A 72,089-nucleotide genomic window follows, 5' to 3' on the forward strand; every position below is an offset into this window, starting at 1 on the left:
CCTTCACGTCGCCATCTGTTGTTCTGTGGAGGCTCATATTCAGGAGCATCAAGATGACCAATCATTTTCCTATCTGGATGCGTTCCCGTGTAAACCCCCATAGACTTGACGATTAGCAGTGTGCGTTCGTTCATCGGATTCACAGGAAACACATCTGCCGTAGCTTTAGCAAGATCAGGAATCTGATCATCTATCATCATTTGTAGAAACCGAGGGTATAACCAAAACTTGGTGTTAGTTCGCTGCTTATCGGACGGAAGTGGCCTCTGAGAGTTTTCCTTCAGATTGTTGAAAACATACCGAGAAATGTTGAACGGCTTGTTCAGAATCAGCGCCGTAAACAATCCTGTCAGATCAATAGGAGACAAATCATACCCAGAGCGTTTGTTGCTTAGGCAATGAATGAGGATGTGCAGAAGAAACTTGTATTTAAGCGGTAGGTATTTCTTGTTGATTTGATTGGTAAGGACGTTCTGGCTGTACTTGATCCTTAACAATAACCCACGTTGACACTGCAAGTCTATAGAGGTTGGGTCTTCAGATTTATCACCAAAACGAAGACGTTCTCTGATAGAATTCTCAGTAATAACTACTGGCTTTTCAGCGACGATTGCCCTGATTACTTCCTGATTATCCACTGTTTCCACCCTAGCTGTATTCCAGAATGCCTTGATATGTGATTGATAGGCGACATGCTGTGTGGTGATAGCATAGTTGATTCGCGCCCGATGAAGATATTCCATAATCCCAGCAAACTCAGGACTGATGCCTCCTTCTGGTTGTAAGTACGCCACCATATTATGTCTAGATTCAGACATAGCTTCCAGTTCAGATTTCACTTTCTTGGTGGGTTTGGCCCGTTCAAACTTAACTTTTGGTGCCATTTCTGCACATCACAATTGCACGTAATAAGCACGGGTCAAACAGTCAACATTGAGTTTCACACTTAGAAAAATTCTCAATTTCTTGAAAATTTACTAAGTGTTGAAACTGTCGAAGGATATATTATCTCCATCGAAGGATGAAATGTGGCTTGAAGGATGAAAAACAGTCCGAAGGATGATGAATGAGTCGAAGGCTGTTGATTCAGCTCGAAGGATTTTATTTATCTTGAAAGATGTCAACTTGTCGAAGGATCATCTTTCGAATGATTGAATATTTTGAAAGATATCCTGATCATTCGAAGGCTTGATCCATCGAAAGATGATCTTTCGAGATATCCACCATATTTCGAGCTTCACCTCGAAGGATGCTGTTTGGCACATCTCTCGAGGTGATGACTCATCATCTTCCTTCGATCTGATCCGGTGACTGTTCATTTTCCGATAAAGGCGACACTGTTCATTTTCCGGTGGGCTTTCTGTTTTTCCGGTCAAATTTCAATTGATCTTAGTTATGTTTTATGCCAAACATTAACACACTTATATTATCAAAATTTTGCCATTTTCAAAACAAAAACCCTTTACCCAAACCAGACATCAAGAATACAAGCCAAATACACAAACTTTACTCAAAACCCTAACTTCCTCTGTTTTACAAACAATCATCCTGTTCACAAAGTTCAATCTAAACAATATTTGATACACAAACATATTCAGAAACATTACATTAAGACATTGACAGATACATTAACAATCATGTTCAGATTTCATTCATCAAACATAAGAACATAAAAGTAAAAGAAATCATGATCAATGAAATGATTATCATGTTTTTGGATTCAATGTTTGATTAGATGACAAAGCATGGTCATCCTACCGAGTTTATTATGAGAATCTTGATGAACAAACAAATGATGTTGAAATTTTGAGCAGAGTTTTGAGAGGATTCGGAGGGTTTTGAAAGTAGATTTTTGAAACTGATAAGATTATGATGAAGAAGACACCTTTTTATATCAGACCTCGAAAGTCGAACCGTCTCGAAGGACACAAACCTACTCGAAAGATGGACAGCTGTCACGAAGGATCCCTTTTTGTTCGAAAGATCAAGATATTTGAAGGATCTGGATCGAAGGATGCCAGATATTTATGGATCCTTCGAAAGATATCCTTCGATCTAGAATCATCCTTCAAAGGTTCTGGTCAACTCGAAGGATCACTTGGTCAAATCTTTCGTTGACCAAGCATCTTTCGACAGAGACTGTTTGACTTTCATTGACTTTCTTGACCATCTGATCTTTCGAGGGCCATTGCTTCCTCGAAGGATCAGATTTCCACCAACACTTGGATTTTTGGGGAATTTCCAATTTAACCCTTCAAATTTTGAGGTTTTCCAAAAATGACCATGTTGAAAAGTTGTCCATTATGAAGTTCTGCAAGGTTAATTTTATGAAGTATTTCGGCTTGTTAGGTATCGGATCGAGCACCAACATCATTCAATCAAAAATAAGGTTAAATTAAAAATCTTTTTGGTTTTTGAAGTTTGATAAAGATAAAAGGCAACAATTTTAGAATCCTTTGAATGTTATCAAACGACATCACCGCTAATGTCGTGCTGATATGCACCAAACGAACAAAAACTGTTTAAAATTAAAGCAGTAAATAAATATATACAAACACAACAATATTTTTGCGAGTTTCTGGCGAAGAGAATCATATCAGCTTGCGGTCTTTTGTCAAAACACACTTCCTTTTAAAATTCTTTTACAGAAGCGGATAAGTATTCTACCACAATTACCGATATTGTTGTCCACTTAAACTCAACGATCAGGTGTAATCATAATACAATGAGATACGTTTAAGGTATGATTTATACTTACCGACCGGTGTTCATCCACTCACGACACATTCCCGTATCAAGGTATGCACGAGAATTCATCATACTGGGGAGTATACCGTTTATCATCCGTTTTTGACGTATATATATACAATGTGAACAAGTCACTTATTTGAGTTTGAAAACAAGCCCTATGTGATATAATCACTTATTGATGAGGAACTTGATTTTCGATGCATGAGGGCACAGGAGCAAGTCCGTGAACAGGTCAGTACTTCCGTACAGCAGAGAGACGAACTTGACTCCCGGATAAATGTGATATTTTATCACTTATTTGATTTGGACATGTGATTGTTTATCACTTATTGAGGTCGAATGCAGTATGAGATATGTACACGTATGTATGGTATCATGGAAGAACTTAGACTTTGTCTTTTATAGAAACAACCATGATACCCGGATGATAAAAAGCATAAACCCCGAATATCTCAGAACCTCGGCAATCTATCAAACGAAATTTCGGTACCAAGACCATATGCCAATGAACGGTTCCCACGCGGTTTTCAGTCTGTTATGTTTATATCTCCTGCATACTTTAAAATGATCGTGAGTCTACCGGTACATCATTAGTAGAGCTACTTATCATTTTCTTTTTCTTTTGATTTCTGGAAACATGTTTCAACCGACCTCTGATGTAATATCACTTTCTCTTATATTGCCAAGAAACTCATTTTTGTTTTTTCTATTGTTTTTGTGTTTTTCTGAATTTTCTCCCCCTTAAATGCAGAAAGTAAATAAATTAAAGACATATTTTTGTATTTTTGTAGTTTTTCAATGTTTTTGTATTTTTCTTGAAACTTTCTCCCCCTAAAATTCAAAAATAAAGAAAATGAAAAATATTTTTGGATTTTTGGTTTTTAGAAAAATATTTACAAAAACGATTTCCTGATGTCGGTTACTCTTGCTTCACCTTAATGCCGTTTACCAAAAGTAAATAATCAAATCTTGATTTATCAAATGCTTTGGTAAAAAGGTCGGCACGTTGGTGGTCAGTATGAATGTGAACCACATCGATAAGTCTCTTTTCAAAACAATCACGTATGAAGTGATATTTGATATCGATGTGCTTCGTTTTGGAGTGCTGTACAGGATTTCTATTGATCTGTAAGGCAGCCTCATTATCAACATAAATAGGAGTAGTTAGGAATTCAAAACCGTAGTCCCGCATCTGTTGTTGGATCCATAGAACCTGGGAGCAGCAACTAGACGCAGCAATGTATTCTGCTTCACATGTAGACGTAGCCACACATGTCTGCTTCTTGCATTGCCAAGTGACTAGGCGATTGCCTAAAAACTGACATCCTGCTGTAGTTGATTTTCCATCCTTTTTGCAGCCGCCGAAATCAGAATCACTGAAAGCTTTAAGATCGAAGTTATCATCCTTAGGATACCATAACCCGGTGTCAGGGTAAGTCTTCAGATAACGAAAGATCCTTTTGACAGCAGCATAGTGAGAGACCTTCGGATTCGCTTGATACCTAGCGAGAAGACAAGTTGGATACATAATGTCGGGTCTTGATGCGGTGAGATACATTAAAGATCCAATCATAGCACGATAGAGCGAAGAATCCACAGCATCTCCTTCGTCATCCGGAGTAATTCCATGATTCTGAGGAAGAGGAGTAGAAATTGGCTTCGAATCGGACATCTGGAACCGGCTCAAGATGTCCCCGACGTACTTGGTTTGATGAATAAAAATTCCAGATTCGGATTGATTTACTTGCAAACCCAAGAAAAACGTCATTTCCCCCATCGCACTCATTTCAAATCGATCCTGCATCACCTTTTCAAATTCTTTACACAACTTATCATCGGTAGAACCAAAGATAATATCGTCGACATATACTTGTACCAACAGAAGATCTTCACCATTTTCTTTGATGAAGAGGGTACAGTCGATCAAACCCCGTCTAAAACCATTGCTGAGCAGATAGGTAGACAACGTTTCATACCAAGCCCGAGGTGCTTGATGAAGACCATATAACGCCTTGTTTAGAAGTAAAACCCTGTCAGGATGTAATGGATCTTCAAACCCCGGTGGTTGCTCGACATATACTTCCTCCTCGACTACTCCGTGTAGAAAAGCACTTTTGACATCCATCTGGTACACCTTAAATTTCTTGAAAGATGCATAGGCTAGAAAGATTCTAATAGCCTCCAGACGAGCAACAGGAGCATACACTTCATTGTAGTCAATGCCTTCAATCTGACTAAAGCCTTGGACAACCAACCTTGCTTTGTTTCGGACAACAATCCCACGGTCATCCTTTTTGCACTTGAACACCCAGCGAGTTCCGATCTTTTTGTAGTTATCGGGCCTATCAACCAATTTCCATACGCCCAATTTCTCAAACTGCTGAAGTTCTTCTTGCATTGCTTCCACCCAGGAATCATCCTTCAATGCCTCTTTCCAAGATTTAGGTTCTTCTTGGCTAACGTAGCAGGCAAAGGACCATTGATTCTGTTGTCCCGATTCTCGTATCTCAGCATACAAGCCAGCATTTTCGTTGTTTCTGATTTGATTTCTTGTCCTTACACCACTGAGAACATCACCTATTATATTCTGCTGAGGATGAATGTTATGAATTCGGGTTTCAGTAACTTGAGGAACTTCAACATTTGACCTCAAGTTAGTGATATTTAAATTCCCGATATCATTCTGAAGCTGGTGAGTTGTAGAAGAAGATGCATTTTCTTCTTGGATAATTGGCGCAGACACTGGATCCGTTGCTTCTGAAGTACCTTGAACGGGACGCAGTGCTTCACCATCATTTGCATCAACATACTCCTCATCTTCCGATGACAAATTGTAATCGACAGCATCATTAAACACCTCATTTGAAACGAGATTGTTGACAGAAGAAGACGCTTGTGAGTCAAAAATGATTGGACGAGCTAACTGAGAGCCAGTCGCATTCTCGCTTTCAGACAACATTTGAGCAATTGCATTATCATCATCAAATGTAGGCAGATTGAATGAGTCGAAAAGACCATCATAATCGAACATCCACGGTTCACCAGAAGGCTTCGGAGGATTAGAATATCTTTGGACTCTTACTTCACCCCATTCTTCAATCCTTTTGGTAGTCAGGTTCCATACTCGCAGATTAGGAGTAGCATACCCAAGGAAATAACCTTCGATAGCTTTGGCACCAAACTTCCCGTCAGGCTCAATCATGGTACATGGTGCACCAAAAGGTTCTAGATATTCCAAGTCAGGAGTCTTCTTGTGTAGGAGTTCGAAGCACGTTTTTCCATGTCTTTTCACTGTGAGAACCCTGTTTAACGTGTAGCAAGCCGAGGCAACAGCTTCAGTCCAGAATCGAACTGGAAGCTGAGACTCAACCAACATGGTTCTTGCACTCTCTATTAAGGTTCTGTTCTTTCTTTCAGCGACTCCATTTTGTTGTGGCGTGTACCGAGAGCTGTATTCATGAAGGATTCCTTTTGCAGTGCAAAACTCATCCATAACCCTGTTTTTGAACTCGGTACCGTTGTCGCTTCGAATTCGCCTCACCTTTAGAATATACAGATTTTCCAACAGGGTGATCAAATTCTTCAGAATTTCTGGAGTCTCGCTCTTGTGGACCATGAAGTCAACCCATGAAAATCTTGAGTAGTCATCAGTAACTACCAAGCAGAAAACTTCTCCGTGCACACTCTTGTGTTTGACAGGGCCGAAAAGATCCATATGCAAACGCTCGAGTGGCATGTTGACAGTGTTAACCTTCTTCAATGGATGAGATTTCTTGGTCTGCTTTCCCTTTTGACACGGCACACAGACATCTTGAAGTTGAAAATGTTTCACATTGACACCTCTCACCAAGTTGTTTTTGACAAGGTGATTCATTTTTCTGAGGTGAATATGACCCATTCGTCTGTGCCAAGAGATTGTCTCCTTTTCAGTGGCCTTTGAAACAAAGCAAGTAACTTGTTTGGAATTCGTTACTGCTTGGCTCATATCAAGGACATACAAATCATTCACCCTTGGAGCTGATAAGAGAATCCATTCTGGGGGGATCTTGAAACCTGGCTTCAGCACATAACAACCGGCATCATCAAAATGCACGGTGAACTTCTTGTCGCAGATTTGAGAAACACTCAAGAGATTGTGATCCAATTGCTTCACATAATTGATCTTGTCGAAACTCACAATCCCATTAGAGATCATTCCCTCGCCGGTGATATAACCTCCCTTATCTCCCGCAAACGCAACATATCCTCCTCTTATACTTCGCACATCGAAAAGAAGACGATAGTCGCCAGTCATGTGCCTGGAAGCCCCACTATCAACAATCCAAAGACTATTAATAGTTCCTCCTGGAGCCGCCTGCACATGCAATTAACACATCAGTTTGAGAGGGGGACCCAAGCCTTTGTTGACTTGGGTCGTCCTTGATCATCAAGGAAAGTGATCTCAATCACTTGATGATTAGGAAATAAAATTTCTGGTGCTCCCCCTGACTTAATTACCTGTTTTTGTTTCCAAGCTTGTTTTTGTTTACCAGTATTTGAATTAATTGATTTTGTATTTACTGGTTTTGCATTTGTAGGTTTAGCTTGAACAGGTTTCTCATTCTTGACCTCCGATTTTAAGGCCTTCTCAATTACCTTTTTGTTCTTTTGTTTTTCTTTCTTTTCCCTTTCTTTCAAGACACGTGGGTCTTGTTTCGGGGAAACCGATTGTTTTTGGTAGCTGGTTTCTTGGGGAACACTTGTTTATCCTTTCAACTTTTTCAAGTATGGGCAGTATCTTACGATGTGCCCAATTGTTCCACATTCAAAACACATTCTCCGCTCTACGAACCTCGGAGAAACGTGTTGATTACCCGACGAAGAACCAGACACTGAAGTTTGTGATCTGGATGTGCTTGCACCTAAATCACATCCGTTTGTGTGTTGGGTATAATTGTTTTGCTCATTTCGTTTCAAAATTCTAACTTGTTTTACAAATTCATTGTTAGATTTGTTTTGAAATGTTTCAAGTTTGTCCGTACCCTTTGATTCAACAAACTTCACTATCGGTTTTTGTTTCTTAACAGGGGCTTTCCTGTTTTGCACCTTTTGAACCTTAGATTGTTCAACCTTAGATTGTGGAACTTTAGGTTGTGCAACCTTAGGTTGTGGAGCCTTAGACTGTTCAACTTTAGGTTGTTGAACCCTTGGTTGTTCAGTCTTAGGCGACTGAGCTTTTGGTGCTTGAACATTCTTGTTCTGAGCCCTCTTTTCTTGTACCTGCCCCTTACCCTTTCCAGAATTCACCTGTTGTTTTCGCTCAACTGGCAGTTTTTGGTTTCCACATTGTTTTCTAATTTGTTCACGTGGAACTGGTTCACATTGAGTGACAGTGACTTTGTTACCTTTGTTTCCCAAAAACTTATCAGTTCGTCCTTCAAAAATTTTCTCAATTAAATCTTGATTTACATTTTTGATTGGAAAATCTCTGTCAGAATAAATTTTGCTGTCTCCCTTGAGCGTATACAACAAGTTATTCTTTTCACTGCTAGGTACACTGGGCTTCATTGCCTTTGATGTTTCAGCCTTACTCGGTTTCACTGGTGGATCACACAAGATGTGATTCTCAATTGGAATGTCTGATGTAACCGAGTTAGACTGTGGCTTCACAATTTCTTCAGATTCATCGTCTGAAGAGTCAGCATCCTCAATGATGGGAGGACTCTGTTCCTTTTCACACGATGAATTTTCAACATTCTCAGAAGCTGATTGTTCTGAGGAAGATGTACCAGTTTTGAACCCGAGGCCTGCAGCAAAGTCATCTCGCGCAAGTGGCACAGTAGGTTCAAAACGGGGCATATCCTCGTCATCAGGCTGTTTTGAATAATTGTGGCTCATTGGGGGAGGACATTTTTTGTATCCAATACATTTTTTATCCCCCTTCTCCTTCTGAACACTGATGATGTGATCCAAAACAAAGCGGGAATTGGAATAACTGTCCAATTTCTGCTTGATTGCATCACACTCGCATCGAGCTGTAGCTAACTCTACCATTTGTTTCTCAATTGTGTCAATTAAGTTATTATTAGCATGTTGTTTTCTCAAAACAGCCTTTTGTAATTCAGAAACATCATGTTTTAATGACTTAATTGTTTCTTTAAATTCTTTTTCATTTTTGGTTAAAAAGAAGTTAGCTTCAGATGCTTTGGCAAGATCAACAATCAATTCTTGATTGTGTTTTTGTGTGATTTCAAACAGACTTTCCTTTTCTGCATATTCTAGACATTTAGCACATTCAACAACAGCAGAAACAGAGTCAGGTTTAGAATCACATACCTGTGAGGTTTGTCCTTCAACATGAGCCATGAAGGCTGTAAGAAAAGAGAAAGATCCGTCTTCAGAAAAAAATTGAGAAAGCTTCTCAGAAGTTCCAGCAGCTTTCTGGCAAAGAATAGACCTTCTCTTGCATAATGCTTCAGCATCAGCCAATAATTCATCAACCTCCAGATCTAAAGCATCACTTGATATATCACCAGTATCAAGTGATTCACCATCAACACTTCCACTGTAACCCGAGCTATCTTCATCTTCTGAAGATTCACCAGCAGACACGGGTTCTTCAACCTTTTCAACTACTTTGGCATAACAAGCTGTGCCACCATTACCTCCATTACCTCCTTCTCCAAGCTGAACACTCCAGTTACAAATCTCATCAGCTTGAACAACTAATCCTCTGTGGGGATTAGAGTTTGAGGATCCAGAAGTATTTCCTCCCACGGGAACTAATTGTCTGTCAGAATTGTTCTGTTGTTGCTGAGGCTGTCTTGAATTCCTGAAAGGATTCTGATTGCCTTGCTTGGGTGGCTTCTGACATTCCCGTTTGAAATGACCCTTCTCACCACAGTTGAAGCAGGTGACAGCATTTTTATCAAAACCATACTTGGTGTTGTTGTTGCTTTCCAAGCTGGTTCTTCCTGTTCTCTCCATAAACTCTTTAGCTCTACGAATGGCACTAGCAAGAGCCCACTTTATATCCATCATCTCAAACTCTTCTTTGTCAATTTGCTGGTAATCTTCGTTGGTTAGATTGATGTTTCCAATCTGACCTGCAACCATCCCACAATAAGCACTAACCAAGGTGTTTAGCATCTCCATATGTTCCTTGGCTATCTCAACACTGACTTTAGAAAAATTTGAAGTATCCAATCTGACAGTGTTCGGATTGGAAGTAGCTTGAAAGCTTGAAGAACTTCCATAAAATCCTTGTTGTTGTGCCTGTTGCTGTTGAGCTTTGTTTGGATCTAGGAAAGATGGTGGAGTGAACTGTTGAGCTGTCTGTTGCATATACTGTTGTTGTTGAGAAGAAGAAGAATCTGGTCTTGAGATCATAGTATATGCTGATGGATCAAACTGATCTGCTGTGGACGGTCCGGAATTAGAAATGAAGGCAGTTTGCAGCTTAGCATGTTGAGAAGCTGGCTTTTCTCCACTAATACCACCTGCAATCCCAAAATACATCTCTGGATTCTGAGGAGTGACTGTTCTTTTCGCCTTCAGCTTTTCTTCAACATCTTTGTTTTCTAATTTCTGAATAAGCTCATAAACGGTAATCGTATCCAGAACACCGTTTTCCTTGAGGATTTCAAGATAACTGCTCCACTTTGCTGGTAAGCTATCAGCAAATCTCTTCACTAGTTCTTGTGGGGAGGCAGTGACTTTGAAAGCAAACATTTCACTCAGCAGATGGTGAAATCTTGTAGATAACTCAGCTAAACCCTCATTCTCCATGCATGTAAAGCCTTCAAATTCTTTCTTCAGCAGCTCTTGTTTAATCTTCCTTGATTGAGCATTTCCTTCACATCTCAAAGTTAACATATCCCACAAGCTTTTAGTCGTTGTGCAGTAAACAAATTGGTGGTATATGTCTTTATGAAGAGCTTGCGTAAGAATCATGAATGCCTTCTTTTCTAATTCAAACTTCTTCTTGTCGTCATCAGACATGGTGCTATACGTTTCTGGATTTGATCCTGCAACTTCTAATTCATTTTCAAATGGAGTGAAGAAACACATCCAGAGATCTTGACCTTGCCCCTGTACATACGTTCTTAGCCTTTCCTTCCACCATCCCCAGTCATTGATATGATTCAATTTTGGTGGTTTTGTACTTGTACCGGTTTCACTATCGTTCTGCATCATGGCTTGAATGCTGTTGCTTTGATTTGTAACTAACGCCCACTGACTTGCAGTTATCATTGCAGTTTGAGGTGGAGCGATAGCCCGCATCCATGCATTTTTATCGAAATCTGACGCAGATTGCGTAGAGGATGATTGTGGATTCAAGGTTGTTGTCGTCCATGCGGATGGGTCCCACTGACTGTTTGTTCCCATTTTATAATAATATATTAGGTGAAAATAAATTTAGAAAATTGATTTTCACAAACTATATTAAAAAATTTGTAAAGTGACAAACAGCCGAAGGATAAGGATCGAAAGACCTGAAATCACAAACTGTTAATTCTAAACAAATAAGACTCGAAGGATCCACGAAAGATCACACCTGTTCGAAGGATCAACAGTGTTCGAAGGATCACTGTTGAGATTCGAACGATGACCTCGAAAGATAAACTTGAAAGATTCACCTACACGAAGGATCCTTATCTTTCGAAATGAACAGTAACTCGAAAGATGATCTTTCAAAAAGATTCCTTGACTCGAAGGATAACCTACTGACTTCGAAGGATGTTCGAAGGATGGCTATCTTTCGAGTCTCCTAGTTTGAAGGATATCTTTCGAGTTCGAAAGTTATCTTTCGATGGTTCTGACACAAGTACAAAAAGTACGACAGGTTGGTGAAAAGTTGATGTGGTAAGTGAACAACTTTCGGCAAAGAAGGATGTTCTGACAACACCTTTTCACAAACAGATTTGACTTTCAAATTAATACCCAAAATAGAAGATTCTTATCCACACCAAGGCAACCGGAATTTGACCGGAATAATGGCCGGAAAACAGAAATTCTTTCGGATATAATTTTAAGTTACCCAAACCTTCCCGTAACACACCCGGTTAGTTTAGAACACGTTTTTTATGGTTAAATATCCAGAAAACACACTAAAAACGGGTGCTAAACCAAGAAACTTTTTGTCCAAAAACTACCAAGTCTTGCACAAAAACCCGGTTTTAACAAGGAAAAGAGCCACGGCTCTGATACCACTTGTAGGTCCCTCGGAGGTTGAGGTTTAACCTATTCCTTGTTATGTTTAACCCACTAGCAAGTGCGGAATCCAAGCTAGCAAGCAAACCGGAGTTTAGATGAAAGCAAAGTGAACAAGAGAAAGAGTAGACAAGCAAGTATCAAAGTTTTCTCTTGTATTTCAGTGGACACGGTTACAGACCTTGACCAAACTGAAAATACACTCTAACAAGACCTGGTTTCACACACACAAAAGCTCTCTATGAAGAACACACACTTTGGACAGACTATCAGAACTTAGTGTGAAAGTGAAACCCTTCATGGATATATATACCCAAAACAGATTCCCATGCACGAAGGATAGATGTCCTGGTCGAAGGATCATCTGTCGACCAGAAAACCTATCGAAAGATCTCGAAGGATCTAGACATACCTCGAAGGATAGTGTATCCTTCGAGGTCCATAAAGATCCTCCGAAAGACATCTTTCAAAGTCTTCGAAGGATAAACATCATCCTTCGAAGACATCCTTCGTGACACTCTATCTTTCAAATACTAAGTGTTGAAGTTTGGCCAAGTCAAACCAGGAGGATGGTTGACTTGGTCAAACACATATTACAACACAATACAACACATAAAAGACGTAAACACAACCGACAAAAGACATCGTTTTATACATTACAAAATATAGACAAAGTACAGACACAAAGTGCACCAACATCGAGGCGTACCATGATTCTTAATGATCTCGTCGGTGTAGATTTGGGCTAGCTTGGCCACCTTGTAGTCTTCTCGTATTGGCAAAAAGTGGGCTGATTTGGTTAGACGGTCGACTATAACCCAAATACTGTCGTGACCTGATGGCGTGGTTGGAAGCTTAGTTATGAAATCCATAGCTATGCTTTCCCACTTCCATACGGGTATCGGCGGTTGTTCGAGTAAGCCTGAGGGTCTTTGGTGTTCAGCCTTGACTCTTGCACAAGTTAAACAGCTACCAACATATAGAGCAATATCCCTTTTCATCCCAGGCCACCAGTACTTGTAACGAAGGTCCTGGTACATTTTGTCCGCACCGGGATGAATGGAATATCGGGATTTGTGGGCTTCGTTCATGATAATCTTTCGCAAATCTGTCCTCCTCGGAACCCAGATTCGGTCCAGATAATAGAATATCCCGTTGGCTTTGCTCACGAGCTGAGTTCCATCGTGATAGATTCGTTCTTTCTTCAACGTACGCTCGTTAAAGCAAGCGTGTTGCGCTTCGCGGATGAGAGCTTCGAGGTTATACTGAGCCTGGATGTTTCGAACACCTATCACGTAATTCTTTCTGCTGAGGGCGTCAGCAACTACATTCGCCTTGCCTGGGTGATAGCGGATCTCACAGTCGTAATCGTTGAGAAGTTCTACCCATCGGCGTTGACGCATATTGAGTTCTCTCTGGTTAAAGATATGTTGTAGGCTCTTGTGATCGGTGAAGATCGTACACTTTGTACCATACAGGTAGTGTCGCCAAATCTTTAAGGCAAAGACAACTGCGCCTAGCTCGAGGTCATGGGTTGTATAGTTCTTCTCGTGGATTTTGAGCTGTCGAGATGCGTAAGCTATAACCTTGTCTCGTTGCATGAGTACACAGCCAAGTCCAAGGTTTGAAGCATCACAATAGACAACGAAGTCATCGCTTCCGTCCGGCAGTGTAAGAACTGGTGCATGGCACAGCATGTGTTTGAGGGTTTGGAAAGCAGTCTCCTGCGCGGTTCCCCACACAAAAGGCTTGTCTTTATGAGTAAGGGAGGTAAGCGGTACAGCAATCTTTGAGAATCCTTCGATGAATCGCCGGTAGTAACCAGCTAATCCGTGAAAAGAGCGAACTTCTGACGGATTCCTTGGCGTAACCCATCCCTTGACTGCCTCAATCTTTGCAGGATCAACGTGTATACCCCGACTATTCACAATGTGACCCAGAAATTGAACCTCCTCCAACCAGAACTCACACTTGGAGAATTTGGCGTAGAGTTGGTTTCCCTGAAGCAACTCGAGAACCAATCGCAAATGCTGCGCATGTTCGGCCCTCGATCTGGAATAGATCAGGACATCGTCAATAAATACAATGACGAAACGGTCTAAGAACGGTTTACACACGCGATTCATCAGATCCATAAAGACCGCGGGTGCGTTGGTCAGACCAAAAGGCATGACAACGAATTCGTAGTGGCCGTATCGGGTTCGAAAAGCGGTTTTGGGTATGTCTTCCTCTTGAATCCGCAACTGATGGTAGCCTGAACGTAGATCAATCTTGGAGAAACACTGAGCACCTTGTAATTGGTCAAACAGATCATCGATTCTTGGTAAGGGGTATCGGTTCTTGATGGTCAGCTTGTTCAATTCCCGGTAATCGATGCACATTCGGAACGACCCGTCCTTCTTTTTGACGAAAAGGACTGGTGCGCCCCATGGAGAAGTGCTCGGGCGAATAAAGCCTTTTTCAAGTAACTCTTGGAGTTGGTTCGAGAGTTCTCGCATCTCAGATGGAGCGAGTCGATACGGAGCTTTGGCCACTGGGTTGGCTCCTGGAATAAGGTCGATTCGAAAGTCGATATCACGACTTGGAGGTAATCCAGGAAGATCATCAGGGAACACCTGAGGAAATTCTCGGACAACGGGGACATCTTTGACTTCAACTTTCCTTTTCTTGTCCGTCTCTGCTACAACAATGTTGGCCAAGAAGGCTCGATATTCCTTGCGGAGATATTTGCGAGCTTGAAGACAGGACATGAGCTTGAGACCTTTCGCAGTAGTTTCACCGTACACACATAGAATATCACCACTAGCTAACACAAATCGAATCATTTTATCGAAGCACATAACTTCAGCATGGTTTTCGCGAAGAAAGTCCATGCCTACTATGATGTCGAAACTTCCGAGCTGCATCGGGATAAGATTGATAGGAAAGATATGGCTGTTGAGCTCGAGAGTACAATCACGGAGCACGGAATTGACGGCGATTGTTCTTCCGGTAGCGACTTCTACTTCGAATGACGACGAAAGATAAGAGCGCTTACGTCTAAGAAGTTTCTCGAATTCAAAGGACACAAAGCAGTTATCGGCTCCAGTATCAAACAAACATGATGCATATATACCATTCACAAGGAACGTACCATTGACCACGTTGTTGTCAGCTTGAGCCTGACGTGCATTGATGTTGAAGGTTCTGGCGTGAGCTGCTTGCTGTTGAGGCTGTTGTTGTTGTTGCTGGGGTTGTTGGGCTTCTTGTTTCACCACCCTGTTCGGGCACCGGTTTGCGAAGTGGTTAGGGTCACCACATGCAAAGCAGGTCCGAACATTGTTTGCCGGGGCCTGTGCAGCTTGAGGAGCTTGAGGAGCTGGTAGCAGGGCTTGGTTAACAGCAGCCTGAGCTTGCGTTTGACGAGGACCATAGCGGTAACTCGCAGTGAAATGCCCGTAAACGTTGCAGTGGGCACAGAATCGGCAGGCCACACCCACCGGGTGATGATAGGAACATGTAGCACAGAGTGGGTGGGGGCCGGTGTACGCACGCTTCGCTGGCGGCGCATTGATCACTGGCGCTGAACGCTGTGGCTGTTGCTGCTGGGCTGGTACAGACTGTAGTGGAGCAGCAGTGGTTGCGGCAGCGCAACTTTTGTTCTTCTTTCTTCTTCTCGAAGACTTGGAGGCTTGAGTGGTGGTGTTGTCGGTTGATGCGGCGGTGACTTGATGCAGGGGCTTGACTTGCTTATCCCAGAAACCAGCCTTCACCCGCTTGTCATTAATCTCAGCGGCGAGCAGGTAGGTCTCCTCAATCGTTGCGGGCTTTGAAGCTAGGACAAAATCCGCTACACAGTCAGGAAGAGCGCGGATGTATTTTTTGATGGTCATGTCGGGAGTCTTGACCTGGTCTGGACAGATGATGCTTAACTGCTTGAAGCGAGCAGTGAGACCGGCGTTGTCACCCTTGTCTTGTTTAATGCCCCAGAATTCATCCTCCAACTTATGACGCTCATGGGAGGGACAGTATTCTTCGATCATGATTTCCTTCAGCTTCTTCCATGACAGAGCATAGGCTGCGTCGTTTCCGCGCTTGTTTCTTTCAGCAGTCCACCAGTCCAAAGCACGGGACTGGAAGACGCCAGTAGCATTGAGAGTCCGGAGATTATCTGGGCATCCACTTTGTCGAAAGGTGACTTCTATCGAGTCAAACCAGTGAAACATAGCCGTTGGACCATCCTCGCCGGTGAACTCTTTTGGCCCACATGCCTTAAATTGCTTGAAGCTAAAAGCAGTCTTGCTGGATTCTTTCGGAGCATCAGCTTGTGACATCTCAGATGATTTGCTGGCGTTCTCATAAACCTCACTCACGGCCTTCGCCACGGTCTTAGAGATGATAGCAGCCAGACGTCGATCTCTTTTCTCCTGGCGGGTAAGACGCGAGCGTGATCTAGGTTGTCCAGATGACGACATGGTCTGCAATAGACATCGTCACAGGCTCAACACAACGAATTCGAGTCTCACACGTTCTTAGATCTCTAAAGCTTAGGATCACGTCGCATCTCTCGTCACGTAACACATATAATCACATAAGCACATAATCATAGAGGCACATAAGCACAGAAGCAATTAGGGCACCTAAGCAATTAAGCAAATAGAGCACTTAATTTCCTAAACACGTACGAAATTTTATCACAGAGGTAGTCAGAAAACAGAAACCTATAACCATAAATCGAGTGTCGTTCGTTTTGCGTATCGGATAGCATCACGTTGTATCGTCTAACTTAGTCATATAGCGTAGCATAGCACACTGGTTTCGTTTAGATCACATCAACAGGGATTTGAATCGAGATAGAATAGCAACAAAGGTCACGCAGATTGATAACAAATGGAGTAATCAACGAATCTTAAAACACGTAAGCAGGTAAATCACATAGAATCAACGAAGCAACACTTAAAATCGGAAAATGGATTGTCTGCGGCTACTAGACTTTGACTAACCATGGCAATTTAACTATTCACAGTTGACTTGTCGTCACTTTCGACTCTAGGGGACATGTTTCTGCCTCGATTCTTGGACATTATGCATGCGCATCCTAGGCCATACTCGTGAGTTCAGGTCGTTGGAGTCCGTCAATTGCCTTGGCGAGATAAAATAAAGTCGGAATAACTGCCAAGATTAGGGTTTCACCCCTAGCTCAGCAATTTCTTCCTTGTTTTAAGAAAATTTAGAGGAAAGTTTTCATCAAATTACGGGTTTCAGCCCTAATTTGGTATAATTCTCCCCCGTTTGTCGATAGAAATTTGCACAAAGTAATTGGCAAAATTTGTAATTTAGGCAAGAATTTGCGGGTTTCACTCCTAATCCCGTCCAAATTACGAAATTTGGCTCGGAGTTCGGATGTAATGATAGAATAGAAGGAAACAACATAAAATAAGCACATAAACTTGGTCTCTTGGTTCCTAACTATAGTCTAGGTCTCTAAGACAGCGATCCGGACTAGATCGTGTCTAACCTAATTCCCTATAGTTATGGCTCTGATACCAATCTGTCACACCCCAACCGATGGCGGAATCATCGGGGCGCGGCACTGAGCGAAACAGATTGTTCAGAAGTTTCCACAACAACTATCATACAATTCAGTTATATAACACGTCCCATACCGTGTCCCAAACAATAACAAGTTATCATAGAAATCAACTAAACAATATGGGAACTGTTCCGACAACTCAGATTCTTAATTATTACAGACTGAATTAGATATTGTTTGATGTTTCCAAGACGGCTAACTGTAGATCTTACTGACCACAGGTGCCAGTACAAGATCTATCGACAACTATGGCCCTGGAGCAGGTACATGGACACTGATCTAAGGTCACAGGCTCCTAGAAACTTATTATTGCTTCGCTTCCCTAGCAAGCTAGTAGCTTAAACACCTGTCACATACGTTAAAATAAAAGTCAATACATATAATGTAAAGGTGAGTACACAAGTTTGATATAGCATATAGAGTCCGAATAGTTTACGCATAACCAAACACGTACACAAGGGAAAACGATGCATGTAAATTATCGACATGGGACCATCGATACCAACGACTGCGGGTTGACTGTCCGAGACAGTTCGCAATACATGATTACCACCGTAATCCATGCAAGAAATTGTCCTTAGCAACCCCCGTGTGAACGGGTGCTGAGTCCAAACTATAGTACTACGTTGCTAAAGCAGGTAGATAGCACTCCACGTGTAAACATAATAAACAGCAATCATTTAGACAAGCAATACATGCAAGTAGGTTAGCGTTCAAAATAGTTTGTGTTGTTTGTGAATTTGATAGATTACGTATGTAACACCCAAAAGTGCTGAAAGCAAAAAGGGATCGAGTATACTCACAGTGGTTGATCGTGGATTGAAGGGAGCACTGAGAATAGGTTAGCCTGAATAGTTCGATAACACAACGATGAGTAACGCGGAAAAAGTAAACAATGAACTTGGATCGAGTAGACCATTCGATCGGACAGCAGTTCGATCGAGTGGGCTGTTCGATTGGTTTGAAAGTCCGTTCGAACATCCATTCGATCGGCCGGCTGGCTCGATCGGCTGGTCCCTTCAAGTGGATTGTTTCTTCCTTTGATGTGAAGGATGTGTTTGTGTATGATGGTTTGTACTACCTTTCAGGTTGGCCGATCGAACAGCTGTTCGATCGGTTAGCCCAACCGATCGGCTAGCACTTCGTTGTTTTTAAATATGTCACTCGATCGGTTGGCATGTTCGATCGGGTGACATTCCAATGTTTCGAAAAGTCTAAGTGTTGAAGTGTAGTATCTCATGATTCGAGCAGTAATGATTACAATCGAGTGGCGTAGTCGATCGAACAGTACCTCGTCAATACTACACTTTGTGAGTTGGTGGGTCTAAGTGCTAGTCGATCGGTTAGCCTAGTCGATCGGCTGGCATAGTCGTTCGGTTGGGCTGTTCGATCGAACAGCCTAGCCGTTCGGCCAGCTTCTCGATTCGGTTAACCTTTCACTTAACACTTGGTTATTCCCGTTAATTGTTGATGTTTTAGAGATATTTTGACTACGAGTTGAACCACAAAGCTGAAGTCCCTACTTAGCCCGCTGACTCGAGCAGGAATCACCCAAACTTGGTCAGAGACGGTTTGGAACCTAAGTTTAACGTTTAACCCGAAATCGGTATATCTCTCGGTAGAACCCGAATCTTGAACCATGTGTTTGTTTAGAATGGTTTATAAATCGGTTCAAGTCTCGTTTTCACCTTTTTGAGTGTAAAAGAGTTGAAAGATAGATGATAACCCATCTTCCAATCCTTTCCCACCGTGAAATGTTAAGATCTTTGGAAGATTTTAGGTTATTTATGTGGAAATCGGTTAGATCTAAGTTATTCATGGTGGAATGATGCCAAAACTTAGTGTTCTTGAAGAACACATGATGACATCACCCAAGAACACCTAGATCTTGGTGATTTCATGGATGAAATCCAAGTTTTGAAAGATAGAAAGATGGAGAATCGATTAATGAACAAAAACGTACAAGGATCAGAGCAAAATACTTACCGGTTTGAGAGAAATCTGAGATTTAGTGAGAAGAAGAGGCTGGTCGGTCAGAGCTTTTCCAAAAGTGGAAAGTTTGACAAGGACAGCCCTATTTATAGGCTTCCAAAAGAGGAAAGGGTCAGCTGATCGAACAGCATCCCTGATCGAGCAGCTGTCCGATCGAACAGCCTGTTCGATCGGCTAGCCTGTTCGATCAGGTTGCCCTGTTCGATCGGCTTGCCTGTTCGATCAGGTTGCCCTGTTCGATCGGCTTGCCTGTTCGATCAGGTTGCCCTGTTCGATCGGCTTGCCTGGTTTTGAGTGTTTCGCGACGATTTTTGATATTTCGAGTTCGATGAACGATGATTTGAGAATGATAGAATTCCTAATCAAATTACTTTTAGTCTCAACTACTATATCTAACATACAAGCATCCTTACAACCATTTCGGGTCGGTTTCGATTGAGTTTGATTCACCTTTGAGTCTTGATTGATTTGATTGATTCACCACACACTTAAACATAAAAGTAAACATGCACAAGTAACACGTAAGGCACACACACACACGTATAAAAAGTACTAAAATCCCCACACTTGAGTTTGATGATTGATTTGATTAGCTTGATTGACTAGCTTTATTGCATTGTTACTTCCTATCATTCACAGTCGATCGTTGATTCACAGTTCGATTATCGGTCGATTAGTTTGATTATACAACACTTACTCCAAATAATAAGAAAATCAAAATGAAACTAAAATGAAATTAATCTTTATTAATCTTTAATTCCAATAACAGTCAACACTTGACTTTGACTTTGACTTTTGGAAAACACGGGGTGTTACACGTATCGTCCCCCTGACCTTAATGTAACCCCTTATGTTCACGATGTATCTTAAATGTGTTTAATAATAATCACGTTTGTGTTTGTTCAATATATGCGTTACATCACGTTAAAAACCGAATGTCACCGACACGACCCAATCAGATTCAATACGCACTTGTACGACCCAAAATGACAATATACATCATAATACTACAATTAATGAAAAAATACGTCATGTTCATGTACGGTAGACGGCTGATACACATAACACTACTCATAGGAGTCCTTGTGCTTTCAAACCAAAGTGATACGATATAACGGAATATGACATCACACGTAACCGATTTGAGCCGGAACTTGCCGTATAGTCCATATATATTAAAAAATGATGTTTAATGTAAAAAGCGTAAATTTTAGACTATTATCGACGCGTTTGTGAATTAAAAACAATTTTCAAAAAATAAAAAAAGGGCCTAAGCACCGCGCTTTGAGCTAAACGAGGCGCTTTGGACATCAAAGCGCCGCGCTATGGCCATAGCGGGGCGCTTCGGTCCATCGTTTAAGCTAAAGCGGGGCAGCTTCTCCCCCATTTCAACCAAAAACAAAAAAACACACAAAACACACACAAGCGAGGCGATTACACACAGCAAATCCGGAGATCGATTTTTCAAGATTTCAACCGCTAAAAGGTAAGATCGAACACCCTTAATTGTTTCGGTATATCATACATGTATATAATTGTTTTGATTGGGGTGGGTTATTCAGATCCGGCCGGGTTCATGTTCTTCAAAATGAAGAACCAAAGCGCCGCGCCGAGGCCAAAGCGGGGCGCTTTGGTTCATGTTTATTTTATTTTTTTATTTATTATTTGTTTAATATTAATTGTTTATTATTTGTTTAATATTATTTGTTTATTTAATATTATTTGTTTATTATTATTATTTGTTTATTAAATATTATTATTTGTTTAATATTATTATTATTATTTGTTTATTTAATATTATTTGTTTATTATAATTATTTGTTTATTTAATATTATTTGTTTATTATTATTATTTGTTTATTTGATATTATTATTTGTTTAATATTATTATTTGTTTATTATTATTATTTATTTATTTAATATTATTATTTGTTTAATATTATTATTTGTTTATTATTATTATTTGTTTATTTAATATTATTATTTGTTTATTATTTTATATTTAATATTATTTGTTTATTATTTAAATTGTTTTATAATATTATTTGTTTATTGTTTTATATTTAATATTATTTGTTTATTATTTAAATTGTTTAAATATTATTATTTATTTATTATATTTTCAACGTGCAGGGATGGATTCCTCCGATGACGAGATTGAGCATATGGAGGCTGAGGGAGAAGTGGGAGACGAGGGAGAGCCGGCATGTCCGTACCTGCAGTTTCCGCAGGGGTCACGGGCGAGGGGGAGATGCGCTAGGTTGCGCACCATAGAGATTGGGGGGCATGTAGGGATAGACTGGGAGCTGCTGGATACCGTGGGAGAGGTCCCGTGGGCGCGTGATATAGTTGGACTAGATACTCCTTGGTCGCGCCTATTTCAGTTAGCGCTGGAGGACTCGTACCCTGAGCTTACGGTCGAGTTTCTTTCTACGTTTACATACGCGCCGCATCCGGTGGATTACGTGGAGGACCCGGATTTTCCAGTCCACGAGGTTACATTCCGTCTCGCTGGTCAGCAGTTTCAGATGAGTGTGCGGGAGTTTGCTGTCCTTACAGGTTTGTACACAGAGCCTGAGCTTGATACTGATTTATATACGCAGGCGGTTACGATGATGGACAGGCAGACGCTTATCAGTTTCTGGAGGGCCATTTCCAGGGTTCCCTTTGGGAAATCCTGGCCAAAGGCCACCACCATTAGAGACCCCTTGTACCGGTACCTGCACCATGTTATCGCGTCAACTATCGTGCCGCGGGGTTCCAGCAAAGAGATGGTCAACCTCAGTGACCTTTTCTTTCTATACTGCCTACTTCGCCGCCAGCCCTGCGATCTAGCAGCCTGCCTGGCAGATTACTTTGCCACAGCATACCACCGGCAGCTCCGCGGGCAGCTGCACACTGGCTCATACATCACCGCCATTGCACGCTCGCTAGGGATCGTGCTCGAGCATGATCCGCTGCTGTCCGATCCGATCCCGTCTTCCAGGTTGCGCCGCGCGTCAGTATCTAGCATGTAGATCACCCGTACCTTTGATCTTGGTCTGAGGTTCAAGGGTCGTGACGGGCTGATTTAGCAGCCGGATGTGTTACCGGAGGTCATCCCGGTTGTTATTGAGGTGAGGCCTGGAGTGTTAGCCCTTCCTCATGTTCAGGAGGCCGCTCGGCAGGCTCAGCTATAGGCTCTGGGCCTCGATCAGCCTCAGGACGAGCCTCAGGCTCAGCCTGTATTCGAGGATCCAGCTCAGGAGGATCAGGTCGAGGAGATCCCGGTACCACCAGTTCAGCCAGCTCCTGAGCCGCCACAGTACCCGTAGCACGTTTACGCTAACCTGCCTCCGGCAGAGCGTGACGTGGCTCTGGACTTCGACCGGCGCCTCAGACGTCAGGGCGCACGCATTGACTGGATCGTCGAGACGCTCGTTGATCTACGAGAGCTCGCTGGGTTGCCTCCACTTCCCCTCCCACCGTCCCCACCGCACGAGGATTAGTACCTTACTTTGTTTGTTTACTGTTTTGTTATGTATTATGTACTCAGTTGTACCTTTTTGTTTTGTATTGTATGTACAAACTGATATACATATATATATATATATATATATATATATTGCAGTTAATCTTCTATTTACATCACGTTGGTTTTGGATTGTTTACGTTTAATTCTTATGGCTTTCTGTACATTTTATTTAACGTGTTCGTTTAATTTAACAAAATAAACAACGTTAAGAATGTATATTATATACATTCTATAAAAATAATGACGTAATTATAAAACAAATATGAATTATATGTAATAAAACTCAAATAAAAATTTTTCCTCCAAAAATCCCTACCAAACTAATCTAACCAAAAATCCCTACCAAACTAATCTAACCAAAAAACATCCAAAGCGCCGCGCTATGGCCAAAGCGGGGCGCTTTGGTCTTGGTCAACAGACAAGGACTGACTTCGTCTTGGTCAACAGACAAGGACTGACAGAAGTCAGTCCTTGTCTGTTGACCAAGACCAAAGCGCCCCGCTTTGGCCATAGCGCGACGCTTTAGATGTGCAAAAAGACAAAAGGCGTGTGCGAATAGACCCACCCATAAAGATATATTGAAAAACAATAAATATATATTTAATTATACCAGTCGGCTTCTCATCTGTCATCCCACATCACATGTTAGGTGGGCTCTAGAGCACACTTGGGTTATAAGAAAGTTTGGCGCCAAGCTGGCAACTAGTAACTCTAGCTAACTATTCTGTTTGGCCCAATAACGAGGAACATAAATGTGATCCAGTACATTTGTTTAGATTAATGAGTTCGCCATTTTTATTTGATTGTTTCAGTTTAGGGGAAAGTTATTGTATGAATAAAGTTAACGTATTAAATGTATAAATTGAAGGAAAAGATAAATACATAGTGATATTTTTGTAATTATCTACTTGTAGGGTAATTATCAAAATTATTCTACAAATGATACTGTAGAGTAATTTTGATCTTTTGTAGAGTAATTTTGTACAACGTTCTTGTAGAGTAATTTACAAAATTACTCTACAAGATCAAAATTACTCTACAGGATCAGTTTACAAAATTACTGTACAGGATCAAAATTACTCTACAGGATCAGTTTACAAAATTACTCTACAGGATCAGTTTACAAAATTACTCTACAGGATCATTTGTAGAGTAATTTTGAATTGTATGTTGTTTGATAAACTTGCAGGGTAATTTTGATTCACTTGTAAAGTAATTTTGATGTAGAGTAATTTTGATATACTTGTAGAGTAATTTTGATAATTACCATACAAGATCAAAATTACTCTACAAGAACATTTTACAAAATTACTCTACAAAAGATTAAAATTACTCTACAGGGTCATTTGTTGAGTAATTTTGATAGTTACTGATAATTACGAAAATGCCACCGCGTATTTTTGTCTTTTCCTTCAGTTCGTACGTTTTGTACGTTAACTTTATTTGTATTTGATCTTTTGCCTTCAGTTTAGATTTTACAAAATGTAGTTAGTATCTTTAATCTTTTTTGTTTTACATAATATTTTAAATTCATATGTTTAAAACTGAAAATACATAATTCAACCAAACAACGAAATTCTCAACACAGATTGTAGTTCACGCTCGGGTGGTGGTTCAATGATGAAACTTTGGAATGAGGATCGAAAGGTAGATCCTGTTATAGCGACGGTGTACGGTAGATATGAGAAATAACATGTCACATGCTTTACAACTTCTAATCACTTTCCACAATGGATGCCATTCCAAACAAAATTAAAGTGACAGGCCCCACATATAGGATACTAGTTGTTGCTCATGGCTTTCCACGAATGATGTTATTTAATTTCCATTCTGGTTTATTTGTATTTTAAAAAGTAAAATTGAAGAGGTATGGTTTCAATTCTATGCCTACATGGCAGGGACCACACCACTTTTGTGCACACAAGGCATCCACGTCAACGAAACACTCCAGAAGCTTCTAGAAACTTCTGAATGATTCACAGTTGGCACCAAAGATGCTCTATCCGACATAAAGGACGACACGTGTCACCACTAGCAGAATGCCACATAGGCCTGCGACAATTCAGGGAGCAGCACTGACAATACCGGTACGAGGTATCCAGCGCAGGCGAATGCAAGAACGCCATGTGTACCACTACACCTGCCACGACAGAGCAGACCAAGAGGATATTCCCCTTGGTCGGACAGCTGGCACGCGCTCACAGCTGGCACAGCTGCTCCTTCCTTCTTCACCCTCCGGCTATAAATAGGACCCTTCATCATTCAGGTTCAGGATCTTTACTCTCCTTACTCACTCTATACGCACACTGTCTATTTACTCTCAGAACAGCACTTATTCTCACGCCAGAGCCTGGTTAAGAGGGAAAACCCCCTTCCCCCTCTTAACGAGACTAACGGTGTTTACTGTTTTGCAGATCTCGAGCCATCAATACGAGTAGAAGAAGAGGTTGAACCCATTAGACGAAACAACCCCACTGATTGTCCTTGTGTTAACTAGTGTTTCAACATTGGCGCCATCCGTGAGACTCGCACCCACGACCACGTGGTTAAAAGCACTCTCACCTCTTTTCTTTTCTAAAAAACACTCGTGAAAATGGCAGAACAAAATCACTCACACCCAGTCGACGGAGAAGTTTCTTCCTTTGAACTCGTTTCGGACACGGCACACGTCCAAATGGGTCAAAGGAACGAGACCATCCAAGAGGGTCAGCTGAACAACGATTTTCCATCCATCTTTGGAAGTGCATCCAGGGCTGTTAGCCAAACCACAACTGGACCCACTTTCCAAACACCAGCAAGAATCATCACTCAAACCACAAACGGAGCTGCTTTCCAATCTCCAACGGGGATACTACACCAAACACCTCCGCCGATGCAGACTCTAAGCCATGGAGCAGGCCCTTCTGCTCCATCGGAACAAGCACAACTCAACTACTCTGCACTTTTAGGGCTACCCGAGGGAAAAACTATGGCTTCCTGGTATGCCGAAAAATGGCGTCCATAAACCTCGTTTATACGCAGCTCAGCGCACAACAAGCCTTGCTCCAAGCACAGGCTAACCAATCAGCATTCGTAACCCCACAACCGAGGTCTCAGAGTACACACACGGCTCAGCAGACAAATGCGTGGAACTTACGTACAGAAAGAGGACCAGTGCAAAATGTAAGAAGACCTAGCGTACACGACACGCGCGATACTTATGCTGAAACAGAGAGCAACTTCGTGCAAAACTCCAACCTACAACGAAGGCCGATCCAAACCCGTTTGGGCGCACGTAACATGAATACGGAATGGGAAGAAGAAGAAGACGACCCAACTTACAAGGAGGAATCCACGGTGTTCAGCAGACTCCATCCGGAGCACGAAGCATACAAACCAACCAAGCGCGCGGGGTACAACCCCAAAGCAGAGCATGATTACACCTTGAGCTATCGTCCTGAGGACATGGCAGAAAATTCAAAATTCATCCGAGAAATCGCATGTGCGGCTATCGACAAAACGAAATTACCACACAACGTGGGTAAATACAACGGGTTGACGGACCCAGATGATCACCTCCAGGTGTTTAAGGGCGCAGGGGCAACAGGCGGATGGAACTTACCAACATGGTGCCACCTGTTTGCTCAGACATTCGTCGGCGCAGCGCGCATTTGGTTCGACAACTTACCAGCAGGCAAAATCAAATCATGGGTCGATTTCCGAGAGAAGTTCCTAGCACACTTCTCTCAGCAGAGAAGACAAGCCAGAGACCCCGGTGACTGTCTAAACATATGGAGAAAAGACTACGAAAGCGTAGAGGATTTCATCACAAGATACAACAAAGAATGTTTAGAGATCGGCGACATACCAGAAAAGATGATGCGCGCACACTTCATGAGGGCGGTCAAGTGTGACGATTTGGTTAAAAGAATCAAAGGGCGAAACGGAGGACCCAAAGATTGGGAAACCTTCATAGAAGCAGCCAAAACCATTGCGCAGACAGACAGACAGTTGACCGGTGACGACCACCGTCAGCGCGCGCACAACCATAACGATCGACACAACAGAAGGGGCAGAAATCAACCCTGGAAGGCTTCTGGGCACAGAGAAAGAAGCCCCCCACGGGACGACGCACGCCATACGATCAAACAGATAGCCCATCGAAAGGAAGTGAAGCGAGAAAACAGAGAAAAACAGTGGACTCCACTGACCAAAACACCTTCTGAAGTCCTAGCTACAGAAAATCATCAGTTCAAACCACCCCTACAGATGCGCAACAAGAGGGGTCAAGACCCAAATCTCTTCTGTGAATTCCACAAAGATACGGGCCACTTAACCGACGATTGCTTTAGCCTAAAGCAAGAAATCGAAAGAGCCCTAAGAGACGGAAAGGTCACTCACTTAGTCAAGGGCGGAAAGCGCGATTACCGCCAAATACAAAGAAGAGATGAAGGGCCAGACAATAAGAAGCTCAGAAAGCTAGAAACCCACATGGTACAGGGAGGTCCACGAAGACCGAGAAAAAACTACAACAAGCGCGCACAGGATGATTCATGGCGCGAGAAACAAGTTATTTTCCCAGTTGTTAGAGGGGGTCCAAGAGAAAAGCGACCAATAGTCATCCCAGGTGGGATTGGCCACTACCAGACAGATTACATCTTCATCGATCCCGGGAGCACCGCGAATATTATATATGAACAGTGCTTCAATCAATTTGATCAAGAGGACAAGGCACGCCTAGAGCCAGTCGATTATCCACTAACTGGTTTCTGCAACGAAGCCGTCTTTCCCCTAGGACAAATATCATTCCTGGTGTTGCTTTCAGACGGGAGAAATTCAAGAACTGAAGAAGTCACATTCATGGTATTGCCGGCGCACTCAAGACATGACATCCTCCTGGGAAGAGAATCCCAAGAAGATTTCAGTATGATCTGCTCTGCACCACATTCCGCTGTTGGATTCCCCACCGAAACAGGCATTGCGCTGATATATGCCAGTAAGGAAGTTTTAGCAACAGACGAAATCAGACCAGCCAAAGCAAGCAAGCCAGCACCGCGCATAGAGGCAGAAAAATGGGTATTAAACAGCGCATACCCAGAACAAACAGTCACTCTGGGGCCCGCCATGTCCAACCTGACGCGCGCGGCGCTCAAGAAATTACTGCACGAAAACATGGACGTGTTCGCCTGGACACCGGCTGATATGGTTGGTGTTCCACGGCACATAGCAGAACACCGTCTAAACGTCTCAGAAGACGCAAAGCCAGTGGTGCACGCCAAACGCCACCTAGGCGACATCAAACACGATGCCATGAAGGAACAAGTGCTAGAGTTGCTAAACGCAGGAATCATCAGGGAAGTCAGGTACCAAACATGGGTAGCAAGCCCAGTAATGGTAAAGAAACCAAATGGCAGCTGGAGAATGTGTGTCGACTATAAGGATCTGAACAAGGCATGTCCCCGTGACTGCTACGCTTTACCAGACATTCCGGTGGAAATGTTTTCTGGATTGCTACAAGGGGTACCATCAAGTTCAAATGGTCGTTCAAGACGAATATAAAACCGCATTTCGCACGCCAACAGGGCTGTATTGCTACACCAAGATGCCGTTCGGCTTAAAAAATGCAGGCGCAACATACCAAAGGCTGATGAACGAAACATTCAGTGACGCCATCGGTAAGTACATAGAAGTGTACATGGATGATCTGGTAATCATGAGCAAAGAGGAGAGCGCGATGCTGGCAAATATCCAGAAGACATTCAACACGCTACGCAACGTAAGTATCAAGCTGAACCCAGCAAAGTGCTCATTCGGAATGGAAGAAGGGAAGTTCTTGGGCTTCATAGTCACAAAAGATGGTTTTAAGGTAAATCCAGAAAAGGTCCAAGCCATAGAAAGGATGCCTTCACCAGCAAACATCAAGGACATGCAGAAGCTAGCAGGACGATTAGCAGCACTCAATCGTTTTCTAGCCAACCACGCCGCAAAATCCTTCCCATTCATCAAAACCTTGCACAACTGCATGAAGAAAAGCCAATTCCAATGGACTCCGGAAGCAGAGAGTGCGTACCGCGAAATGAAAGATTGCCTCATAAAACTGCCGATACTAACCGCACCAAACAAGGGAGAACCTCTGGTACTCTACCTATCAGCTTCCGACAGGGCAGTCGGAGCTGTACTACTCGTCGATCGTCAAGGTGTCCAGAACCCGTTTACTATGTGTCGCGAACCTTGACCGATCCAGAGACTCGGTATGCAATCATGGAGAAGCTAGTCCTTGCACTGATTCACGCTTCAAGACGGCTGCGCAGGTATTTTGCCAACCACGTCATCCACGTGCTAACAAACTACAACATTGGAAATATCCTTGCAAGGCCAGAAGTATCAGGAAGGTTAGCCAAATGGGCAATAGAACTGGGAGGTCATAACGTGGTTTTCAGACCAAGACCATCAATCAAAGGCCAGGTCTTGGCAGATTTTATGACGGAAGTCCCAGACGACAAAGACAGAGAATGTAAGGCGATGGAGAAAGCCGAGAAAAAGCAAACAGAAGAGCCATGGCTGTTGTACACAGATGGTGCATCTAACGAAGACGGAGCGGGCGCGGGGCTAAGGCTAGTAAGCCCAGACAAACACGAGTTCACATACGCCATACGCCTGAACTTCAAGAGCACAAACAACGAAGCTGAGTACGAAGCTTTCCTGGCTGGCCTGCGATTGGCGATCAAAATGGGGGTCCGACACATCGAAGCGCATGTGGACTCCATGTTAGTAGCAGGCCAAATCAACGGCCAATATGAAGCAAAGGGCGATATAATGGCACTCTATCTCAACCAAGCGAAAACATTGCTACAAACCTTCTATTCCTACAAGGTGCACCACATAAATCGAAGCGAAAACAAGCCGGGTGATGCTTTAAGCAAGCTGGCATCAACAAGTTTCCAGCACCTAGCAAAAGATGTGCGCATAGAGGTCTTGAGCAATCCATCCGTTCCACTGAGAGAAGTAAGCGTCATCCAGACAGGAACAACGTCCTGGATGACGCCGATAATCATGTACTTGCAGTCAGGGATACTTCCAGAGAACAAAGCTGAAGCGCGAAAGATCCAATACAAATCAGAACACTATCAAATGGCAGACGGGATACTGTACCGAAAATCGTATCTTGGCCCACTGCTACGATGTGTCGACGCCGACGATGCGAACTATCTAATCCGGGAAGTGCATGAAGGAATCTGTGGTATCCATGCCGAGCCTCGAATGGTAGTGGCCAAAGTGATGAATGCCGGATACTACTGGCCCGGAATGCATCTCGATGCTGTGAAAGAATTAAGAAAGTGCAGTGGCTGTCAGAGGCACGCGCCAAAGACCATGCGCCCCAAGAATGAACTAGTGCCCGTAACAACCGCATGGCCTTTTCAACAATGGGGCATAGACATGGTAGGCCCTTTCCCAGAAGCTCCAGGGGCAGTCAAGTTCATAATAGTCGCGGTTGATTACTTCACCAAGTGGGTAGAAGCAAAGGCACTCGCATCAACCACATCGGCAGTCGTCAAACGATTCATATGGGAACAAATCATATGCCGGTTCGGCTTACCCCTCAGAATCATCACCGACAACGGAACAAACTTTGCAGCAGATGATCTCGAACGATGGTTCAAAGAATTGAACATCGAACACACCTTCTCTTCGGTTGCGCATCCGCAAGGGAACGGTCAAGTCGAGGCAGTCAACAAAAGCATTGTCGATGGCATAAAGGCAAGGCTCGGTGAAAAACGACGAGAATGGGTCGACGAACTACCCAGCATACTATGGGCCCATAGAACAATGCCAAAAACAAGCAATGGTGAAACGCCTTTCAGCTTGGTCTATGGGTCTGAAGCAGTGATCCCAGCAGAAATCGGGCTACCATCTCCGAGAATGCTCTCCATGAACCTAATCAACAACGACGAAGAAAGGAGGATCGACCTGGACCTCCTAGAAGAACGGAGGGAGATGGCAGCAACCAACGAAGCCAAGTACAAGTCGAAGCTGGAAAAGTATTACAACTCCAGAGTCCGAATCTGCACCTTCAATCCTGGAGATTATGTCCTAAGAGACAACGAAGCATCCAACGCAGAAAAGCCCGGAAAACTAGCTCCCAAATGGGAAGGCCCATACATAGTCGATGTAGTACTCGGCAAAGGAGCCTACAAACTACGCACCATCAACAACAAAGAGGTTCCACGAACCTGGAATGCCCAGCAACTCCGAAAGTGCTACATGTAACACAACCATGTAATCGTAAAGGGCGTACAGCCAACACATTTACTTTAATACAAGAAGTGTTTGGCTACATTTATTTCATGCAAATTTCTTGTCACAACTGCATTTATTACTTCGGGCGTACACGAAAACATCAATGGCTCGACCATAGGAAACGTTGTAGACCTCCAAGGCTTGTCACAACCAAGTGAACAGCCGGGTCAGAAATACAACCAAAGCCTACACAACGCCAAAACATAACTTCGTGCCCACATAAACACGAAAATATCGATAGCAAGGTAACCAAACATTGTAATGCTCCCAAGGCTGATCACAGCTGAGCTCACACAATAACCTGCAACTCGATCACTTCGTATGTCACATGCAAGCGCACATACTTAAACGACAGAATAAAAAACGTTGTAGTAACACAACATCACCTGTCAGCGCCATCATTCATTCGTGACACCTGATCAAAGTAATTAAACATGCACATATTATGACGATAACAAAATTCGCATAACCATAGAAAAAAGCGATAAAATATTCACAAGAATCCCAGGTACACACACCCACAGGTAAACAAAATTTAAATTGTCTTAAACAACCAGCATTACAGGCCCATTCATGGCCATACACGGCGCACAGGCCGGAATCCACCGTTCAAGTCTGACTGGGGCCAGCACCCCCTGCCGCATCACTATCTTCTCCCAAAGCTTTCTTCAACAAAACGACCCCATCTGGTTTCCGAGACAACTTCTGCGCTGCCCGGACGACGGCAAAATCAAGGGTTGAAAACTCCTTGCGCTTAGCAGCATAAGCACCGTCACAATCCTCTTTATACAATTCGAAGTGGTAGTCTTTCTCCTTGTTGATAACCGCAGACTTGCCTTCAGCGAAACCAAACTTACGACCGCTATTATACCCCGCTCGACCCAATTCAAGCATATACGTGGCAAGCTCAGTCGAGTTCAGAATACGGTCAGCAAGCTGCATAAAACGGAGCAATCAGATAAATCCGCAAAAACCAAAGAATAAGAAAAAGCAAAAGAAATTACCAAGGGCACTCCACGGGAAAGCAGCCATCTGGTGTCAGCAGACGTTTCCTCCGCAAGGAGTTCTGCTGCCTGAACTTCAGCAGCCTTTTCAGCAAGAAGGCGCTGTGCATCCTCACACTCAGTTGACTTTTGCTGAGCAAGAACCTCTAACTTATCAATTCGTGCAACATACTCCTTCTCTTTCTTTTCGGATGCAACACGCGCTTGCTGCGCTTCTTCAGCAAGTGTTGTCTTTTCACCAGAAAAACGCACGATTGCATCGCGCTGCGACTGCATCTCAACGTTCGTACGCGCGCACGCGGCCTCCCAATCCTTCTGCCTCTGATCATTCAGCTGTTTTTGCTCCTCAAGCTTCCGTTCAGCTTTAGCAACCCTCCACTGCAAACCTTTCTTCTCAGCATTAAATTTTTCCCTTTCTTCAGCAAGCGACTTCTTCGACGCCTCAAACTCAAGGGTCTCTTCCCCCATCGATCGCCACTCGCGAAGAATTTCCTGTGATGTGGCAAAGAAATTAACCCCAGCACGAACATGATCGTCCAAAAGTGAAAAGCGATTGCGATTCTTCTGAAACATCCTCTCAGTAGGAGGAAGGGACATAGCAAAGAACTCATGGCAATTGTTAACGTCATTCATCCGAGAACCCTGAGTAAGGTTCCAGCGCGGGGCGTGTGGCAAATCGTCACAAGCCGGGTTACTCCAAGAATCAGCAGGGCAACGTTCAATGTGCGGGCTGCGCACAACGCTGGAAGTAGCCCCACCTCCACCAGGAGGACGCTTGGTATAAATAGTTTGTTGTGGAGTAGTCTCGCTAGACTCCCCCTCTACTTTAATACCTTTGCCCCTATCGGCTCCACCATCACCTCCGATAAGACAGGGATGTCAGACGGTCACACCAAACACTTCCCCATAACCACCAAACTTCCACCAGAAGGAAACATCAAAAGCCAAAAACTCATGCGCCATGCGTCCATTTGGCTCACTTTTTTCAAAGGGCCAAAACCCATGCGCCATGCGTCCATTTGGCTCACCTTTTTCAGAGGGCCAAAACTCATGCGCCATGCGTCCATTTGGCTCACTTTTTTCAAAGGGCCAAAACCCATGCGCCATGCGTACATTTGGCTCACTTTTTCAAAGGGCCAAAACCCATGCGCCATGCGTCCATTTGGCTCACTTTTTTCAGAGGGCCAAAACCCATGCGCCATGCGTCCATTTGGTCCACCAGATACAAAGGACAAAACCCACATGCAACGCGCCCATTTCGGTTCATTTTACATGTACCAAACTCTACGCGATGCACAGAAACCACAACTCTCATAAGTCCAGAATCCCTCCTAGACGATCAACTCAACTAGAAGGCACACTGGACTGGGGGGACTTGAAGAGGTATGGTCCCAATTCCCTGCCTACATGGCAGGGACCACACCACTTTTGTGCACACAAGGCATCCACGTCAACGAAACACTCCAGAAGCTTCTAGAAACTTCTGGATGATTCACAGTTGGCACCAAAGATGCTCTATCCGACATAAAGGACGACACGTGTCACCACTAGCAGAATGCCACATAGGCCTGCGACAATTCAGGGAGCAGCACTGACAATACCGGTACGAGGTATCCAGCGCAGGCGAATGCAAGAACGCCACGTGTACCACTACACCTGCCACGACAGAGCAGACCAAGAGGATATTCCCCTTGGTCGGACAGCTGGCACGCGCTCACAGCTGGCACAGCTGCTCCTTCCTTCTTCACCCTCCGGCTATAAATAGGACCCTTCATCATTCAGGTTCAGGATCTTTACTCTCCTTACTCACTCTATACGCACACTGTCTATTTACTCTCAGAACAGCACTTATTCTCACGCCGGAGCCTGGTTAAGAGGGAAAACCCCCTTCCCCCCTCTTAACGAGACTAACGGTGTTTACTGTTTTGCAGATCTCGAGCCATCAATACGAGTAGAAGAAGAGGTTGAACCCATTAGACGAAACAACCCCACTGATTGTCCTTGTGTTAACCAGTGTTTCAACAAAAATCTTATTTAAAAAGATAGAATTATAATTTATTATTTCAATAAGACCATAATTAGGTTTCAGGCGGGAAGAAATAAATATACCAAGGCCATATGTTATATCTCTCCTGCAGTTCCCTTTAAGAGTATGGTGCTCGGCCGCAGGTGTTATCAATCACAAATTCATTCAAACATCTTCAAATTAACAAATTGCAGTCAGAGATTACTATCAGATATATAAATGGCATCTCCGTTGGTATGTCTTAATTATTAAATTCTAATAAAAATTACACAAAAATGATTATTCATGAACAAACGGTCATAATCATCATCTCATCATCATCTACCTTCCTCAATGATATTATGAAGCATCGGTCTGGAATCATTATCAGGTGTGCTAGGTGAAACAGTGGAGTGACTTGTACTTGGTATTGAACCTGTACCTGAACTTGCAATAGCACTTTTGAAGGTTGTAGCATCTGTAAAATTAAAACCACTCAGATACCCGGGCCGAGTAATAACACCGCCTGCTTCCATATCTCCTGAAAGCATGGCCACCACTCGTGACATTGATGGTCTTTGCATAGGTGAGGTTTGGGTGCATAGAAGGGCGATTCTCGTCACTCTTTTTACCTCATTTTCATCAAATTCAGACAGTTCTTCATCCACCAACTCAACTTCACTATTAGTTTCATGTAGGTTCCATGCCTAAGAACACACCAAAGGAACCAAACAGATAGAAATACTTGTATATTAACAATATAGATTTTTAAAACTGTAAGGAATAATCAAGAAAATGAAAGATACGCACCCATTCAAGAAGATATATTTGCTCATCTTCCAAAGTTGGATCAGAGTTAGGCCTTCCACTAATAATCTCTAGAGCTACAACTCCAAACCCAAACACGTCAGCTTTTTCTGTAAGGTGTCCACGCATTGCATACTCTGGTGCCAAATACCCTCTACAAAATAAAAATAAAATCATAACAACTTCCACAAAGTCAACTGATATATATGTGTGTGTGTCATACTCAAAAGACAAGCACATTATATAAAATCTTACATTGTGCCTGCAACGCGAGTACTCATGTGTGTTTTCTTGTCATCATAAAGTTTGGCCAAACCAAAGTCCGAGATCTTGGGGTTGAGATCAGCATCAAGTAAAACATTGCTAGCTTTAACATCTCGGTGTATAATCCTTATTCGAGATTCCTCATGGAGATATGCAAGACCGCGTGCTAACCCGAGGCATATTTCAAACCGGGTTGTCCAACTAAGAGATAGCTTGCTGTCTCCTGCATTGTAGACCCCAAATGTAACATTATAGTATTAGGGTCTGCGATTCATGTAAAAAGACTGTAGTTATGATGAATGTAATGTGATATCTCTTACCGAATAATGCTTGATCAAGACTCTTATTCTCAAGATACTCGTAAACAAGAAGCCGTTTATCTCCTTCAATGCAGCATCCATATAATTTGACAAGGTTGCGGTGTTGGACAGCGGATATGGTTGCAATTTCAGCAATAAACTGAGCCTTGCCTTGGTGGGAGGCTACAGAGAGTTGTTTAACAGCTATTACTCTCTCATCATCAAGTGTTCCCTGTTTAAAATCAAAAGGATATTAAGAACTAATTATGGTTAAGTTTGAATTTAAGAAGCAAAATTGGATTGTTAATGTAAAGTACAAGGCACCTTATAAACAGGTCCAAAACCTCCCTCACCAAGCTTATTTGCAGGACTAAAATCATCGGTTGCATCTCTCAGATCTCCATAACTAAAGGTATATGGTTTGGCGTCAATTCCCAAAAACTCTGTAAATCAGCCAAAGCATGCAAGTTTAAAATGAAATTGTTTCAAATATGATCACAATCGTTCTACTAATTCAACAATAGTTTAACTTTTAAAGGGATGATTTATGCATTGTAATACAGTTCGGGTGATTTTCCACCCATTCGTCATGTTTTCTTTGTAGCTATCTTTTTTATTTTACTTGTTAGAGGTCAAGCATAAACCGAGTTAATCATCCGAAAGAAAATGGGTTAAAATTGCATTAACTCCTACAAATCTGTAACCATTGTTGACGAAAAATATATAGGGCTAATAATGACTTGCCATACTAATTACTACCTTCATAATTGTCAGATGTATCCTGCTTTTTCCTCCGTTGACGAAAAATATATAGGACTAATAATGACAGAAAGGTAACAACTGCAATAGGAACCAAGATCCCAACAATTAAACCGGTCCTATTCTTCTTTGTGGAAGGTGGAGTGTTGCTCACAGTGGGGGGGAAGTCTGTACAAAATGAGAAGTATAAGTAAAGGGTAGTAGTTTTCAAGTGTAAAGAAATTGAGAAAGAATTGCAGTACTTGGGGTGGCACTGATTGCTGAGATAAGAGGTCCAAAAGTCCCTTGATTAGGTACGCAGCAAGTCCCTTTTCCATTCCAGAATAAATGAATCTCAAGGTAGTTATCTGTAACCTCAACTGTTGCTTGCCTTTGAACAGGACTAAAGGAGGCTCCCCCTGCTGCCCTTTTTATATCAAAATCTGGAAACACTCGGTTTCCCTGAAAGATAAGCATTTGAGAAATTAATGGCAAGGTGAGTGAGTCAGACAGGTTGGGTAACGGGTTAATACGGATCACTTTTGGTGTGGGCCAAAACAGGCTGGGCTGGGTCAGCATTACCCATTGACCCGCACTCCTTTTTTAACAGTAACTGATGCAGTAATAACTAAGGAGCTTGTATGCACTAAGAGTAGAATTTGGATGACCCTTTGGATATTAATAAGAACCCTAATCGACCCATTTGTTAGTAAATGGCATATATGATTTTCCAAATCATCATCGTACATCCCAACAATAGCAAAGCTAAGTTAGGGTCTGAGGAGGGTAAGATGTAGACAGCCTTACCTCTACCCCGTAGGAATAGAGAGACTGCTTCCAGTGAGACCCCCGACTCGATAGTAGTTTTGTATCAAGCCTTGGACATGAGACACATAACACTCATCAATCAGGACAAAGGCCGATTTGTGCATGCACCCCCTTGTCTTTCAGCTATCAACGCCACCACATGATGTATGATTAGTTGACCATCGCTTTCAACGTTATTTTCACAAAATTAGTAAAATAACGTTAAAATTAGTGCAATTTCACTGGTTTAGGAAGATAAAGAAGTTGTTAATGATGAAGAACTGCATTAGAATTCATATAAAGTTCTGTAAACCTGCAAATAAATGTCAAAGACACGCCTTCCAGTACTTGTCCAAGTGCGCCTATCTTCTATCTCTAGTTCTGCAAACTGGAGGGTGACTTTGTAGTTACCATTTTCCAGCCCTAACCCATAATATCTTAATGATCCAGCAGAGATTCGTGCTGTCTGGAAAAGTTCTGAATCTAAAGTGTTTGTGAATTGGCGTGAAGAAAAAACCGTAGAGTTTGAGTTTTGCCTTTGACCAACATTGCTGACACCCCACCTTCTTTCAGAATTCACATAATATGTTGCTTCTCCAAGTTCTTCAGTTTCTTGCGCATGGAGTAACCGGTTAGATGACGTGTATGGAGGACCACCACAATTGATTCCAAAATCACTATCTGTAAAAACCAACATTTAAGGGTGTGTGTGTGTGTGAGTTGGCATTCAAAAAAAGGAATTAGAAACTCCATGTTTTTACTTACATCTTGGGGACCCACGAGCACAAGGAAAATTCCTTTGGAGACACTCTAAACCTGAAGGCAAACCACTGTTTCCTGAATCTCCTAAAGTGAAGTTGTTCGCAACTAAGTTACTGAAAATTGCACACATTACAAATATGACATTAGTTCCAAGACCTATGCTAAAAAACTAATTTAAAAGTCAGTCGCCAACTACTGCATCTTATATAAAAGGGAACAAATCACAATTCAGAAATGATAATGTAATATTCAACATCATGCACTTACAGTTGTAAGTTTGCCTCATTAACCCAAGAAGGAAGTGTTCCAGATAGTTCATTGTATGACACATCACTGCATGAAGAAAATTGTAAATAATTTACAAAAATATATATATATTTTTGTATTATTAGTCTATAATGAATATTTCAAACATGGAAACCCCAAATGCAGCCGTGCATCACTTACATATTTCTGAGATTTGCGCTCCTTACTTCGGGAAGGGTGCCATTTAAGCTATTGTTTCCAAGAAACCTGAGAATGATGACTTCTAGATTCAGATTTTGGATGTTATATAAATGTCAACATCCATCCCCAATTATGTAATTCCACATAGATACTTATGCCCTAATTGTAAGTAATATATGATTTAGCATAGAAAGAGAATATGTGTATTACAAGAAAGAGAGTCGACTCAAGTTGAACAACTCTCTTGGAATCTGTCCATTCAGATTGTTGAAACTCAAATCCCTGGGAAGTATACAATGAGATCAGTTAGTAAAACTGGCAATAGATAACATCACATCTTAGAGCTTTCCTTAAATAATTAAGTTTATATATTTATAAGGGTGTACATATTCAGACACCTTATTCCCTAAATCCACACCCTTCTAGACGCCTCGTATAGACCTATACGAGGCGTATAGGTTTGCTTTTCCCGACAGCTTCTGCACCTCGTACAACGTCACATCAGTCAACTTATACGGGGAGTCTAGCCCTGTACGAAGGGTCAATACGAAGGTACTTAGACGCCTCGTATAGGTCTATACGAGGCGTCTTGGACTGACCGATTTGACTATGATGAGACTATGCCCGACATGACTTAAAGGCATACGGGGAGTAAAGACCTATACGAGGCGTCTTTAACTCACATAAAATGCAACCTACAGTGCGTTCTTGGTCCACATCCGAGCATTCAACAAACAAACACTCACATTCTGTTTCTTCTTTTATTTGTCTTTGCGTTATTATCATCCCGGAGTGTTGAAATGTCATCATATTGGGACGGCAACTATATCTTCGGGCAGTATTCTAGCGAAAAGTGGGGGCACGAAGGCGTTCCGGTAACAGTTATTAGCGTAAATGTTTTAATTGCTTGTTGTTTTAGTTTATTATTTACTAATGATGATACGGTTGTCTATTTTGGAGGAGTCTGGCGTTCCCGATTCTAATGAGCAAGAGGAGGTTGTGTCTAGTATACAAGGAAAACAAAACAGCCCGTTTCTAGATTTGAACAAGCATCCTCCTGTTGATGAAACAGCCCCTGTAGATGACTCATACCATGCTAGTGGATACGGAGGAGACGGTGGATACGGAGGAGACGGTGGATACGGAGGAGACGGTGGATACGGAGGAGACGGTGGATACGGAGGAGACGGTGGATACGGAGGAGACGGTGGATACGGAGGAGACGGTGGATACGGAGGAAACCGTGGATACGGAGGAGACGGTGGATACGGAGGAGACAGTGGATACGGAGGAGACAGTGGATACGGTGGATACGGTGGATACGGGGGATACGGTGGATACGGAGGAGACGGTGATCATCAGCAATTCATTTCCCCGGGCACTCCTTATGTTCATCAAAACAATTCGGACGTTGGAGGATATGGTGGATATGGTAGATATGGTGGTGAAGCACCTCCGATTCTGGACAGTCTGTACTTAAAAAAGACGGTATAAATTACTATTTTATTATTAATATTTTTATTATTATTATTATTTTTATTATTATTATTATTATTATTATTATTATTATTATTATTATTATTATTATATTATTATTATTATTATTATTATTATTATTAATATTGTTGATGTTACAGGTTTTCAACTCCTTAGATGAACTAAAGAAACGGATACAAGAAATAGCAAATGCGGATGGTTTCGTTATTGTCACCCGTCGATCAAAGAAAATCGGGGGAAGAACCGGGAGGGTATGGCTTGAATGTGATCGTGGTGGTGAGCACCAGAGTACAGCAACACTTAGAAAAGCTGGAAGCAAAAAAACCGGTTGCCCGTTTTACCTGCTAGCTGTTCGAAACCACCCGTATGAAACCTGGGAGATAAAAGACGGAACAATTGAACATAACCACGAACTTTGTGAGGACCTGTCGGCCCACGCGTTTGTGCGAAGGTTTACTCCAAGCGAAATGAAACTGATCGAGCAGCTGACAGCTCAAAACATGGAGCCGCGCAAAATATTTCAAACGATAAGGAAGCAGGACCCCGACAGGTTTCATGTTCAGAAAGACGTTCAAAACGTTGTAGCGAAGATTAGAGCCGAACAAAGACAAGGATTGACTCCCATGCAGTCACTAGAAAATGTGCTGATGAACAACGACTTTATTTACGAGACACGGGAAGAACCCGGAACAGAGATCGTAACAGAGATCTTCTTTCTTCATCAGGACTCGAGAGTCATGTGGCGTGCATTCCTCCACGTCATGATGATCGATGCAACGTACAAGACAAACATATACAATATGCCCTTTATCCAGATTGTTGGTATGACGCCTACCAACAAATCGTTTATTATCGCGCATGCCGTTGTTAGTAAAGAACGGGGTGATAACTTTGTGTGGGTGCTTGAGAGGGTTAAGGCAATGTTGGATGAATGTATGGAGCCACGTGTGATTTTAACGGATAGAGACCTAGCCCTTATGGGCGCGTGTGCTAAAGTATTTCCAGACGCCTCCAGGCTTCTTTGCAGGTGGCACATACAACAGAATGTTATGAAGCACTGCAAGGGTGCCTTCACAGACGACGACTGGAAGAAATTTATGTCATTCTGGGGGACATTGATTGAGTCTCCATCCATACCCATCTACGACTACCACTTGCGCAACATGCGAAAGCGACTTGTGGAGTGCAAACGTTCTAGTAAGTTTTTCTAATAACATACGACTCACCTATGCAAATTTTATTAAATTATTTTTACTTTTTAGGAGTCTTCAAATACGTGTACGATAACTGGCTAAAAGACTATAAGGAGATGTTTGTCTTTGCGTGGACTGATAAGAGGCGCAACTTTGGTAATCGTACTACAAACAGAGTTGAGAGCCAACATGCCAACTTAAAGAGATACGTCGAAGATAGGAGCTCGCTGGACCGTATAGTTGGTTGTGTCCGGGATATAGTTGAGACACAGTTCGGTGAAATAAGGAAGACTTTTCGAGAAAGCATCGAAAAAACAATGAAACACCACAAACACCCGATGTTTCAACACCTACTTGGAAAAGTATCCCACAAAGCCCTTGACTTGTTGCATGGAGAGGCAATTAGGAGGCTAGATGTCTTGGAGCGCTTTAATTCATCATGTGGTTGCCAAATGTGGCACAGTTGTGGGTTGCCCTGTGCTTGTAGGATAGAAAAGTACATGCGTGAAGGTAATAATTGTTGAACGTACAACACTTGTGTGATATATTTCCTTTTTTCATTTTACTTAAACAATATTGTTTTTAACCGTGCAGAGCGTCCGATTCAACTCGAAGACATAGACGTCTTCTGGCGGAAACTTAACTTCCAAAGTTGTAAATTGATAGACGACTCACTTGACGTGGTCGAAGAGCTAGATGTTGTTAGACAACAATTACAGTCGCACCCCCCAGCTCAGCAAAAAAGCCTGCTTTCAAAGATTAAAGCGGTGTTGACTCCAACGAAATCTACCAAGAAACCACCGGTTGTCCAACAAAATACTCGTGGCCGACCAACAACAAAGCAGGTACAAGAAAGGTTGGACGAGGCCTCTCGTATAGATGAAGAATTGAGGAGAAGCTCCTTCGGTGATGCAAACACGTGCTTTGAAGGTTCACGACAAAGTAAGTACGATAAACCTCGCCACAGCTCGTACGTTCCGTCTCAGGCCTCACAACAGTCGGTTATAAGGTCCCAAAAACCCAAAGCGACCCTAAGCCGTTCAAAGAGTTCTAAGAAGAAAGAGACACGAGATGATCACGGTTTTCCTTTAATCATTGGGGACGAGTACGTGGGAATCATCGAACGGTTTAAGTCTGACATTCCGCCAGTGTTCCATCCGTACGTCTCGTGCATACGAGATGTGATGCCGGACGGTCATTGTGGGTTTCGGTCTGTGGCTGTGGGCTTAGGGATGGATCAGAGTTCATGGGGGCTTATTAGGAGGGACCTTGTCCAAGAAATGGATCAGAACGAATCGATCTGGTTCCCAATATTTGAAGCATGGGCTGATGGTTATTTTCACACGCATCGTCAGGGCCTAATTTGGGATTCAGTGGCCGGTTGTGGGGAGAATCACTGGATGGACTTCCCCTTTGCAGGACTTCTTATTGCACAAACGTACGGTATCGGGGTGCACCTGTTAACGACAACCATGGGTGCGAGTTCCACTTACTTCCCAATACTAAGTCCTCCGGCTAATCAACAACCATTATTCATAACGCTTACACATGTTAACGAGAACCACTTCATACATGTTAAGCTGGAAGGGGATTATCCTATGCCACCAGCACACGGGCTATGGTTGACCCACCGAAGACCCCATACAGAACAATGGGAAGATATGTACTTGCCACGTCTAGAATGGTATACATCGATAATGAATCCTCGGCCAAGATCAAACCCCAGTCTTAATTACATAGATAGTTACACGGAAGAATGATTTTTGTAATTAATAGTATTTTATTGTAATTAATAGAATTTTATTTTAATTAATAGTATTTTATTGTAATTAATAGTATTTTATTTTAATTAATAGTATTTTATTGTAATTAATAGTATTTTTTTGTAATTAATACTATTTTTTTTGTAATTAATAGTGTTTTTTTGTAATTAATACTATTTTTTTGTAATTAATAGTATTTTTTTGTTATTAATACTATTTTTTTTAATTAATAGTATTTTTTGTAATTAATAGTGTTTTTCTATAATTTTCTACAAAAAATACAACTGTACGACTCGTACAGAACTAGACCCCTCGTATATTGTTGTACAAAAGACCATTTAGCCCCTGATATGCCCCCAATCTAGGCTTATTTCAAGGGCTAAAAAGTAATTTCACTTAAACCAGACGCCTCGTATAGGGCTATACTGAGCGTCTATCAGAGCGGGTTTTTGAAAATTCAAATTTTGAATATCTGAATTTCAAAATTTGAATTTTTTGAAAATGGACGCTTCGTATAGACCTGTACGAGGCGTCTATTTGAGCGGTAACAATTCTTTTCTTTTAAATTTGAATTTTGAAAATATTTTTGGTTAATTACTATTTTACCCCTGTTTAGACCCCAGTATAGCCATTTAGCAGGGGCTCAAAGGTAATTTCAAGCCTGTACGATTCGTACAGGTCTGTACGAGGAGTACAAATGAGGCGGTTACTTTATCACCTTTTTCTTTTTTTATTATTAAAATGTATTATTAAATGACCATTTTGCCCCTGTGTAGCCCTCCGTATAGCCTTTTTTCAGGGGCAAAATGGTAATTAACCATTCCAGAAATATCTTTTTGGTTTGGTTAATTACCATTTTGCCCCTGAAAAAAGGCTATACGGAGGGCTAAACAGGGGCAAAATGGTCATTTAACAAAAAGAATAGACGCTTCGTATAGATCTATACGAGGCGTCTAGGCTTCGTATAACACAGGGGGGGGGGCCTAGACGACACAGATCATACACCCAAACAAAAAACACACACATACGCTGCTGCTTGATCTATACGCGTCGGACGTATTTTCAACCGTATTTTTGAAGAATCGAAGCATCACCGGTACGTATTTCATCCCCTAGTTAAGTATTTTTGTCTCGTTTATGCCTTTAGACCGTAGGTTTGCCCTGAATTTGAATTTTGTTGGGTTTTGGGGGTTTTAGTATGATGATGATGATGAACTTGTAGAACAGGACGCCGAGTATAGCCCTATACGAGGGCTATACGAGGGTCTGAATTTTTTTTTTTATTATTATTGTTATTATTGTTTATTGTTATTATTATTATTATTAATTATTATTATTGTTATTATTTATTAATTATTATATTATTATTATTATTATTATTATTATTATTATTATTATTATTATTAAAACATTATTATTATTTTTATTTATTATTTATTAATTATTATTATATTATTATTATATTATTATTATATTATTATTGTTATTATTATTATTATTATTAATATTATTATTGTTATTAAATATTATTATTATTTATTAATTATTATTATTAAAACATTATTATTATTGTTATTTATTATTTATTAATTATTATTATATTATTATATTATTATTATTATTATTAATATTATTATTGTTATTAAATATTATTATTATTATTATTATTTATTAATAATTATTATTATTAAAAACATTATTATTATTGTTATTTATTATTTATTAATTATTATTATATTATTATTATATTATTATATTATTATTATTATTATTATTATTATTATTTATTTATTTATTTATTATTGTTTTATTTATTATTGTTTGTATACGTATACAGTATTTATTATGGAGGACGATCTGATACCGGGCGATGACATTCACATAGAGCCGGTTCAGCAGGGTCCACGACGGAGACAGCGACCGCCTGTGGATACGCTGCAGGGGCATCCATATCTTGAGTTTCCCGACGGCACTGACGCCGCCCGTCATTGCCAGAAGCTTAGGAGGATGCACGTTGGATCGCATGCATCGATCGACTGGGATGCGATGGAGGAGATTGCTGAGACGCCGAGAGTGCGTCGGTTTATACCTATCGATTCGCCGTGGCAACGTCTTTTTGATTTGGCGCACACGCCGACCTACAGGGAGCTGCTGGTCGAGTTCCTTTCGTCATTCACATTTCACCCTCCTGGGGAGCCAGTGCCGCTTCCGTACCCAGGTGCTCCCCATCCGCCTGAGGTTTCTTTCAGGCTTGCTGGCGTTATGCGTTCGATGACGCTAGCACAGTTTGCGGTGCATTGTGGTTTATACATGCAGGAGGAGATTGAGACTGAGATTTACACAGCGGGGCTAGTGGTGGTTGAAAAACCCACTCTTGTAGGGTTTTGGCAGGTGATTGCGGGGGCGGATCATTGGGAGCACGAAAAGTCGAAGGGGAGGGTGTCGTTTGTTAGGGACCCACTATACAGGTATGTACGTTTATTATTGCAATTATTGTGATTATATGCACTGTTTATTAATCTCTGTTTTTGTATTTCGCTAACACTATCTGCAGGTATCTGCACCATTTGCTCGCCACTTCTATTTCAGCGCGCGGCTACAGCCGTGAGTGGTGTACGACCACAGATCTTTTTTTCCTTTACTGTTTGTTGTATAGGAGGCCGTGCGCGCTAGCACACGGTCTAGCCCAGTACTTCGCCTCCGGCCATCACCGGCAGGAGCGCGGATTTTTGTATGGCGGGGCGTACGTGACCGTCATTGCCCGTTCATTGGGCCTCGTACCACACCAGGACCCACATCTACGGACGCCGGCCATCATGCCGACGCGGATGGGTATGCAGTCGCTATGGGGGATGAGGGTTATCAGGAGGTTCCCCATTGGCCCGCGGTTTAAAAACCGCGAAGGGGGCGTATGGACAGAGCAGGCCTTACCAGAGCATTTCGAGCCCGTTCATCCTCCTGCAGATCCTGCTGATGTAGTGCCCGTGGAGGACCCTCCGGAGGATCTAGACGGTGCAGCGGAGCCACAGCCACCGCCACCTGCCGGGGCACCTCAGTTTCCACGTCAGTTATTCGAGGTCGTGCCCCAGGAGCTGCGCTACATCCGGATGTACGAGCCAGGCTTGACAGGCTCGACGATTTGGTAGGTTGGCTGGTACGGGCGGAGCAGGATAGACGAGAGAGAGAGGGATTACCCCCGATACCGCTTCCACCGGTTCGAGCACCACATCAGGAGCACCAGCCGCAGCAGCAGCATCAGGATTCAGATTCGGATTTGGATGCATAGACCTGTTGTTGTTTTTATTGTTATTATGGATGTACAAACTTATCTTATATATTTTTGTTATGGATGTAAACAGTTATCTTATATATGTCATATTTATGTTTGTTTTCAGTTATTCGGTTACTTAATGATTGTTGTCTTAAATTTAGGTAATACGGAAATAATATAACCCCCTGAATATAATACGGATACAATATTTGAAAGAAATAAAATTTTAATCGAAAGAATAATATTTAAAAAAGTAAAATGTTAAAAACAATATAATATTTAATCAATATAATATATTTAAAGAGCCGATTTTTAAAATAGTTGATTTAATCGATATAAAACAAAAACTTTTTTAAACTTTTTATAGTGTAAAAAAACAAAAAAAAAAAAAAAAACAAAACTTTTTTAGAAACCAAAAAAGAACGATTTTTAAAGGCAAATAGTTAATTTTTAAAAAACAAAAACTTTTTATAGTGTAAAAAAGAAAAAAAACTTTTTTTAAAACCAAAAAAAATTTCAACAAAAAAACACATCTTCAAAAACTATCCAAAAAACCATACCAAAACCCACCAAAACACCCCTCATTTCAGCCAAAAAAAAAACCAAACATGGACGCCTCGTATAGCCCTATACCCTGCGTATAGGGTTCCTTAAACATCGTGCCTGACACCCTCTGAGACCCCATCGAATTCAGTGCATGTACGCCTCGTATAGAGCTATACGAGGCGTCTAGGTTTAAAAAAGTGTGAAAATAGGCGCAGGAGGTGTCCGGATAGTCCCAGCCATTTATAAACTTCAATATCAATCACTCACAGACGTTCCAAATTTTGATATTCTCCAATGTCCGCTGGAATAGGGCCAGTAATTCTGTTATTCCTCAAAACTCTGCAAGAAATGTGTCATTATATGTTTTTTTTTTTCAAAATAATAACATGATAGACTTAAGAAAAAGTAAAAATCTTCTCACAGAGCATTAAGGGACTTCAAATCCCTTATAAAGTTCAAAGATCCATTAGATAAACCACTTATCCTTCTGCAACATTCATAGGACCCGAGCAGCTAATTTTAGAGGGTTTATATCACAAGAACAAATCAGTTGAAAATATAATAATGATGTCTTAGGAAAAAAAAAGACTTACAACTCCTGTAAAGACGTCAGTCTAGAAAACGAAGGTGGTATTGAACCTTCAAAAGAGTTGCCCTCAAACCTCCTATATGAACATAAAGCATGTAAGTAATCATAAAGTTTCATCAAATATGTAACACCTTGACCTTGAATATGACATAACGGTTAACTTACAATGACTCTAACTGTGTCCAATTCCCTATAAAGTCAGGTATTCTTCCAGTGAATTCATTATCAGAAGCCCATCTGAGAGCACAAGAAATCCTATCCATGATGCTGGGAATAATGATAACTAACGTAGAACAATGAACATATAGTGCCCCTTCCATTTAATGAAGATTGCAACTTTTGATTTGGTGCCTCATGAACACTTCCTCAAAATACATCTTAAAAATGAAAGAGCTGCAATTTTCATGGGATAAAGGTACTACTGTGAAACATCATAAAAAATAAATACTCTTACACTGTAACCAGGTTCTGTAAATTAGCAAATGTTGATGGTATTTCACCGCCAACTCCAGAACTATCAATGTAACTGAAAAAATGAACATATACGAAGATGATATAAGATTTGTTCAATGGCATTGTATAGAACTACACACGCTCTTTCATCCTAATTTATCGAAGAACTAAGCAATTTATTTAGAGAAAAAATAGAAGATAATAATCATGAAAGTCCTTACAGCTGTTCTAATCTTCGCAAATTTCCAAGTTCAGATGGCAGGGAACCATTGAAACTGTTTGTGCCAATTCCCCTGTAACATATAATTTTACGTTTCATTCAACAAAGAAAAACAATAGAAGTTGCTGCTTGATGAAAGGTAAGCAAAAAAACTATACAGCAATCTAAGATCAGAAAGTTGTCCTAGCTCTGGTGGAAGCTCCCCAGATAAAGCATTGATACCCATAGTCCTAAAGATAAATTCAAAATCATTGTCAAATCTCAGCATTATTCTCATAGATATTGTTGAGGTAAAAAACGATCAACGTGTTGGAAGTATAAAATGGAAAGGCTTACAGCCACTGCATCCGAGTTAAATTGCCAATTGAAGGTGACAAGGTACCTGTCAAATAGTTCTGGGCCAAATCTCTGTAGCAAATACTATACAGTTAGCATAATACAATCATAGATAATGTATATGTGTGTACACAAACTGATAGCAATTGCGACCCCTGGTAAAAACGACACAAATTGAAATTGAACTACACGTTGGAACATTCGGGTCAGAAGTAACAGGTCAAGCAACGGGTCAGAGGTAGTTCAACTACAACCAATTGGGTCAGGATCTCAACCCGGATTGAAGAGCCACAGTCATGCGGTTACTCATGCAACCCATGTTTTCCACATGCAGCAGCTCAGATTATTATTTCCAGTTCATTTTCCACATGTTATTATTTTGGTTCTATTTTATTTCCGTTTATTTCAAATTCAAGCAGTTTTAGTTTACCGCTTCCATAATTGTAGCAACATGGGGTTGCATCTGAATTCCTTTATGTATGGATGATTCAGTGAATCATAAACAGAGTATAATTCACCAGAATTTATGAAGTTTATCTCTTTCGTGAGTGAACTGTCTTTCCAAGGCTAACTGATTGTAGGCAACTTTTGATGGTGATCTTTGGAGTCTAGAGTTGAATCGAGTGATGGTGTCTGTATCTTGATTCAAGTTTAGAATTGCCATGCGGATTGATTGAGTGGTGTTTTTGTATCTCCGGTGAGCGTAGCCCATACATTCCATTTGATTTCCAAACTTTCTATCCGTTTTTTATTTGAATCCTAGTCCTATTCACTACGCCTACTCTGATTTACATCACAAACACAAACACATATATAGCTAGGTGTAGGTTTTAACTTTCAATAGTTACTCAAAGTAGTTGACAATATATAATTATATATATCCCAAGACAAGTTCTACATTTCTTAAGTTAATGGTTTTTACAGCCATATTGTTACTTGTGTTCATTACATCTAGACATGGTATTTCCTAACATGCAAAAGGTATAACAAAACAAAACCAAGAGCTGTACTTGTAGTTTCATGAAAAAGAAAACACCATAGAAAATCATCTACTTTCAAGCACTTTTGGCATGCCGGTTGCGCTTGCTAAGGTACTATGGTTGGTTTGCAACAAAACTATAACTCTTATGGTAAAACAATTAACTCGATCTTAGATTTATTTAAAAAAAAGTAATTTCATCCATACACATGATGAGTAAATCAATAAAAATGTAGATGTATTAGAACATGCTAGGTTCATCAATGACTTCCTTGATTTAATCATATATTATTTTTGTAACTAACTTTCCATCATTTAGAGAATATTACTTGTTTATCATATCTGCCTATGCATGTTTCTAACGAGATGTACTAACAGTTTAGAAAAATTATTCATAGCACAATACAATAGCGAAGAAATAGGCGCATACATACAGATTGGTAAGGTAAACCAAAGTCCAGAGTCCTTCTGGGATCGGGCCCTCCACGTTCAATGAATAAACTCTTCTGGTGAAGCAAGCAACAATCGTTAAAAGATAAAGAATACGTATAAGTAACACGTAAGAAAAGTTGTTCCTGTAGATCATATTTGCTATAGAAAGAACTGAGATCAAGCCGCACTTACAGTCGAGTGATGTGGCAAGTAGAATTGGGGAAACTACAATCACATTTGATGCCTGGATTGTAAGCCTGTGAATCGTAGCGGGTAGAGTCCACCGCAGCGCCACTGCACAGTTCTCCACTTAGATTCCATCTCATGTTTGCTACTTTACTTTCTTCTATCCCCCATTGCCTGAACATGTCATGTATAACTCGTGCTGCAACACCAGTAAGTTTCTTCAAAATCAGGATCATAATCATAATTATATTACTAGTAACACTAATATGACAAAATCAAAAACTCAATACACTAGTTAGATCGAGAACAAGGTATTGATCTTGAATTTCATTTACAAGAACCCTAACCTAATTACCAAAATCTCAAAATTCAGGCGGGAAAATATCAAAATGTCGGTGGATATATGTTTCAAGAATTGTCAAACCTAACCCTCTACTTTCTATTTATTATAAAAATACCAACTACATTGGAAGATCTTGTTTATTCATGATTCATGAATATGAATTTTAAGATATAATCGATAAAACATAGTTTTCTATATAATTTTTGTATGTTTGATTACCTATAATATGACACAGGTTTAACTCTAAATATAAATATATGAAAAGTGTGGTGAAAATCGGATGGTTTGAAAAGGCTTATGTATGTTTGATGACCTATAATATGACACGATTTTAAATTGTAAATATAAATAGAGTTAAATTCCATTTTAGCCCATGGGATTTGTGCCATTTTGTCAGTTTAGTTTAAAAGTTTCATTTTTTTCGCATGTGGGTCCAAAAAGGTTTCACTGTTGCCATTTTAGTCCACTAGGTTAACTTCATCCATTTTTTTCTGTTAACGAGAAGAGCAATTCTATCATTTTATATGGCCGAATTTCTCTTCTAGTTAACAGAAATACATATAAAATGACTGAACTGCCCTTCTTGTTCACAGAAAAATTGGATAAAGTTAACCAAGTGGACTAAAATGGCAACGGTGAAACCTTTTTGGACCCACATGCGAAAAATGAGACATTTAGACTAAACTATCAAAATGGCCCAAACCACAGGGGCTAAAATGACATTTAACTCATATAAATACATGAAAAGTATGGTAAAAATCAGATGTTTGAAAACGGAAAGGATATTTGTAGGATGGAAGTGTCACAGGGGCGGACCTATGTGTCTTGGTGGGTGGGCGGACGCATCTTTGAAAAAAGAAAATTAATGTATTTTCAGGAAAAAAACGGACCGCGCTTCTTGAAATATGGTTATACCCATCATCCGCACCCCTAGCAAATAATTCCTAGGTCGCCACCAGTCAGGTGACAAGACATTAATTTATGGTCTCTTGAGGGATCATCACCGGAGATGTTCTAACATATTGGTTTGACTTACATTTTATCTTTAGAAGATAAGTGAAGTAAAAGTGAACTTTATTGAATGAGTTGAAAGTTATAATTGTAGTTTTAATCGCTACAATTATTGATTGAAAATCTAGCTAGGCCAATTTTGCTATGAATCAATCTACATTGATCAAACTATTTCATCAACGAACTTAAATCAAACCCGAATGTGATTTGATAGTTTGGCGTACTTTCAATAAAGAATAAAGAGTATAGTTAAACATGAGAGGGAGAGAGACCTTCAGCTGGATCGGTGGTGTTTTGAGTTTGAGCTACTGTGGCAGTGATAATAAACCACAACCATGATGCAACCTCAAAAATCCTTAACTTGATCCTGCGGCCACCGCCACTCGCCGGCCCAACTTCCATCTTACAAAATCAACTGTGAGCTCCTTAACAACTTTTTATTTGAAATCTACTTGCAGTTGAGGAGTGACAGTGTCCAACTCCAATCCTTTTATATAAAAATCTTCAAACATGATGTATGGATATGCTATTTAAAAAAGTCAGATTATCACTCTTTGAAAAGTCAATCTGTCACTTTTTATTATGAGTTAAATGCCATTTTAGTCCTTGTGGTTTAGTTTAAAGGTTTTATTTTTTGCATGTGGGTCAAAAAGGTTTTACCGTTGCCATTTTAGTCTACTGGGTTAATTTCATCCATTTTTTTGGTTAACGAGAAGGACAATTCGGTCATTTTATATGAAATTCTGTTAACTAGAAAGACAATTCGGCCATATAAAATGACCGAATTGCGCTTCCTATTAACAGAAAAAATAGATGAAGTTAACCCAGTGGACTAAAATGGCAACGGTGAAATCTTTTTAGACCCACAGGTGAAAAATGAAACCTTTAGACTAAACTGACAAAATGACACAAACCAAGGGACTAAAATGACATTTAACTCTTTTATTATTTAATATATGGTGGTACCGGAATTTCAATTGGGGTGGTTCTATATTTACATCTACATTTGCTGCTACAGAAAAAATTAATACTATGGGGTCTAAAACCTAAATTTGGAAAAGGAATACCAGCAGAACTTGAAAGGGTCAAGCTCACACATTGTCCCTCTGAAGTCTCAATTAATACAGTGGGGTCTAAATTTTGAAAGCGTGTTTTGTATATAGATTTTAATAAAATTAGTTAGAATATGTTATATTTTTTTTATAAAAATCTAGCTAAAAAAATCTAATGAAAGCTGAGTCAAGCTCACGCCTATCCCCTCTCAATTAATAGATCACCATGTTCGTAAACAAGATTTCAAGATGTGAAGCGCAAGGAACAATGCCCCCGTAAAGACATTGTTCGGATGGCCTTCAAGAAATATTCACGGTGTGGGAACTTTTCCAATCAGTGTTTCAGCCGGTTCACTCTCAGAAAAAAGGTTTATTTTAATAGTAGAACTAAAGAGTGTGTAAGTTTTTTAGTTTTAAAAAAATTAGAAAGTTTTAAAATATCAACACCATAAAGGAAGGTTACAACTTGAAGGCAATAAGTCGGTAAACAATAAATGAGAAATTGTCAACCGTGATGCAAACGCATGCACAAGGAACCATTTTTTTAGCATAAAAAACTCCTTACAACCAGTGTTAGGCTAAAGGGTGTGGTATAAAGCCTCTAGGGGCTTTATCACGTCACCTCAGCGCCATCTCACCGCCACGTCACACAAGCCTCTTACTTTAACTTTCATGGTGTGGTTTAAAACCCCTGTTTTAACTATAGCGCCCCCATCAACTTCATGGTGTGGTTTAAAACCCCTGTGAACGATGGCACCCCAGGACGTTATGGAGGGTGATGTGGCGGGGTGACGCCTTGCCGTACCCAAACGACACGAGACATCATACCTAACTCGATCTATGTCTATACTAAAATTATGATTTTTAAATTTTACAGATTAATAAAATTTTACATGTAGTGAGTGTCCTGGAGTTTGTTTTAAATTTCTACTTTTTTGCTTACTAGCAGGGAACCCGTGCATTGCGGCGAAGCCTACAAATTACATCGTAGTAATCTATTAAATATGATTTAAGTAGCTTGCATTACGTGTCTAAATCATTGGAGGAACCAGATTAAAATTATAGATTTAAATAGTGGTGGGAACTGGGAACTTGATATGGTTAACTTTGACCCATTTGTTTAGCTTTTTTATTTGCAACTCTTTGGGTTACCCCACGCAATAACATAGGCAAGTAAGTTTTTGAAACAAATTGTTAGAACAAAGTTAAACTTAATTATTATGTATTATTTTATGTGATATGTACTCGAATTATGTAGATAGGTTATGTAACTATAACATGTACTCGAATTTACGTTGATAAGCGGGTGGATTTTAAAACAACTGCCGGAGCAGTTTCTCGCCAAATCAACCGCCAAAACTGAAGTATATATATTTGATTACCGGCAACATGATCCGGTATCAGGACATTTTCTTTCAACCGAAATTGTCCACTAAACCGTTCATTCCCTGCACACTTTGTCCATTCAATAGTTACTGCACATTCCCACATTAGAAATCATGTCTGTTAACTCGAATCTATCCAAACCTTCCGCTGCAATGATTCGGTTCCCCAACATAGTGGTATCAGAGCCACTACAGGGAATCGTGCAGAAATCAAACCGAATTCAACCACCATGCCATGTCAACACTGTGTTGACGAGAAGAACGAGAAAGAAAGACGGATCCCTCGTGTGAGACTTTGCTACTACTGCCATCTACCGGGCCACCAAATTTACATGTGCAAGGCCAAAGAAAACGACGAAGCGACGCAACTGATCAAGCAGACAATCAACGCCGGAATCAGAAGACAGAAAGATGATGTTCGCTGCCAGAATGAAATGATTGTCACCGGGACTGAGGGTTGACAATGGGGAGACATCTGGTACGTAAATCCGACGTTCAATCATCATTTCGCGGGTAATCTTAATGTTTTCAAACGGGTAAAACACATGATGGGTGTTGAAACAAGATCAGGAATGAACAATTTCCTGTTCATACGAGGGGTGGGGTCTGTTGAAATGAAAACAAGGAATGATACACTGAGAATACAAAGCGTTTTCTATTCACCGGAACTTGACCGGAATGTTCTGAGCCTTGATCAATTAACGCTTCAAGGCTTCACGGTCAGGAAATCTGGTGACACGTGTAAGATTTTCCCCATGTTTTCATCTCCGGTAGTAAACACGATTAATGATGTGAGTGGGTTAACTAAGGAGGAAGAATTAGGTTTAAGTGAGAAACAAAGACTGATGGATCTGTGTTCGGTGGATGACGAATTCAAAGATAATTATTTGAATTCATATTTTGAAACATTAAATGTTTCGAATGATGATGAGAATGATTGGAGTCGGATGATCATAAGGGCATTAGAATTTCATGACTTTGCGGATTGCAAAGCTTTGCTAGATATGATTGATGACCAAGATTTCGTGTTCAAGTATAAGTATGATCTTGAAAAGAAGTTCAAAGAAATGGTGGGTTGGTTCTTAAACGCGAAGATAGGAATATCTTCAAGGCCAATTCCCCCATTGCTGACCGATGACAGGAAGATTGATCTGCTTGGCTTGTATGTTATGGTGGAAAGAGACGGAGGCTACCGAAGCGTCACAATCGACAACTTATGGCCGGTAATAGCAAAAGATTTAGGTTTCGAATATCAAGATGGAGACTTTATAAGAATCGTTTATGTAGGTCCGGCTAGCGGAGGATCTAGTCGCCTAATCCTTGTATACGAACTAACCCGGTTGTGCGGAATCCAACCGAGAAAGCAAACCGAGATAAGAACATGAAACATAAAGATTCAACGTTTAAACAATTAATTGTATTAATGCTCGAAAGTTTGTTTTACACAGATTACATAAGATAAATCACTCACAAACTTTCTCAGTTCACTCTCATGTATGTGTGTGTTCTCTGTTCTGTCTACCCTCTTCTTCCTCATGTCTGCTGTTTATATAGGCAGTTAATCGGCGAAACTCTTTCAGCGACGAAACACTCGACGAAACATCTGGTAGGTCGACGAAACTTGAAGCCGATGAAACTTAAATGTGACGAAACTTCAGTGTGTTTCGTCACACTCACAAGTCGACGAAACATGTTCATCTTGATGGAGTTTCGTCGTGCAGGAAGTAGGAGTTTTGTCATCACCATACATTGCAAGACTTTTGTCGAACTGTCAACAGCAACAATTTAATTCATTGAAAATGAATTCACGTTGATATTTACATTTCACATGAAAGGACTTCATATGACATCATCATGGTGATGTCATGATGATGTGTTGGCGGGAAACGGCTCACGGCTCTTCGTGCTTCGCGTGTCGAACTCTGGGGGGCACGACGGAGGAATGTCGTGACATCGCGCTTGAGCCGAACCTAACCGGGTCGAACCGAACCGAGTCGAACCGAATCGAGTCGCATCCACATAATGTGTACCAACAAACTCCCCCTTGGACGCTACTCGTAAGGGTCATCTCCCATGTCTATCATGTCAGAGGATCTTCAAAGTCTTCAGGTGTCATAAGTAGAAAGTGTATCAACAAACTCCCCATTTCATTTAGGAAGTGTGTTAACAAACTCCCCCTTAAAATAAACTCTCCTTTGAGTTATGCTCGTGAATCCGTTGATCTTCAATTCTTAGATCCTTGAGGTGTTGATGAGAGGTCAGCGGCAACTCGATCATCTTTATTTTTTGAGTGCCTCCACGTCGTGTCTTCATTCCGAATCTAGTCTTCTAACACGTTCTCGTTGCCTTTAGCTGGTCCTGATGCCGCATCTGCACATACAGGAAAGCTAAACGCGTAATGAGAACATACGCTTGGAATATAGTTAACATAAGCAAATGACACACATGTGACCATTTTTCAAACAACTACCGTCCGACTGTTTGAAAGTTTAATAAATTGTTCAATTTTAGTTTTTAACTTTCAAAACTTGCAAATTTCGACCGTTGATGAAGATTTAGTTGATTTGGTTTTCGATCAGATTTCAGGTGTCGAAGACTCGAGTTCCAACATCGTACTATCGAAAATAAGATAGAAATAAAATCTTTTTGGTTTTTATAAAGTTTATATTAAAACACACCTAAAATCTTTTTGGTATTTTTGAATATTTGAAATGTAAAGACGGAAAGTAGTAAATAAATACATACAAAGATGCAGAAACTGAAAGCAATAAATAAATATTTACAAACATCTTTTTGCGAGTTTCGAGGGTAAGAGAATCATATCAGTGTACGGTCACACCAAAACGCTCTTGTTGTTCAATTAGTTAACATTAAGATAAGCATCCTATAACGATTATCGGTATTATTGTCCACTTAAACTAAGCTTATCAGATGTAATCGCGGCGAGAGGATACGATTAGGGTATGATTTATACTTACCGACCGGTGTTCATCCACACACGACAAATTCCCGTATCAAGGTATGCACGAGGGTTCATCTTACTGGTGAGTATACCATTTATCATCTGTTTTGACGTATAAAATGTGAGATACTCACTTATTTTGATTGAAAACAAGCCCTATGTGATAGAATCACTTACTAATGAGGAACTTGATTTTCATATGCATGAGGGCACAGGAGCAAGTCCGTGAACAGGTCAATACAAACGTACAGCAAAGAGACGAACTTGACTCCCGGATAAATTGTGATATTTATCACTTATTGATTGGGACATGTGATTGTTTATCACTTATTGAGGTCGTATGCAATATGTACACGTATGTATGGTATCATGGAAGATCTAGACTTGTGTTCCCGTTGTTTTCGGTAAAAGAAACAACCATGATACCCAGATGATAAACAGCATAAAGACCACGTATCTCAGAACCTCGGCAATCTATCAAACGAAATTTCGGTACCAAGACGATATGCCAATGAGTGGTTCCCACATAGTCTTCAGTCGATTTAAGTTTATATCACCCTACACACTTTAAAATGATTGTGAGCCTACCGATACATCTTATATAGAGCTGCTTATCATTTTTCAGTTTAGGTTTAAAGAAGTTTGGACAGACCACTGATGTACTATCATTTTCTCTTTTGCTCGCCAGGAAACTCATTTTTGTTTTTCTATTGTTTTTATGTTTTTGAAATTTTTCGATGTTTTTGGATTTTTCAAATTTGGATTTACTCCCCCTAAAATGTAAAAATGTCGCAACCCCCGTCCCCCTGTTACATAGACAGGAACGGGCGGCCGTGGCCAGTTTTGGTGGTATCTTGTTTTTGTCTATTTTAGCAGCGGATTTTACATCAAGACTGTAGTTAGGAAATATTTTATCAGAGTAAAATACCACACTTTTATAATATTAAACGCATGGGTAAAACCCAATTTCAGTACACACTTTTTCATAGGAATAAATCCTATTTTTATTTAATAAAAACATCTATCCATTTTAGGTAACTTTATTGCCACTTTTCCAAGCCTGCAGTGTTGTCCAGCTGGCTTCTAATTGGCTTTCACATTTTGTTACCTGAAACGCGTTTAAAAATATTTTTGTCAGTGGGAAATACTGGTGAGTGAATCCCAGTTCAATCAAGTTTTGATAAAAACCATTGTACAGTATCGAGGGCGGTCGCGCAATTACATTTGTTTCCAAGTCATATCAATTACCACACACGGTACTGTCGTTCCGACTTATGGTCATGTTACTCCTTACCAGGTTGTAACAAATTTTGTATACAAAACCCAAATTTACCGATGGTAATTGTATCCTTACAAATACTCAATAACTGCTTAATATATAATTAATTAAGTGAGGCTTTGTAAAACAGTTTGCAAAAAGGAGATTACTCACATTGCTGTCTTAGGATTTTCAGTAAGGGTTTCCTGGGAATAATCTATAAATTACACAAATGCACACGTGTTAGTATAATAACCCATTTTAACATTAGTAATACCCTCCCCGAGACGGCATTCCAACGACTACGTCGGGCAGAACCACGACAGCCGTTACGGAACCCTAGATCAATCGGGCAGAGTATCTAATACGTATCCATGGGTTATGATACTTACAACGAAGCAAAACCTCGTTATTTAGGGGGGTATTATACCCGAGTATAATGCTACTACTACAGAAATTCGAGATTTGAGAAAGAAATGAACGAGCAGACTGAAGATCCGATGCCCTCTACTTGTAGGGCTAGTTTTCGACTTTTACGCGACCCGCGTAAGGTATAGCAAGGGGCTACGCGGCCCGCGTCAACTATGGTCAACGGCGTAGGTGATCCAGGTCAGCTAGTAGGTTCAACACGAGTCGGACACGTGTCATCACCGGGCTGCGCCACACTTTTGATCTCTAGCGGCCCGCGTAAGATCCCTAAGGGGTCTACGCGGCCCGCGACAAACCCAAAATCTTGATTTTTAATTATTTTTAATAATATTTAGGGTATTCGGGGTCCGTTTTCACGTATGGGGTGTTTTTAGGAACATATTGGGATATTTTAAATATTTTTAGGGTGTCGGAAAAATTATGAGGGGGTCGGTTTTCTTTAGGGTTGTTATATCCTCCCCACATTGTTTTAGAGCTCGTCCTCGAGGTCTACAGGAACAGGTGTGGATATTTCCTTTGCATTTCTGATTCAAGCTCCCATATGTATTTTGGTCCTCTTTTGGAGTCCCACTTCACTTTGACCAGAACTAATCTTTTGTGCTTAAGATTCTTAATCTTCCTGTCTTCAATTTGTAGAGGCCTCTCTACAAACTTTAACTGTTCATTTACCTCTATATCCTTAAGAGGTACCACTAATGTCACACCCCCAAAATCCACACGCGGAGTACCACCGCTTGGAGGCGTGACATGACCAGGATCAAGCCACCAATCATATTGAACATAAGAGTAAATAGTAAATGTCATTCATTAATACGAAAGGTGTTTTCAAAACCAAACATAATCAAATGTGTAGCGGAAGCATTAATGTAAAAATCCAACATAAGTATCAAGTTCTTATAATGTAAATGTTTAACATGGAACTCAACAGTCCATGTGCCCACAACGATCGCGCCTCCCGTGCAAGCTCCAAGTACCTATGGTCCTGCAAGGCATGTAACAGAGAATCAACAACTAGTTGAGCGAGTTCACAGTAAGTAAGTCCGTAATAGTAAGTTCGTTTTGTAACATGTGGCTCTACTAGGCCGATAGTATGTTCTATTAGTGGGGGCTTCCTAGAGTTATATATATACACTAGACTATTTGTAACCATAAGTGTCCTTCTTAACCCGAGAACAGTAGTACGTACAAGGTTTACGTAGGTTTTACGTAAGTGTCCTTCTCAACCCGAGGACAGTGGTACGCGGGGGTTTACGTAGGTTTTACGTAAGTGCCTGTCACAAACCGAGGCAGTACTGAGTATAAGTTTACGTAGGTTTTACGTAAGTGTCCTTCGCAACCTGAGGACAGTGATGAGTACAAGTATACGTAGGTTTTATGTATGTATCCTTCGCATCCGAGGACGATGGTAGATAGTCTAGTAACAGTGTAAGTACAGTCTCATTCCTTCAATCCCATTCCCAACCCCGGGAATCCCATGCCTTGGTAAGAGTGTGAACTCACCTTGGTTTGCTCGGCAGATACACAGAAAGTCAATCAAGCTATATGGTGGTCAACCACGTCCTACCATGGTTACCGTACAAGTCAGGTTCATATTCAAGTAGTGCATGTATATTCTACACATATTGTACACAAGTAAAGATCATGGCATACACGTCTAGCATGGCAGTTCAACAACAGTGCTAGTTCAACAGTAGAAATCATGTAGCAAACAAAGCCCAACAGTACGGCCCTATTACCTAAGCCTGTAACAGTGTGCAAGTCCAAATCAGTGTGCATGTGTTCGTGGTCTCGAGTCTAGACTAGAGATCTCGAGTCGAGACTAGGCGGTCTCGAGTTGTTGGCCTAAAGATCTCAAGTCGAGACTAAGAAGGTCTCGAGTCATCATGTACTAGTCGAGACTAGTCGGTCTCGAGTCGCAACCGGACCCGCAACCATGGTCTCGAGTTGTGTGTTGTTTTTGTGTGTGAGGTGCGGTCTCGAGTCGAGACTGTGCGGTCTCGGCTCGCAACCCGCGTCCAGATTAATTACGCAACAACTTTCCAAATTTCCAGCCCTATATTCCCGTAACATCAGCAAACAACTTTGGCAGTTCCAATTCAGATCAAACAACAATTTATTTCAGAAATCATGCGTAATCATCCAACCCTATTATTCATCCTTGAATAAAAAACAATAGCAATCGTATCAAGCAGTTTAATTCATTCACTTCTATGAATATTTACACCAACTAAGTCATGTCTAGCCCTTAATCATATGATCATCGTGGACTACTAACTCTTGATCAATCAGTTACATTCGTATGTAAATCGGTTTGCATAAACATCATCTTATTAATATCATATCACATATTAATATTACCGTCCAGCACATGTTCTGATTTCACAACGTAAGCTCATTAATAAACATCACTAGCATGAAACCCTAGTTGGACTCGATCAACATATGACAATACACAAACATTGATCAACATTCATGTACCATTTACAATTCATCACATAAGACATGTATAATCACATCACATAACATCAACTAATAACAAAACACTAACCGGTTGAGAGTGTATAACGAGGATGATCCGAACACAAGGATCTTCGATGGAAAGGGTGTGTTTGCCGTCAAGTTCTAGAGAGAAGGAAGAGAGCTAGGGTTTGTGTGTGTAAAGTGTTTTGGTAAAATGTGAGATGGTTACTAACACCCTAAGTGTTATGCGCATAAGAGAGTGGGCTGAATCCCCCTTAATGGGCTGCCCTTGGTCTCGAGTCAAGAAGTGTGGCCCGAATGGTCTTGTGTACTCGGATTAAGGTTCGGTTTGTTTATATTCGATACACATTGTCACTAAATCATAACCATATAACATTCAAGTAATCGTTTAAGTTCACACAATCATATAAGGTTCCGACAATCACATAAGGTTCAAACGAGTTATGCTAGAAGTTTGAAATACGAGTTGTCACATTATCCCCAACTTGAAAGAAATTTCGTCCCGAAATTTAGCATGCGGTTACTGGGGAAGCTAGATAAGTTGTATCGTTTACTGGTTTTTCTGGGGTGTCACATCATCCCCCCGTTGAGCTGGAATTTCGTCCCGAAATTCCGTTGTAGCTTCAGCCTCAGTAGTGGTTGCATTGTTCTTGAACAACTGGGACTGGGAATATTTTTGTTTTATCTGATCCTCGCGTTCCCAAGTGAACTCTGTGCCGCGACGGGAGTTTCAACGAACTCGAACAAGAGGTATTCTAGTGTGCTTGAGGACCTTAACATCTCGGTCCGTGATTTCAACATGTTCCTCGACGAATCGCAACTGCTCGTCGATAGTGAACTCCTTCAAAGGAACTATGAGGGTCTCATCTGACAGACACTTCTTCAGATTCGACACGTGGAAAACGTTGTGAACTGCACCGAGTTCAGCTGGTAGGTTCAGTTTGTAGGCCACTCTGCCTATTCTTTCTATGATTTCGAACGGTCCGACATACCGTGGATTAAGTTTACCTCGTTTGCCAAAACGAACCACACCCTTCCAGGGTGAGACTTTGAGTAGCACTCGATCCCCAACTTGGAACTCGAGTGGTTTCCTGTGCTTATCAGCGTAAGTTTTCTGACGGTCACGAGCCGCCGCCATGCGTTGCCGTATCTGTGCAATTCGTTCAGTAGCATCAACTACCATTTCTGGGCCTGTGATTTGACTATCCCCCACATCTGCCCAACAGAGAGGTGACCGGCATTTACGTCCGTATAATGCCTCGAATGGAGCGGCTTGAATGCTGGTGTGGTAACTGTTATTGTACGAAAACTCCACTAAAGGGAGATGCTTTTCCCAGCTGTTGCCGAAATCGATAACACATACCCGAAGCATGTCTTCTAGAGTCTGGATAGTGCGCTCAGACTGCCCATCCATCTGAGGGTGATATGCTGTGCTCATGTCTAATCGTGAGCCGAAAGCTTTGTGCATCGCTTGCCATAGTTCTGAAGTGAATCGTGCATCACTATCAGAGATAATCGAAGTCGGCACTCCGTGCCTTGAGACAACTTCCTTGAGATATATGTCTGCTAGGGTGGAGAACTTATCTGTTTCCTTAATAGTCAGGAAGTGTGCAGACTTTGTGAGTCGATCCACAATCACCCAAATGGTATCGTTCCCACGTTGGGATCTAGGTAGGCCAGTAACAAAATCCATGGAAATTTCCTCCCATTTCCACTGTGGTATCTTGGGTTGCTGAAGTAGGCCTGATGGTTTCTGATATTCCGCCTTGACTCTCGCACAAGTCAAACATTTGCCGACGTAAGTCGCTATGTAGGCCTTCATACTAGGCCACCAATACGTAGTCCTGAGATGTATTGAGTAGCGGGACTTATGTGCTTCGTTCATTACAAGCTCGCGTAAGTTGCCATATAGGGGAACCCAAGTACGCCCTGTTACATAATAGGCGCCGTCTTCCTTCTATTCTAATCGTTGCCTTGAGCCACGTAAGGCTTCAGCCCTGACGTTTCCTGGTTTTAATGCTTCTACTTGAGCATCTCGTATTTGAGCGGGAAGACCAGACTGAATGGTGAGTTGTAGTGCTCGTACGCACCTAGGCGTAGTTTCCTTTCGACTGAGGGCGTCAGCCACCACATTGGCTTTGCCCGAATGGTACCTGATGGCACATTCGTAATCGTTTAGTAACTCGACCCATCGACGTTGACGCATGTTCAATTCCTTCTGCTTGAAGATATGCTCGAGACTCCTGTGATCGGTGTAGATGGTGCACCTGGTACCGTACAGGTAGTGTCGCCATATCTTAAGTGCAAAAACAACAGCTCCCAGCTCTAAATCGTGCGTCGTGTAGTTCCATTCGTGAACCTTAAGTTGGCGCGAAGCGTAGGCAATAACTTTATCCCGCTGCATTAGCACACATCCAAGACCCTGAATGGATGCATCATAATACACCACGAAATCATCCGTGCCCTCTGGCAATGAAAGAATAGGTGCGCTACATAGTCTATCCTTTAGGTGCTGGAAAGCTGTTTCCTGTGCATTGCCCCAACGATAAGTGACACCTTTCTGTGTCAGTAGAGTAAGCGGCTGCGCAATCTTTGAGAAGTCTTTAATGAATCGTCTGTAATACCCTGCCAAACCCAAAAATTGGTGTATTTCCTGTAACACCCCGTGTTTTCGAATGTCAAAGTCAAAGTCAAAGTCCAAGTCAACTTTGACTTCCTTGACTGAAATTAGTCGATTTTGTGTTTTATTTGTATTATGTGGAGTAAGTGTTGTCTAAATGAATTGATCGAATATTTAATCAATGCGACCGATTACGACTGTGAATAGTAGGAAGTAACAATGCGATAAAGTTAATCAATCAATAATCAAGCTGATCGATTTATCAATCAAACTCGAGACTCGAATTAATGCGAATGTTGGTATGGTTATACGTGTGTGTGCCTTATGTGTTACTTGTGCGTGTTTACTTTATGTATTGTGTGGTATTCAAGCAAATCTATCGAAAATCGAATCGAAACTCGAAAGGCAATCGAACTCAATCGAAACCGACATCGAAACGTGACTTATAGAAGATTGTATGTTAGATATAGTAGTTAGGACTGAAAGTAATTTGACTAGGAACTCTATCGTATTCGTATCATCGTCCATCGAAATCGAAACATCGAAAACCGTCGTGAAATACTCAAGAGGGGTCGCGGATCGAACAGGAGGCATCCTGATCGAACAGGCCAGCCGATCGGCTAGCATGCTCCTATCCGATCGAGCAGCCCATCCGATCGGAGTTCCTGGCCGATCGGCTGACACTTTCCTCTTTTGGAGCCTATAAATAGCCCTGTCATTGTCACCCTTACTATTTTTGGAAAGATCTGACCGAACCAGCCTTCTTCTTCACCTTTTCTCAGATTTCTCTCAACTCCGGTAAGTTTTCACTCTAATTCTTGTACGTTTTTGATCATTACACAATTCTACACCTTTCTATCTTTCAAAACTTGATTTCTAACCGTGAATCACCAAGATCTAAGTGTTCTTGGGTGATGTCATCATGGTGTTCTTGAAGAACATCAAACTTTGGCCTCATTCAACCATGAATAGCTTAGATCTGACCGATTTCCACATAAATAAACTAAGATTTGTAAGAATCTTAACATTTTTATGAATGATTTCCAACTTTCTTCAACCTTTAACACTCGAAACCTTAAAACCGATAGAAACGGAGCTCGAACCGGCTAACTAATCACTCTAATAGTTAGGAGGTTCAAGATTCGGATTCTAACTTCAAGGTTCACCGATTTCGGGTTAAACATCAAACTACCGTTCCGAACAGTTCACCGACCTGACTTGGGTGATTCCTGTCCGAACCGGTGCAACAAGTAAGAACCCACGTTCTACGGTTTAACTCGCTATCAAAATACCTTAAAAGCATGACAAATAATCAAATAGCCAAGTGTTAGACGAAAGGCCGACCAGGTCAGAATTGCTGGCCGAACGGCTAGGTTGTTCGAACAAACAGCCCAGCCGATCGAACATACCAGCCGATCGACCGGGCCAGCCGATCGGCTATCACATGGTCCCACACTTTTCAAACTTCATGAAGAATGCTATTGACGAAGTGATGTTCGATCGAATATGCTACTCGCTTGGTAAACATTAATCTTCGGATCATGAGATACTATGCTTCAACACTTAAGCGATTTTGCAACTCGTTCGTAGTACGGAATGCCAGCCGATCGAACAAGCTGTTCGATCGAGTGACATCCTGCTGAGAACTACTTCTGAAGTTCCTAACCGATCGGTTAAGCCGGCCGATCGAACAGACCGTTCGATCGATCGACCTAAAAGGTAAGAACACTTCAGTGTTCTCAAATACTACAACGGAAACTTCAAAAGTTCAAACCGTCATACACAAACACATCAGAGGAAGAAACAACCCACTCGAATGGGCCAGCCGATCGAGCCTACCGGCCGATCGAACAGGACTGTTCAAACAAACTTTCAAGCCGATCGAACAGCCCGTTCGATCGAACCTGCTGTTCGATCGACCAGACTATTCGATCCATTTACGCTTGCTTGCATTCCGCATCACTCATTGTTGTGCTATCGAACTATTCAGGCTAACCCTACTCTCAGCGCTCCCTTCAATCCATAACCAATCACTGTGAGTATACTCGATCCCTTTTTGCTTTTAGCACTTTTGGGTGTTACATACGTTGCTTATATCAGAACACAATCGATCACACTACACAAACTATTTGAACGCTAACCAATATGCATGTATTACGTGACTTAATGAATGCTTGTTGATTGTTTTTACACGTGGAATGCCGTCTACCTGCCTTAACGACGTAGTACTATAGTTTGGACTCAGCACCCGTTCACACGGGGGTTGTTAAGGACAATTACTTGCATGGATTATGGTGGTAATCATGTATTGCGAACCGTCTCGGACGGTTAACCCGCAGTCGTTGGTATCGATAGGTCCATTTCGATAATTAACATGCTTCGTTTTCCTCAGTGTACGTGCTGGTTATGCGTAAACTATTCAAACTCTATATGCTATTATCAAACTTGTATGCTCACCTTTACATTATATGTATTGACTTTATTTTAACGTATGTGACAGGTAATTAGGATGCTTATTTGCTAGGAAAGCGAGGCTAGAATAAGTTTCTAGAAGCCCCCAACAAATGGTTGTCTGTCAAGAACAAGCGTCTGGGGCATAGTTGTCTGTAGATCTTGTCCTCTGGCAATACAGCCAGAAAGTCAACAGAATAGGGGTCTAGAAGCAGATAAACAAATGCTGTATTTATATTTGAAATCTGAGTTGTCGGAACAGAATTACTTGTTTGGTTGCTATCTGTAATAATATATTTGTTTATTCGGGATACGGTATGGGACATATCTTTAACTGGATTATATGAATAGTTGTTATGGAAACTTCTGGACAATCTGTTTCGCTTAGTGCCGCGCCCCGATGATTCCAACATCGGTTGGGGTGTGACAGATTGGTAACACCCCGTGTTTTCGTATGTCAAAGTCAAAGTCAAAGTCCAAGTCAACTTTAACTTCTTTGACTGAAATTAGTCGATTTTGTGTTTTATTTGTATTATGTGGAGTAAGTGTTGTCTAAATGAATTGATCGAATATTTAATCAATGCGACCGATTACGACTGTGAATAGTAGGAAGTAACAATGCGATAAAGTTAATCAATCAATAATCAAGCTAATCGATTTATCAATCAAACTCGAGACTCGAATTAATGCGAATGTTGGTATGGTTATACGTGTGTGTGCCTTATGTGTTACTTGTGCGTGTTTACTTTATGTATTGTGTGGTATTCAAGCAAATCTATCGAAAATCGAATCGAAACTCGAAAGGCAATCGAACTCAATCGAAACCGACATCGAAACGTGACTTATAGAAGATTGTATGTTAGATATAGTAGTTAGGACTGAAAGTAATTTGACTAGGAACTCTATCGTATTCGTATCATCGTCCATCGAAATCGAAACATCGAAAACCGTCGTGAAATACTCAAGAGGGGTCGCGGATCGAACAGGAGGCATCCTGATCGAACAGGCCAGCCGATCGGCTAGCATGCTCCTAGCCGATCGAGCAGCCCATCCGATCAGAGTTCCTGGCCGATCGGCTGACACTTTCCTCTTTTGGAGCCTATAAATAGCCCTGTCATTGTCACCCTTACTATTTTTGGAAAGATCTGACCGAACCAACCTTCTTCTTCACCTTTTCTCAGATTTCTCTCAACTCCGGTAAGTTTTCACTCTAATTCTTGTACGTTTTTTATCATTACACGATTCTACACCTTTCTATCTTTCAAAACTTGATTTCTAACCGTGAATCACCAAGATCTAAGTGTTCTTGGGTGATGTCATCATGGTGTTCTTGAAGAACATCAAACTTTGGCCTCATTCAACCATGAATAGCTTAGATCTGACCGATTTCCACATAAATAAACTAAGATTTGTAAGAATCTTAACATTTTTATGAATGATTTCCAACTTTCTTCAACCTTTGACACTCGAAACCTTAAAACCGATAGAAACGGAGCTCGAACCGGCTAAGTAATCACTCTAACAGTTAGGAGGTTCAAGATTCGGATTCTAACTACAAGGTTCACCGATTTCGGGTTAAACATCAAACTACCGTTCCGAACAGTTCACCGACCGGACTTGGGTGATTCCTGTCCGAACCGGTGCAACAAGTAAGAACCCACGTTCTACGGTTTAACTCGCTATCAAAATACCTTAAAAGCATGACAAATAATCAAATAGCCAAGTGTTAGACGAAAGGCCGACCAGGTTAGAATTGCTGGCCGAACGGCTAGGCTGTTCGAACAAACAGCCCAGCCGATCGAACATACCAGCCGATCGACCGGGCCAGCCGATCGGCTAACACATGGTCCCACACTTTTCAAACTTCATGAAGAATGCTATTAACGAAGTGATGTTCGATCGAATATGCTACTCGATTGGTAAACATTACTCTTCGGATCATGAGATACTATGCTTCAACACTTAAGCGATTTTGCAACTCGTTCGTAGTACGGAATGCCAGCCGATCAAACAGGCTGTTTGATCGAGTGACATCCTGCTGAGAACTACTTCTGAAGTTCCTAACCGATCGGTTAAGCCGGCCGATCGAACAGACCGTTCGATCGATCGACCTGAAAGGTAAGAACACTTCAGTGTTCTCAAATACTACAACGAAAACTTCAAAAGTTCAAACCGTCATACACAAACACATCAGAGGAAGAAACAACCCACTCGAATGGGCCAGCCGATCGAGCCTACCGGTCGATCGAACAGGACTGTTCAAATGGACTTTCAAGCCGATCGAACAGCCCGTTCGATCGAACCTGCTGTTCGATCGACCAGACTATTCGATCCATTTACGCTTGCTTGCATTCCGCGTCACTCATTGTTGTGCTATCGAACTATTCAGGCTAATCCTACTCTCAGCACTCCCTTCAATCCATAACCAATCACTGTGAGTATACTCGATCCCTTTTTGCTTTTAGCACTTTTGGGTGTTACATACGTTGCTTATATCAGAACACAATCGATCACACTACACAAACTATTTGAACGCTAACCAATATGCATGTATTACGTGACTTAATGAATGCTTGTTGATTGTGTTTACACGTGGAATGTCGTCTACCTGCCTTAACGGCGTAGTACTATAGTTTGGACCTAGCACCCGTTCACACGGGGGTTGTTAAGGACAATTACTTGCATGGATTACGATGGTAATCATTTATTGCGAACCGTCTCGGACGGTCAACCCGCAGTCATTGGTATCGATAGGTCCATGCCGATAATTAACATGCTTCGTTTTCCTCTGTGTACGTGCTGGTTATGCGTAAACTATTCAAACTCTATATGCTATTATCAAACTTGTATGCTCACCTTTACATTATATGTATTGACTTTATTTTAACGTATGTGACAGGTAATTAGGATGCTTATTTGCTAGGAAAGCGAGGCAAGAATAAGTTTCTAGAAGCCCCCAACAAATGGTTGTCTGTCAAGAACAAGCGTCTGGGGCATAGTTGTCTGTAGATCTTGTCCTCTGGCAATACAGCCAGAAAGTCAACAGAATAGGGGTCTAGAAGCAGATAAACAAATGCTGTATTTATATTTGAAATCTGAGTTGTCGGAACAGAATTACTTGTTTGGTTGCTATCTGTAATAATATATTTGTTTATTCGGGATACGGTATGGGACGTATCTTTAACTGGATTATATGAATAGTTGTTATGGAAACTTCTGGACAATCTGTTTCGCTCAGTGTCGCGCCCCGATGATTCCGCCATCGGTTGGGGTGTGACAGATTGGTATCAAAGCCATAACTATAGGGAATTAGGTGAGACACGACCCAGTCCGGGTCACTGTCTTAGAGACCTAGACTATAGTTAGGAACCAACAAACCAAGTTTATGTGCCTTATTCTGCAAAGTCTTCACTATCACTGCACTTGAATTCTCAATTAAAGTTAAGCGATTTGGTCAGGAATAGTTGTGAAAACCGCAAACTCCCGGCTAAATTGCCTAACTTATGATGATTTTATCCATTTAACTCATGCTTATCCTGATATTTTCAATAACATACGAGGAGAATTATACCAAATCAGGAGTGAAATCCCCATTTTTATGAAAATTCTCCTTAGATTTTCTTAAAACAAGGAAGAAATTGCTAAGCCAGTGGTGAAACCCTGACCTTGGCAAATTGTTCCGAATATTATTTCATCTCACCTAGGCATTCGACGGACTCCAACGACCTGAACTCACAAGTATGACCTAAGGAATGCGTGTTGAATGCCCAAGAATCGAGGCAGAAACATGACCCTTAAAGTCGAAAGTGACAACAAGTCCACTGTGAATAGTCGGATTGCTTTGGGCAGTCGATGTCTAGTAGCCGCAGACAATCTGCCTCTCGATTTCATGCGTTTTGATTCTGAGAACCGCAGCCGTGTACTCTGATGACTCGTTGATTTTATGTGTTTCTGTGTGTTTTATCTGTTTACGTGCTTATATTTTGGATATTATTCGATTTTGCTGCCATTTTGATCAACACACACGACTCGTATTTGCTAATCTATCTCAACACGCTAACAAGCCGCTGCAATTCTAGACAACACCATGCTACGATATACACTATACTCTACTCAATAAGCTATACGATTATGTGGTACTATTCGATATACTATACGCGATCACTATATACGAACGACACGCGAGCTTTGAAGGATAGGTTTCTGTTTTCTGACCGCTTCTGTGATTAAGTGGGTATGTGCTTTTGTGTTTATGTGACTCTGTGCTCTATGTGCCTACGTGCTTATGTGCTTCTGTGTTTCCGTGTATCTGTGGTTATGTGCCCATGTGTTTATGTGATATGTGTTCCGACATTTTCCTAAGCTTTAGTAGTCTAGACGTGTGAGGTACGACTTCATTGTGTTGAGTCCTGTGACGATGTCTATTGCAGACCATGTCGTCGTCTGAATCCCGACACCACCTGACTCATCAGGAAAAGAGAGATAAGCGTCTTGCCGCTATCATCGCCAAAAGCGTGGCAAAAGCTGTGAGCAATGTTTACGAAAACGCCAGCAAGTCGTCTGAAGAATTGCGAACAGATGCACCCAAAGATGCTAGCAAGGCTGCTTTCAGCTTTAAGCAGTTCAAAGCATGCGGACCCAAAGAGTTCACTGGCGAGGATGGCCCTACCGCCATGTTTCACTGGTTTGAATCGGTTGAAGTCACTCTGTGCCAAAGCGGCTGTCCTGAGAATCTCCGCACACTCAATGCTACATGCGTCTTCCAGTCCCGTGCTCTAGAATGGTGGATGGCCGAACGAAACAAGCGCGAAAATGATGCAGCTTACGAGCTAACATGGGAGGAGTTGAAGGCAATTATGATCGACGAATTTTGCCCTCCTCATGAACGCCAAAAGCTGGAGGACGAGTTTTGGACCATCAAGCAGAAGGATGGAGACAACGCTGTTCTCACTGCTCACTTCAAGCAACTTAGCATCATATGTCCCGATCAGGTCAAGACCCCAGATCAAACCATCAAGAAGTACATTCGAGCCCTGCCCGACTGTGTAGCCGAATTTGTTCACGCCGCCAAGCCAGCAATGATCGAAGAGACTTACCTACTCGCCACTGAGATCAATGACAAGCGAGTGAAGTCTGGTTTTTGGGTTAAGCATACCAAGTCTCTGCATCAAGCCACTACTGCAGCACCCACCGACTCATCTGCTCAACCCTCCAAGTCATTAAGAAGAAAGAAGAAGCACAACAACAACAGCTCCAACAACAAGAACTGTGCTGTGACAACCACTGCTGCTCCCCTACAAGCTGTACCAGCTCAGCAGCAACAGCACCACCGCTCAGCTCCAGTGATCAATGCACCGCCAGCGAAGCGTGCATACACAGGCCCTCACCCACCCTGCCCGACATGTTCGTATCATCATCCAGTGGGTCTAGCCTATCGTTTTTGCGCTCACTGCAACCTTTACGGTCATTTCACTGTGAACTGCCGCTATGGTCCCCGTCAAGCCCCGGTTTAAGCTACTGTCAATCAAGCTCTACTCCCCGCCCCTCAAGGCCAACAAGCAGCTCAAGCACCTGCAGTCAATGCTCGAGTCTGCTTTGCATGTGGTGACCCTAACCACTTTACAAACAGGTGCCCGAACAGGGTGGTTAAGCAAGAGCCCCAGCAACAGCAGCAGCAGCAGCAACAACAGCAGCCTCAGCAACAGCAGCAAGCAGCCCATGCCTGAACCTTCAACATCAATGCCCGTCAGGCTCAGGCGGATAACAACGTGGTTAATGGTACGTTCCTTGTGAATGGTATTTATGCATCATGTTTGTTTGATACTGGAGCCGATAACTGCTTTGTGTAGTTTGAATTCGAGAAGCTCCTTAGTCGTAAGCGCTCTTATCTGTCCTCGTCATTCGAAGTCGAAGTCGCTACTGGAAGAACTGTCGTAGTTAACTCTGTTCTTCGTGATTGTACCCTCGAGCTCAACAATCACATCTTTCCAATCGACCTTATTCCGATGCAACTCGGAAGTTTCGACGTCATAGTAGGCATGGACTTTCTTCGCGAAAACCATGCTGAAGTTGTGTGCTTCGAAAAAGATGATTCGATTCTCACTCGCAAATGGTGATCTTCTATGTGTATACGGTGAAACAGCGTCGAAAGGTCTCAAGCTTATGTCGTGTATTCATGCCAGCAAGTACCTCCGCAAGGAA

At 41.4% G+C, this 72,089-nt stretch overlaps 2 protein-coding genes across 2 annotated transcripts; one reads left to right on the top strand and one right to left on the bottom strand.

Moving 5' to 3' along the window:
• Positions 1 to 34,540: 34,540 nt before the first annotated feature.
• LOC110890176 (probable LRR receptor-like serine/threonine-protein kinase At1g56130) lies at positions 34,541 to 51,770 on the bottom strand. Its single transcript, XM_035979748.1, has 23 exons — positions 51,523 to 51,770; positions 49,903 to 50,095; positions 49,713 to 49,784; positions 48,300 to 48,371; positions 48,122 to 48,193; positions 47,965 to 48,036; positions 47,745 to 47,816; positions 47,456 to 47,527; positions 47,295 to 47,366; positions 47,123 to 47,188; positions 46,969 to 47,040; positions 38,642 to 38,713; positions 38,432 to 38,497; positions 38,252 to 38,317; positions 37,988 to 38,097; positions 37,536 to 37,903; positions 36,679 to 36,877; positions 36,437 to 36,604; positions 36,002 to 36,120; positions 35,699 to 35,909; positions 35,370 to 35,601; positions 35,118 to 35,268; positions 34,541 to 35,014 (listed from the first exon to the last, which is right to left on the bottom strand). The coding sequence occupies exons 1-23, from the start codon at positions 51,650 to 51,652 to the stop codon at positions 34,646 to 34,648; spliced, it is 3,096 nt and encodes a 1,031-aa protein (XP_035835641.1). The 5' UTR covers positions 51,653 to 51,770; the 3' UTR covers positions 34,541 to 34,645.
• On the top strand, positions 41,560 to 42,900 carry LOC110890174. Its single transcript, XM_022137740.2, has 2 exons — positions 41,560 to 41,631; positions 41,716 to 42,900. Exons 1-2 carry the CDS (start codon positions 41,574 to 41,576, stop codon positions 42,879 to 42,881), a joined length of 1,224 nt encoding a protein of 407 aa, XP_021993432.2. The 5' UTR covers positions 41,560 to 41,573; the 3' UTR covers positions 42,882 to 42,900.
• Positions 51,771 to 72,089: the final 20,319 nt, after the last annotated feature.

The sequence above is a fragment of the Helianthus annuus genome, chromosome 11, assembly GCF_002127325.2.
Source record: "Helianthus annuus cultivar XRQ/B chromosome 11, HanXRQr2.0-SUNRISE, whole genome shotgun sequence".
NCBI classification, from domain to species: Eukaryota; Viridiplantae; Streptophyta; class Magnoliopsida; order Asterales; family Asteraceae; genus Helianthus; species Helianthus annuus.

Excerpts from the sequence above, each read along its gene's own strand:
- LOC110890174 (XM_022137740.2), top strand. The coding sequence starts at position 41,574 with ATGTGGCACAGTTGTGGGTTGCCCTGTGCTTGTAGGATAGAAAAGTAC. Across the intron at positions 41,632-41,715 it reads AGAAAAGTACATGCGTGAAG|AGCGTCCGATTCAACTCGAA; the intron begins GTAATAATTGTT and ends TTAACCGTGCAG.
- LOC110890176 (XM_035979748.1), bottom strand. The coding sequence starts at position 51,652 with ATGGAAGTTGGGCCGGCGAGTGGCGGTGGCCGCAGGATCAAGTTAAGG. Across the intron at positions 47,528-47,744 it reads TTACAGAACCTGGTTACAGT|ATGGGCTTCTGATAATGAAT; the intron begins GTAAGAGTATTT and ends TTGTGCTCTCAG. Across the intron at positions 36,121-36,436 it reads TACATCTGACAATTATGAAG|AGTTTTTGGGAATTGACGCC; the intron begins GTAGTAATTAGT and ends GCTGATTTACAG.